The following is a 69,993-nucleotide window of genomic DNA, read 5'->3' as shown; positions in this document are numbered from 1 at the left end:
ACCCATTAATGGCATAACCACTATAAGAAGATGCATATGTATTTGGGCCGAAACAAAGCCTTCTTAATCTAGAAGAAATATAATCAGGATATTTTTGCAAGTCTTCTATCACTCGATCCTTGAACCAAGCTCGAAATGTCTTGTTGTGCTCATTTCCGATCCACATCTCGGTTTTATTTCGATGCTTGTCCCTCAATAAAACCATGTGTTCCTCAATGTACGGCTGTACCTCATCCTCGTTATGAAGGACATATGTGTGTGATCCATGCCACTTATCAAATGCCATATCTTGACGAACATGACCCCTAAGACCTTTGCCCTTCATCCACTCACTATGTCGATTCTTAGGGATCCCAAGTATCTCAGAATTTGATTAGTGTGTATAACAATAAGAAAGTGCTTCATCGATGATGGCACGCTCGACAATGCACCCTTTAGGACGATATCTATTAGATGTATAATCCTTATATACTTTCATCAATCTTTTAAAAGGATATTGATACCTTAAGTAAACAGGTCCTAGATACTTGATCTCTCTTACCATGTGTACGGTCAAATGAACCATGATTGTAAAAAATAAAGGAGGAAAGTACATTTCGAATTGACAAAGAGAAGTGACAACTAAATTTTGCAAAGCCTCTAACTCTCCAGGATCAATAACTTTGTTACATATGGCATTAAAGAAAAAACAGAACTTGGTTATGGCATATCGAACCTTTGTAGGTAAAATGTTACGTATGGCCACAACTAGTAATTGTTGCATCAAAGTATGACAGTCGTGAGATTTTAAACCAGTAAGCTTGAGATCTCGCATTTATACGAGGCTACTAATATTCGAAGAATATCCCTCTGGCACTTTAACACCATGCAAACATTCACAAAACTCTATTTTCTCCTTTTTTGAGAGTGTATGGGCAGCAGGAGGCAAATAAATCCGTCCTCCCTTCTCTTGCGGGGCCAACTCGGGTCGAATTTTCATATCCACCATATCCTTCCTAGCTGCCACAATGTCTTTTGACTTATTTGGGACATTCAAAAGAGTGTTGATAATATTGTCACAAACATTCTTTTCGATATGCATAATATCCAAACAATGTCTTATGGAGAGTTCCCGCCAATATGGGAGTCGCTCAAAAAGAGGTGTAACACCCCCATTTATTTAAGGGCCTGGACTAGGACTCCTCAGATAAAGAAGGGTGTTACCATCCCGGAAACCCGAGGCAGTAGATAACAAAGGGAAAGATAAACAATACTTTAAATTAAAAGTTTATAAATGTTTACAACTGAAATGGAACATGTCTCAAAACTGGAAATAAAGTCTGATAGCTAAACGGAAAAAAAAAGTGGGCTAGCTCTAAGTCAGGTGATCCATGCTCTCTCCCCTGCCAGCTCCAAATGTCTCGACAACCTGTCAATATGCTCCCCAGTAAATGGATCATCACAGGCGTACATGAATACACAGGGTCAACCGCGAGGTTGAGTAGGTAATACGATATAAATAAAGAATGCAATGCTATAATCCTCCATTCTCAACTCCATCACACACATCCCCGGAACGCCCAACCATACCGATCCCCGACAGACTATATCAATCGACCGTCGTCGATATACCAGCTCGTAGCTGAGGACACCAGGGCAAGTCCTGCAGAGCCCGCCTGCACTACTACAAATCCAGGCAACTACAACGCCCCTTTAACAACGATTATTCACGAAAATCACAATAGACGTTGTAGAATGTATGGCGCGAATTTTACTAAAATCAATTACAACGGGTATGGTTATAAAAACCGTTGTTATTAGTTTTAACAACGGGTCACACATGCACAACCGTTGTTAATAATTTGGCGCAAAATTGGCGCAAAGTTAGTGAAAAGTAATCACAACGGTTATTTTTGAAACCCGTTGTTAAAACTTATTTAACAACGGGTGTTTTTTACAACCGTTGTTAAAACATATTTCACAACGGTTGTTGTTTAATAACCGTTGTCAATACCTTCCATACTATAAACCACACAAACAGAAGTCTTCTGCAGCCACAAAACACAATCCTTAATACACAAACACAAACACAGCAGACAAACAAACACAAAACACATACACACTCTCTTTCTCTCTTTCTCTATTTCTCTCTTTCTCATCGTCGCTTTATCTTCTCGCCGTCACTGTGATTTCATCGTCTATTACGTTCTGTATTTATCAGGTAAATCTCGCAAACACCGTTAGTTTCATCGTCATTATTTTCTTTTTCTATTTATTTCTTTTGCATGTATGTGTTTTTATCGACCATTATGTTATTTGTTTAAGTATTGTTCGCATAATTAGTTACTAAAACAATGAAGAAGCAAGATGAAGAAGTAAGATAAACATAATTAATATATATATATATATTTATAAATACATAAATTAAAAAAAAATTACATATGTAAAAATGCAATTCTTATATTTTCATGGAGGATCTTATTGTGCTCTATCGTATCCGTCCTCTCCTCCTTGGCTATTTGGAGGTTCCGTTCAGCAGTTGCTATATCGTCATATAGCCGCAATCGTTCTTCTTTGCTCCGTCAAGCCATTTTCTTTGGCGTGCTTCGGTGCGGATCGAGCTTCCGCAAGGTAGCTCTGAAACTTTCCTCAATATGGAGGAACCGGCGGATGAAGTTGTTGTTGTTCTCGATCATGGTAAGAGTCTTTAGGATGAAATCATTCATTTTGTTAGAGTTTTTTGAGTTTGATTTGAAAGATTAAGTAGAGTTTGTTTTAACAGTTAGAGTTTGGAGATGAATATATGAGATAATGGAAATGTTAGTTGAGATATGCAATATATTTATACTAAGCAATGTGTGGGTTGAGTTAATTGCTTTTTAATTAATATATATGTTAGGAAGTTGTGCCATAATAATCATCATCATATCTCTCAATAATCTTTGCTTCAAATCCTATTACTAACCCTTCTCATTCCATATTATCCGTTCATATGTAAAGTGATGTCAGTAATAATGCATGCATCGAATTCTAACAGCCGTAATTATGCATGCATCTAGTAATATTTAATTTAATTTTTTTTTATTTTTTAAGAACAAACAACAACGGTTATTGCGAAACAACCCGTTGTCTTTAGTTATAACAACGGTTTTGTATATTACAACCCGTTGTTATAACTTTCCCCCCAAAATTGAGTCACACTTTCCACAACGGGTTTTTATACATAAAACCGTTGTTAATAGTTTTAACAACGGTTTCGTTAAGTAAACCAACCGTTGTTAAAACCTTCTACAACGGACGCTTTAACAACGTCCGCTTTTTTATATAACAACGGTTTTTGACCGTTGTTATAGCCTGTATCTGTAGTAGTGCTGGGCCTTAATCGCAATAATCTCATCTCCTCCAACTCCAACTCCGATGCAAATGCAATGTATGAAACGTATGAAACAATAATGCTAAACAAGATAAATAAGATAATCAGATATGTCATATAATCACCGAACATGTCAACTCTTTATAATCGTAAGAACTCAATCAATGTATTCCCCTACCTGTACAGCAACACAGCTCCAACAAATGCAATCCAGATACGCAGAATCCAAATAACTTCTCAATAATTCCAACACCTAACATAGTTAATTATTACATTATTATTATTAATAATTATCGTGCTTTATTCAAGCTGCGTCTTTACCAAATAACGAATTATTATCATTACGATTATTTACATGAAACCGCTTTAACGAACTATTAAATCAGTAATAACTGCTAATTCATATCTTATAATTTACAATCCATTATCCAAACCCATATTACTAATTTATCTAAATTACGAATATGTTATTTAGCGAAACCGTCACAAAATAAAACTCGAGTCAACCAAGGTCATAACCCACATCTACCACCCATCTACACCTCCCCTTCTAACACCATTAGCCACCCCAAACCAGGCTGCCCCACCGTGGCGGGTTCCTTGACACACGGTGGGCCCCACCAGTCCAACCACCACCATTCGACCCCACCATAACAGCCACCAACCTCCGCCCTAACTACCCAGCTACACTACCCGTCCCAACAACACCCTTCTTACCCACAACAACCGCAACAGCTACCACCCACAACTTCACCCCTGTTTTCGCGAAATACCCCTGCCACCACCACGAACCACCAAACACAACCCTAGGTCCGTCTAGTCACGCTAGCTAGGTCAGAAAATGTAAAACAATTTGGTAAAACCGAACCCTCATATCCTGACACCCCACCGTTCCCGATCAATCTGCTGCCAACGGCGGGTCAAAGACCACCTTCAGACACCACGAATCTAATCTTTTCAACCCCGAGAGTCACCCCTTAAATTTTGGTCCAATTCCGTCAATGTTTGAGTCAGTTTCTAATTCTCTTAAGACTGTCGCAAGTCAGCGCATTAAGAAAATAAAACGAATAGAAATCGTTACCTTGATCGATCACCAATCTCCACGACCAACTCCTATGCAGCCTCCCGCTCTCAACTCTCACGCCTCTCTCTCTATTTCAGTCTTGAGGGTGAAAAGAATGAGTAAGGTTAGGTTAGTTAGCCTTATATAGGATTAGAGTGGGGTTTACACTCGAAGCTAGTCAATCCGATCCAAACCCGACCCATTTCGCATCTCCTTTCTTACACGACCCAAGCTCATCCCGTATGCATAAGGACTCATACTACGAACCCACATTATCATAATCCCAATTAATATAATTACTGTTTCATAAACCCCGCTAACTTACTCGTTGTGTTAATATAATACGCTGCTATACAATATTATAATCTACCAAAATACGGAGTATTACAGTCTTCCCTCCTTAAAGGAACTTCGTCCCCGAAGTTCACTATACTACCCATAACAAAAGCCAACATAAGGTTTCTCATTTCGATTAAACGCTACACAAAATATCGGTATTACATTCTACCTCCCTTAAAATAAACTTCGTCCCGAAGTTTAACCCATCTATATCTTAGTCATCTTAAACAGTAACCATAAACTACATCCAACTAACCACTTAACAGTTAATCCACATATATCGATATCCTCCATATGTCTAACCATTTAACCACCCGAGTTACTTATATAACCAATATATCTAACAACTTGTGATCAACTATTGACACGCGCACTTTTCTACCCCCGAAAAGAAAAGAGTTACGTCCCGTAACTCCAACTTACTGCAACTAACATGACAACTATCATCACCAAACAACCTCACTGTATTCATAAGGTCAATCTTATGCCGTGAACAAGAGAGAGTAACAACTGCAATACATATAAAAAGAACTCCACTTGTAAACACATCTCATCAAAATCATCATCCAAATCCTTTCCAATCACAAAAATATCTTATCAATATCACCACCCACTAGTTACTCTTCTACCAATTCTAGACAACACTCAACAATGTATACCTCAAGCTATTACATTCAAAATATGTCTCTTAACAACAATCGATCACATGACCAACATTAACAACAATATTACTTCCATTAAACCTTTCAGCAATCATACCTGCATGCTCAATTGGTCCTAACTACTATCATATAAACATACGTGTAACATGTGAGCATCATATTTAGCCAACAACTCGACACATACCATTCCCACAAAACATAATTATTAGGTAACAAGACCAGAATATATTTCAAATCTCATAACTATATTAAACAATTTTCGATTAAACAATCTTACCCTAGTTTAACTGTCGCGATCGCTATAACATTACATGACAGTATAACTGTATATATACCCGATCACCAGTAACATTGCCCTTTACTATCATATCATAAAATAGGGTCTAACTGAAACAAGCAACGCAACTAAAGCCACAATTATAACTACGGACACATATATTCTCACAAACGAAATCAGACATGAATGACATACTACATGTGTGAACATTTGAACATAATTAATATTACCATATAAACATTTATGCGGAAACCAATAAATTGACACCCATATATCAATGTGCAGTCCCGAACATTCCCACCGACATGCTTAACATACAATATTCCCGCAAGAGAAATAACGATAGAAACACAATTTTTTATTTTTTTTATTTTTAAAGAATAAACAAAGTTAATGTTACCAACTATTGTAAGATGCGACCACATAAACACATTTATACACATATCCAGCCACTATAAATATAATAATCACACCGGAGATATTACAACATGTTAATTGTATCACTTATGTATTCAATTAAACTCAACTCTAATTCCATAATATATTTAACTCACTTGTCCCAATAATTAATATGTCCCAGCTCATTACCCCGTCTCATTCATTACTCCATCTCATAATATAATGCTCCAAGCTCATAATAAAATATTCTAAAATAATCAAATATCGTATTCTCATCGTCGGTCCTAGGCCAATGACAAGGGTTAAGTGAACTGGCGGAGTAAAACCGCAAAACAATATTTCAATCTCAATATCGATTTCAAACTCAAATAACTCAATAACCATGGTCACTCTGGACCGTAAACATAACTCGGCTCAAAGGCCCCATAACTCATACTCATATCAGTAACCAAATCTCAATTTCAATGTCATACTGTCAAAGGTTCAAAGAACCGTGCTGAACACTTAGACTAATAGTCTAAGCTACTTACGCATGAGTCAAGGCCAAAGGAAAGAACAATTCGAATACAATATTAAATCCATACATCTCGTCCTCGACAACCATAGCATAACCAAATATCCATCTTAATAAATATAAAAAATTTCACTATTTGTCAAGTTCACACAAATTAAGGCCACTTTGCCTCAAACAACATCAACCCAGGCATACGTAATGCACAATACTACCTTTTGAATCACATGGTAACTAATCAACCCGTAATGTATAGCTTATCCTAAAACTTATGCCTTAATTCCAACAATTTACATGGCCACTATGCTATATACTTACTCTCCATGCCCTGCCCATTAACAAATCATACTTATCAATTGAAAATTATATACAAATAATTAACTACTATTATAGAACATAACAATTAACGGAAACACCATTCACAATTACGCTTGTCACATAAGATAAAGAAAATAGCACATACACATACAACCCCGAACAATAATAATAATATTAGGGCCGGTAGAATCGTGTTGCCTTTGAAATAGAAACGATAAACTCGTACAAATTGTTTAAACCCCTTCTAATGAAATGTCATTTTAGGCCATACAACTTTACTCATGCAATTATGACAACAAGTTTATCAACTAAAAGTTCCCATTTTCATCACATACGAAGGCACATAACAAGGATCATGCGACTAAATTCACATAAGAACATTACAAAGTCATAACAATAAGGCCCATGAGACGGTGAAACTATCGTATTAAAACTTAACGTAAACTTATATTTTTAAAAGTTATAGATCATGCTGCAAATTCCAAAAATCATCAATAAATAATCGCTTCACTAACTTGTGATTTTTCATACTTTTTAGAAAATATAGATAATTAAATAATCATAAGAAGAAGAATCAAGTCCAAATATCAAAAGGTCAATTTATAACGAATTTTACAACTTGATTGGTCTAAACGGGAATTTAACAGCAATTAATCAGAAACTTTGCTCAACTTGCAAAAATCACAATTAAATAATGGAACATCAATATTTTTCGTGGCTTAACATTTTGAAAACTTAAACGAATGTTTTAAACAGTGAAGTTGGAATTACGCATAGGGAAAAAGCTCGTTTTAAATGAGAATTTTTTTACAAAACCATGGGTCGAAAGCATAACGGTGCAGGAAAATTCTGACCACTATTCACCAAAACATTTATCATTCTCAAGTAATAAATCATTTAAACATAAAACCAACCACATGTCAAAGCTAACTCAAAAGGCTATCATGCATAAAATTTTAGGTCATAGACAAGAAACAGAGATCAAATGGCATTCAACTCAAGTAGGAGTAAAATCAGACAAAAACAAGTTTCAGCACTACATCCCCTTTACCATGTTTCAAGCTCTTATAAGCACACCACCCACACTAACTTATCCCAACTTGGGTCTCACACTCCATACACACCTAAGCATGTATCCTATATCATCTCTTATCTCACACTCCTCTCTTACATCGCAAGTATGTGATTCTTTGCCCTGGAACAAGAAATTATGTGACTGACTAAACTAACTTATGTCTAGCTCATCATGTCAACAACATTTCATGACCTACATGACTCAATCCCAAACACGCCCTAGACAACTAACTATGCCGCATACTCATATTAACTCCATCGTATGCATAGATAGATAACTACACTAGCATGGTTTCGGGCAACACGTTCCGCATATCTCTAGACATGAATTCTACTTGCATGAGATAGGTCATACATTCATCTATTCCACATTTATACATACATTCAACCAACCAACCATCATTCAACGATTCCAAGGCTTCCATATAGAACTAAATCCGCAATGTTATTACAATACATCCATTCAATGTCAATTCAACACACACATGGCCCAAGACCAACATTTCACATAAGGTTCTTACCTCTTCTTCATCATCCTACACAAGATTAATAACCACTAAGCTAATTGTCCCTTAAAGATAACTTATCTACTAACTACCCCATTCTCTCAACTTTATCTCAAGGTCTCCCGGTTCAAAACTGAGAGGGCAAAAGAGCACAAGTTAAGGGTGCCTTCTTAAGCGTACTGTGAGCTCCTAACAATTCCTACCCGGGGTTCATTTTATTAGACACATCCTAAGTTCATTTATTGTTCATTGGTTTTAGGCCTGAGGATCGTTCGCTCTGATACCACTTTGTAACACCCCCATTTATTTAAGGGCCTGGACTAGGACTCCTCAGATAAAGAAGGGTGTTACCATCCCGGAAACCCGAGGCAGTAGATAACAAAGGGAAAGATAAACAGTACTTTAAATTAAAAGTTTATAAATGTTTACAACTGAAATGGAATATGTCTCAAAACTGAAAATAAAGTCTGATAGCTAAACGGGAAAAAAAAAGTGGGCTAGCTCTAAGTCAGGTGATCCATGCTCTCTCCCCTGCCAGCTCCAAATGTCTCAACAACCTGTCAATCTGCTCCCCAGTAAATGGATCATCACAGGCGTACATGAATACACAGGGTCAACCGCGAGGTTGAGTAGGTAATACGATATAAATAAAGAATGCAATGCTATAATCCTCCATTCTCAACTCCATCACACACATCCCCGGAACGCCCAGCCATACCGATCCCCGACAGACTATATCAATCGACCGTCGTCGATATACCAGCTCGTAGCTGAGGACACCAGGGCAAGTCCTGCAGAACCCGCCTGGGCCTTAATCGCAATAATCTCATCTCCTCCAACTCCAACTCCGATGCAAATGCAATGTATGAAACGTATGAAACAATAATGCTCAACAAGATAAATAAGATAATCAGATATGTCATATAATCACCGAACATGTCAACTCTTTATAATCGTAAGAACTCAATCAGTGTATTCCCCTACCTGTACAGCAACGCAGCTCCAACAAATGCAATCCAGATACGCAGAATCCAAATAACTTCTCAATAATTCCAACACCTAACATAGTTAATTATTACATTATTATTATTAATAATTATCGTGCTTTATTCAAGCTGCGTCTTTACCAAATAACGAATTATTATCATTACGATTATTTACATGAAACCGCTTTAACGAACTATTAAATCAGTAATAACTGCTAATTCATATCTTATAATTTACAATCCATTATCCAAACCCATATTACTAATTTATCTAAATTACGAATATGTTATTTAGCGAAACCGTCACAAAATAAAACTCGAGTCAACCAAGGTCATAACCCACATCTACCACCCATCTACACCTCCCCTTCTAACACCATTAGCCACCCCAAACCAGGCTGCCCCACCGTGGCAGGTTCCCTTGACACACGGTGGGCCCCACCAGTCCAACCACCACCATTCGACCCCACCATAACAGCCACCAACCTCCGCCCTAACTACCCAGCTACACTACCCGTCCCAACAACACCCTTCTTACCCACAACAACCGCAACAGCTACCACCCACAACTTCACCCCTGTTTTCGCGAAATACCCCTGCCACCACCACGAACCACCAAACACAACCCTAGGTCCGTCTAGTCACGCTAGCTAGGTCAGAAAATGTAAAACAATTTGGTAAAACCGAACCCTCATATCCTGACACCTCACCGTTCCCGATCAATCTGCCGGCCAACGGCGGTCAAAGACCACCTTCAGACACCACGAATCTAATCTTTTCAACCCCGAGAGTCACCCCTTAAATTTTGGTCCAATTCCGTCAATGTTTGAGTCAGTTTCTAATTCTCTTAAGACCGTCGCAAGTCAGCGCATTAAGAAAATAAAATGAATAGAAATCGTTACCTTGATCGATCACCAATCTCCACGACCAACTCCTATGCAGCCTCCCGCTCTCAACTCTCACGCCTCTCTCTCTATTTCAGTCTTGAGGGTGAAAAGAATGAGTAAGGTTAGGTTAGTTAGCCTTATATAGGATTAGAGTGGGGTTTACACTCGAAGCTAGTCAATCCGATCCAAACCCGACCCATTTCGCATCTCCTTTTTTACACGACCCAAGCTCATCCCGTATGCATAAGGACTCATACTACGAACCCACATTATCATAATCCCAATTAATATAATTACTGTTTCATAAACCCCGCTAACTTACTCGTTGTGTTAATATAATACGCTGCTATACAATATTATAATCTACCAAAATACGGAGTATTACAAGAGGAGACATCTTCTTGTATCCCCGTGATGCTAATTTAGAACCCTTCTTCCCATATGTAATTTTAATATCTTTCACCTTTTGATATACATTATGACCGCTTAATATCTTAGGATATGGACGATGATCAGGTTTTCTATTGAAAGCTTTTTGTTGCTTGCGATACGAATGATCTTCCTCCAAAAATTTACGGTATCCTAAGGAAGCTTGCTTTCGAGAAAACCTCAAATAAGAAGAGTCAACATCTTCTGCACACAAGGGGCACGCCTCTTTCCCATGCACAGTATGTCCACAAAGATTACCGTATGCAGGAAAATCAGATATAGTGCGTAATAACATTGCTTTCAAATTGAAAAAACTTTTTTGGTACACATCAAAGACTTCTATTCCTTCATCCCATAGTGTTCTCAAATCGTCAAGAAGGAGCACCAAGTAAACATCTATATCATTACCCGGTTCTTTGGGACCAGAAATCAATAAGGACAGCATCAAATACTTCCTTTTCATGCACACATATGGAGGTAAATTGTAAATAGCTAAAAGCACGGGCCAAGTGCTATGTTGACTACTTAATTTCCCAAAAGGATTCATCCCGTCAGTAGAGAGTGCAAGTCGATTATTTCTGGGTTCTTTCCCGAATTCGGGATACTTGGCATCAATGTGTTTCCACTCTAAACCATCAGTCGGGTGTCTCAACTTGTCATCCCTTTTGCATTTTTATGCCATGTCAACAACTTTTCATCTTACTTATTCGCAAAGAGTCGTCGCAACCTGGGTATTATCGGAAAATACCACAAAACTTTTGCTGGAATCCCCTCCTTCTTTTTATATCGCCATTCATTACAAACTGGACAATGAGTGAAACTCTCATATTCCTTGCGATATAATATACAATCATTAGGGCATGCATGAATCTTCACATATTTCATACCAATTCCTCTAAGTATCTTCTTGGCCGCATATGTACGATTAGGAAGAACATTATCTTCTGGAAGCATATCCTTCAATAATTCGAGAAGGTGGGTAAAACTTTTATCACTCCACCCATTTGTTGCTTTCAAATTATATAGCTTAACAACGGCTGACAATTTTGTATAATTCTTACAACTCTTATACAAAGGCATTTCAGCGTCTTTTAGCTTCTCTAATACAATGCTTGTGATGTCATCTAAATTAGTAACATCGGGTTCTTCATCTTGACCTAGAATGTCATCTATATCAGCGGGATCTTGACCTAGGTAAGGGTTATCTTCTTCAAGACCGTCTTCAATTAACCGATCTCGTAATATTTTTTCTAATTCATCATCATCAAACTCGTCAGCGGACACAGAATTCATATCACAAGAATTCATATCCCAGTCTGAATCTTCCAGTGAGTCGATACCTTTTTCTATAGGAAGACTTCCCCCCTCAATCTGAGTCTCTCCCATATTTTCCTCCATTCTCTGTACCACTCTAGACTCCCCATGAAACCTCCAAATTTTATACTTTGAATTAAATTTATTCTTTTCTAAATGGATTTTAACATCCGAGAAGCTCATATATTTGATATTCAGACACATTTCACAAGGGCATGGCATATTAGACTTGTCTTTCACATTCTTTCTAACAAATTCATAAAATTCAGCTAAACCGGCATCATATTTAGGATCACCTCTTTTCCCATCCATCATCCACGTACGATCCATATTGGTCTATATAATAGAAAAAAGCAACTAATATTACAAATATATTTAATTTCACACTATATATGGGATATGGGCACTTGTTTTAAAAACTGATAGAGCCGCTCTTTTGGAGCATGAAAATAGACAAACATAGAGAAGCTGCAACAGAAAGAGACTGACAACCAGAATAGAGTAAAATCAAGCACATCTTAATCTGATAAAGTAGCTAGTCTTAATAGACAATACACAGATGATTCAGGTCATAAACATGGCTAAAATTTATTTTGCTTTGCTGGACTGATGGCTCCTAATCAGATTATGAATAATATAGCTGGTGAACTAACTTTTATTCATGCCCAATATTTTCCTTGTGAACTTAAAAAAAAATGAAAATCATTAGAAATGATTGAGCACTGAGAAAACTAGTTTTGAGACATACAGAGAGTAAACTGCTCCTCATAAAGTCTTAATCACATTTAATTTAAATCTCATAGATACAATGACATCATTACCCATTACCTAAAAGACTTCCGCGTCTCCCAAATATGAGCCTGTGATTCCTCACGCCCCATAATCAGCCACATGCTATTGGTACAATATACTCCGAAGACAAATAATAATGAATTTGGCTCCCGTAGAAATTGAAAAGTGGAAAACCTAAAATGAGTAGATACTAGATACACCCATCCATACTGATACTTCTAACTTTCAGTTGAGGTAATGAGGAGCTGGTAGGAAGTTTCTAGTTAAATTTACAAATCTAGGCCTATTTCAGTCATAACAAAAGAAATTTGGTAATTTGGCCAATTGTTTGAAATTTAGCTGCTACGATTCGACTACAGAAAAAACAGAATTCCACCAAGTAACATGAATGTGACCTATATAGAATGAACAAAGAATATGCAGATTTTCTCTTATGGAGGTATAATTCTAAAACCCTTTTAACAATAAAGGCTCAAGGACACACAAGAGCAATCAACTCAAGGCTCAAGGAACTAAAATCAACTTTTCCCTATACATAGCGCACATTCTAAATAAACTGCAGAGCTCTAAAAATAATGTCCGGTTTCCAATTACCTCTACACCAAAACTACAAAGTGTCAATCCGAAATATGCACCTTCAAACAGAACACGCAGTCTTGACAACTCAAACTAGGCTGATAAACATATCTGTCGTTAATATATATGTCATGGGATGTAATTGCTAGCTTATGCAAATCTCTGCACCAGCTAGAAAGCAAACTTTCCTGTAGTAGTGAACTTCCATTTAAAAGCTCTTCATTCCATATGAGATTCTGAAGGTCATAAATAATATTTACTTTCTTATTTCAGTTAGTTCGTTACTTTATTTCAAAAATAGAGAAGAAGAGGGAGATCATACTACTTTAGTACAAAGTTGCAGTACAGAGGAAATATGACTTTGCCGCATGCGGCTGTGAGGAAATATAACTATGAAAGGAAAACAACTAGCTATTAAGACTCAGAAAGAAGCTTTGATAACGGCATTGATCAAGAAAAAAGATAAGGTTTTTTTGACAGCTTAAAACCAGAGAAGTAAAATTTAATGAGTGGGTGAACATGTGAGAGGATCCGAACGAATTCTGCTTTCATTTCCCCCGTATAGAGCACTGAGTGGACACTCTTGAAACAATCTCATATAGAAAGCACACTAAAAGATGATTTCTACAATTTATGGTTCAGAGGCCGAAACCAGAATGATATATTAAGTATTAACAGTTCCTCACACAAAATCCAATAGTTAACAGCGATGTATGAAGTCTATGAATACTTACTATAGACCCTGACTTAATAAACTAGAGGATCTTTGACCAACCAGCATATGAAACTTTTTATATCTCCCAGATCCCTTCTAGAGAAATATTTCACAACCACAATCATATTAGGAAGCCACACGACTGCTAACTACTAAACCCTACCATCACCAAATACTAAACCCTAACATCAACATACATTAAAGTATACAATCAACAACAATGATGAAAGACGAGCAACAAGAATCAATGAAATAAATAGATAATATAATCTAAGATTGTAGTATTAAATCTAACATTAAAAATAATGAAAAATGATCTTACCAGCAGCAACGATCAACGGCGATGAAATACAAGTGACCAACGACAATAAAGCAGTGGCCGGAGTACGAGCAAGCACTGACAAGAAGGGGCAACTGATAATTTGATTGAAAATAAAACTTGCGATGGTGATAATCAAACTGTGCGAAGGAAAAAATTAGGGTGCAGTACGTAGAAGTGTAAACGCCAAGTTTTCATTTGATTGAATTAATAAGGAGAACGGTGGAGAACGGAGCCGTTCTCTTTGACAGATTAAGGAGAACGGTGGGGAACAAAGGGGAGTATGAAGCGGTGTGTTCTGCAGTTCTAGTTTTAATTAAAACGGTTGGTCAAACCAACCCGTTCTCTTTGTTTATCTATAAGAACGGTTCAACCCAATAACCGTTCTATTCAGAATTCATAATTGCCCGCCTAACATAAAAAAAAAGAAAGAGAACAGTTCCGTTACCAACCGTTCTCTAAGTGGCGTTCTCGTAGCCTTAAATTGTAGTAGTGATCTTCGGTACACACATCATTTAACACCCGGCCACCCGCCATAAATTTCTTTACATTAGAAGCCTAAAAAGTATGCATCAAGATACAAAATCATGACAAAAACTTCATCTGATCCGAGTGTTTTTCAACTATTATGGAGAAAAGACGCCACCATTACTTCAAGACTATGGTGGCACATTTGGAGGCCATTGGGAAGCTCGACACACGCTTAACAAATTAAATCCCGTCTTCTTCATTCAGACCATTTTCGAATAGGACGATGACCAATTTGTCCAAGACATGCGAGATTTCGAGCAAGAATTCTACAAGTTTAAGCTGACTATTGCAAGGTTTCATATTGCCATACATGGTGATAGTCTTAAGTTGTGGCAACCCGCAACAAGGAAGTTGTACAAGGCACATATTAGCATCACTTCCTTGTGAAGTGCGTATAGTGAGTTTCTTCAAGTGCGTTCAACTTCTTATCAGCTAATAAATGCCTAATAGGCAAGTTTCAGAGAACATCACGAATTCCAGAATTATACGCTTCCTTCTTGTTTGTAAAAGCTGTAAGTTTTCAATTGTTGGAAATATTGCTTCAAAAGAATCTCCTTTTATCCCACATTGATAATTTATGTTGGACTAATATAGTTTATAAGTGATCATCCATGTTGGACTAGTAGATGTGTAGTAGTAAACGGACCGTACCACCACACACGCGCGCGCATGCCACGCCACGCCACGCCACGCCGGGATCTGGGCGCCGTAGGCTCTTTTTGGAAGTAAGATCACTTATCTCTATATTATTTTTGCACAATTTCCGAGACCGATTGTTCAGTCTTTTATAGGTGATTGATGCGTTCTTCTAAACTGAAACTGCAGTCTTCTGTACTGACTTTTGTGGTTACCACACTGATTTTGCAAACATCTAAAAGCTATTTACGAGACAAATTCTGGATCCCTTCCTACTCTCCCTATATATACCTCCTATCTCTACTCATTTCAGAACACACAACAAATCTGATCATCATCTACTGTATTCTCTCTCTATAATACACTACTTACTACAAGCTGTTTTGGAAACGTTATGTTATTAATCCTCAATTTGAGTCTTTGTCGTACACCTTAGACTTGGACGTCGTGTAACCCTGGGGGTTGGTTGCCAAGAGGCCGTGTGTATCGAGCGGGGCAAATTCAACTTTAGGGCAGTGATTTTTATGACGCCACGACTTGCATCTTTGCCGGTTCTGTAAGTTTTTCCCGTTCATTGTTTATCTATTTACTATACCGCCTACAGTCTAAAGTTGAATTTTGAAAAAAAAAAAATTCTTGCTCGTAAGTTTTTTTTATCTTAGGCGATATGGCTATGCCAATTTCTGCTTCTTCATTTAATCCGACCCTTATGCCTACAGTTTTTATCCCTGATATGTCAAAATTGGATTTACTTGATGGTAAAAATTATAGGATTTGGTCCGAAAAACTTGATTTTCTCTTAACTGAAATTGAAGCACCAGAAAACAGTGAACGGAATTTTCCTCCAGACAGTAAAACTTGTTGTGGTATTATACTGCATTATATAATCAAACCTTTAGTTCTGATCTATAGCAAGCTTGAAACTGTTAAAGACATCTGGGACGCTTTTAAAACTAAATACGGAGCAAATGATTTTGGCACTAAAAAATATGCTTGCAATAGATGGTTAAATTTTCGTATAACTGATGAAAAACCTGTGTTAGATCAAGTTTATGAGTATGAGACGTTGTGTGTTGATATTATCGCGGATGGTATGTAAATATATGAAACTTTTCAAGGTAATTGTCTACTCGAGAAACTTCTTTTATCTTGGTAGAATTATGTGCACTCCATGAAACACAAACAGAAAGATTTCACTCTACTTGAGTTGGTGTCACACATCAAGATTGAAGAGCAAAATCGAATCCAGTTAAGAGTTAAACAAGTTGATCATTCTTCTTCCAATGCCAATCAAGATTGAAGAGCAAAATCGAATCCAGTTAAGAGGTAAACAAGTTGATCATTCCTCTTCCAATGCCAATCTCATTGAGACAAAAAATCGCAACAAGGGTCCTAGACGTAATAACAACAACAAGGGACCAAACCAGATTCACGGAGTGAAAAAAGAAACAGATTTTAAACCCAAATGGCCGTTCAGAGGAGAATGTTTCACTTGTTGTGAAATGGGTCATTTCGCAAAATACTATCCGCAAGGATCCCCCAAGGAAAGTCAAGAAACAAGCATCAAACTCATCTCACCAAAACAGATGAAGTAATTGCCGCCGTTGTACAGAATGGGTTATGGATACCAGAGCTACGAGTCACATATGTTGTGACAAAGAAGCGTTCAAAGAATATGTGCCAGAAACTAATGGACAATGTGTGTTCATGGGCAATTCTAGCACTACACGCGTCATTGGTAAGAAAAGGCACAACTGAAGCTAACTTCCGATAAAATTCTCGAACTTAATAATGTTCTTCATGTTCCAGAAATTCGTAGGAACCTTATTTCAAGGTCTCTACCTAACAAGGCCGGTATAAAACTAAGTTTTGAACCCGAGAAACTTGTACTCACTAGAAACAATAATTTTGTTGCAAAAGTTTTTTTTTTATAATGGCGGGCTGTTTGTGCTCGATGCGGTGACTATTAATAAAAACTCTACCGCTTCCATTTATCTCGCTGAGTCTATTACTTTATGGCATGCTAGATTAAGTCATATAAATGTTGATTATGTTAAAAAATTGAAACATCTTGACCTTATACATGGTTTTAGTTATACGGCTTTTGACAAATGTGAGATATGTGTTGAGGCTAAACATTCCAAGACACCGTTTAATAAACAAGTCCATCGTGCCTCAACTCTTCTTGAATTAATCCATTCGGATTTGGGAGATTTCAGAAACACATTGAGCCGAGGAGGTAAGCGTTATTATATCACTTTTGTAGATGACTTCTCTAGATATACAAAAGTGTATTTGTTAAGTACAAAAGATGTGTAATACCCGCCCTTTTAGGGACCCGTTGACCGACCTTTGGGGGCAGGTGGTGGTCCTTAGGAATGCGCGCCAGAGATGCCTAGTGTCTTGTTAGTATATGAGGATGGGTGGTACTCGATAGAGTAGAGGCTACTCGATCGAGTAGCTTGGGTACTCGATCGAGTAGGGGCCACTCGATCGAGTAGGTTGGTTACTCGATCGAGTAGCGTCTTTACAGCGACGGTTTATAATCGTGTTTTGTTAGAATCGCAAATCATTTCCGCCTCTTTCCTTCAGACCTAGATGTCGCCTCCCTCCTTTCCCTTCACCATAATTCCTTCCATGGGAGCCTTTGAGGATGTTAGTGCCCTGAGGATAAGTTGCTTGAGTCGGGTAGCGGTCTTAACGCCGATATTCTATGCGTAGGTATGTTATCATCATCATCCTTGAGTTTGTTGTTCCTTGTAGGATTGTGGTGGTAGTAATAGGCTGTTATGTGGTTTGTATAGGGGTTGCTTGCTTGGTTGATGTCATGTGATTGATCAAGGAGTTGCTGCAGTTGGCTAAAGATAGGTTCGCCTACTCAGTTTCTGTTAGTTGTCTAGTGTGTCGGTTGCTGTATTGTTGTTGTATCCGTGTGGCTGGTTGTGTATGGAAATCGGTTGGTATGTGTTGTTCTATTGGTTGTTGTTGTGGTGCAGCTGTTTATAATTGACTGTCTGTGGTTCTCGAGGTGCGTCCTCGGCTGAGTGGAGTCACTTGCGGGAGTGGCTTCACGCCCTAGTTTCGCCCTCCGTGGAACCCGCCACGGGAGGGGATGTGCACATTAATGGGACAGGGTTATCGCTCAGTATGATGAGCGGGGCTTAGGTGGGAACGGCTGCGGTCCCCCACTGGCAGGGCTGGTCCAGTGGACAGTCGGTGATGGTGGTTGGTTGTAGTGGTTGTGGTTTGTGCGTATGTTCTTGTTTCTGCATTGTTCTATCAGTGGTTGTTATACTTCTTCAGTTACTGACCTTGTGTGGCTTGTCTTTTGTTTGTTTTGTTGTGTCTGTCGTGATCCCTTATGGTGAGCAGTCAGTTTAGCAGGTGATGTCTTGGATGGTAGCTGGAGTCTTGGCGGGATGTGTCTTCACGAGTAATGACAGAAGTAGTTTATATAGTTTGACGAGTTGTATTTTTTGTATTAGTAGGTTGATTATATCACTTGTAAAATAATTGTAAACGTTCTTTTATTGACCTTTGATGATTACTTTTCTCGGGCAACCGAGATGGTGATGTCCTTATATGCTAGGGAAGGTCTTGATAAGGCTCTTAATTGGTATATGGGGGTGTCACAAGATGAAGCTGAGCAAAAATTCATGATCTATAAAGCTGAATTTGAGAATCAATTAGATCTAAAAATGTAACACCCCGTAATTTCGGACAATTATTATTTTGCGGAAGTAATTTATTAATCAAGTAAAATTGATATTAATGTATTTGAAGTAATATTAATTCAAAGAAATATAATTTTATTATATTTTGAAGTAAAGTATTTATTTTGATAGTTTTGAAATGTTTAAAAATAGTTTAAACCGTGTAAAAACTTTTTATTTCGAAATAAGGGCATATCGGGGAAAAATGACAACTCTATTGAAAATTGGGCAAACGATTTTGGAAATGGGTCGTATGAGTATTCAATTTTCTTGTAATCTCGTGTTTAAGAACTTTGGTCTTGTCGGAATTTGCAATTGACAAGCGGTTCTAATTATTATCGAAACGAGCCAAAACCGACTCGTAAAATCCCGACTAAAAACCCGCTCCCTTCCTCCTTTCCTTTCCTTTTCCCGCGGCACCTCCTTTCCCCTTCCTTTTTCTGATTTTTCTTACCAACTTCATCTTCCTTAGTGTTCTTAACAATTCCAAAACAAAATAAACACCATTTCTTACCTTTCTAAGCCAAATTTCACCATAACTCACTCGTTTCTAGTCGGATTTTCGCAAAGTTTATATTTTCGGAATCCTCTCTTCGAGATCTACCTCCTTGTATGTTTTAATTTCAGTTTTCTTGATGTTGTTTTAAGACGAATTTGGGCATATTTCGGTTTTTATACTTATTATTGTGTTTTGATTGTTTATTTAGGTGAAGATTTGGAAGACGAGTTTGGGGACTCGTATATTGTTGAAGATAGTGGCTAGTTTATATTAGGGTTTGGTATTCAAGGTGCTAATTGCTCATTTTCTAGCTTAAGGTAACATATTTCGAGTTACTCGACGAATAATCGTCACATTCTTTGCTTTTTGTATGTTTTTGTGATTTTTGTTTGAGTAGTAAATTTTCACATGATAAAATGGGTTGCATGCATGTCTAATGCTTGTCTTTTGTTAGTTTAAGTTAACATATTAGTATTGGGAACGATTAATTGATGTTTCAGACGATGTTAAACTGAACAAAAATGGAGAAATGGAGGGATGGGGGTGGCGGCCAGCAGGCCCAGGCAGGCCCATGGCTGCCTTGGGGTTGGCCCGGGTTGGCCCGTTGCTTGTTTCGCGGATTTTCATGCATTACTTGTAGTTTCGGGTTTATTAATGATATGTTTAGTAAAAGTAACATGTGGGTAGTCTTAGGAAATGAATAATGTTAGTAGTAAAGATAATGAGGTTGGTAAAATTATGCTTATATTGGTAGTTAGCACATGTTAGGATAGATTATAAAATGAAATTGTAATGAATAGGCTCAAAATGAATTTTATAGCGATAATTGCAATGTTTTGATGATTGTCGAAAAATCGAGCCTTAGTCCCTTTGATCGATTCGATGTCGATCAATTGAGTGATTGGTCACCGCAATTTAACCCGTACTCGCCGGGCAGATCTGGGGTTGCGGGTAAAAATTCGGTTGGATGAAATTTTGTATGAATTGGATAATCGGCCTTTTTCTTGTTTTAGGCCATTTATTAAGTTTTTAATTCACATGTGATGTTGGTTGAATGTAATAGTTTCTTATATTGTAAAAACGGCCTTAGATTCCCTGAAACCTTTAATATTGTTAAAATTGCTAGAATTGGAATGGGTATTGAATATTTCTTGCAGGTTGTTGTGTTTGTCATAGATAGGTCTTTATAGTCTTTGACGAGTATATGTTCACTGCTTAATAGCCTTTGTGTTCCTGACTTGGTGGGATTATATCCAAGTTGGGGCATGACCTCGTTACTTATTTTGATAGTAAGTGGTCAGCTTAAGTACTAGCCAACCCTTTGGTGGACTCCTTAGGGTACTCACTTTGTTTTAGAAAAATTGTGGGTCTTGGGTGCGGTGGTGTGTATCCGCATGTCTAGGTCTGCGCAGATTTTAGGCTAGGGTTGTGTTGTGTCTTGGCCATGTTTTGATAGAACCTCTGAGCCAAGATACCGGTTCGATTACCTTCCCTACCTCGTGGTATAGACTCGAGTTACAGAGTGACTATTGACGGGACTAAGAACTTATGCCTGTCTTTGATATATTGTCCTTTCTTGTATGGTGATTTTATGAATTGTAATAGGTGAGATGTAAGCCGGTTACAATTGATAAAGTTTGGATTACTGGTTGTTATATGTTTCACATGATAGTTTAATTTGGTCAGTCTAGTTTTAATATGTTAGAATACTTGATAATTAAATTATTTATCATGTTGTTTACATGTTACACTACATGTTACAATAAATATGACATTTCGTGGCTGGGAGGACTCGAAGTTACTCCCCACTGAATTGTGGCTTTCGTGTTTGTATAAAATGCGATCGACAGGTTGATGATGATTAGATGGGGTCACAGACGAGCTAGTGAGCAAAAGAACCTTGGACCTAGTTTGACTATTTTTGTAGTAAACCTTTTAACTTTTGGTTGTGTATATATTTTGAAGGGACATATGTCTCCCTCTTTTTCTTTGGGTTGTATTACTATAATTCCTTGTCTTTAGCATAGTTATGTAAATTAGTTTATTAGCTTTTGCAGGTTTTGGGCACTCTTAAGTTGGAGATGTTTGTGAATGGTTTAGGAAAGTTTTAAAAATTACAGGTTTTGTCTAGTTGAACCAATTACAAACATATCCTGTCAGTTTTTCTGTAGATTTTACGTGTTTATTTATCGCTAAATTTATGGGTGTCACAAAAAATGATACGTGTTAGGTCTGATAGGGGCGGTGAATATGAGGGTTATCCACTTAAAAAATATCGTGAAGAAAATGTCATTATCCATGAGATCACCGCCCCATTCACACCTCAACAAAACGGAATAGCCGAAAGGAAAAATAGATCTTTGAATGGCATGATGAATGCTATGCTTATTAGTTCTGGTATGCCTACTAACATGTGGGGCGAGGCCATTCTTTCTGCTTGTTTTGTACTTAATAGAGTTCCACACAAAAAACTAGAGACAACTCCTTATGAGCTCTGGAAAGGCCACAAGCTTAATCTCAACTACCTTAAAGTGTGGGGGTGCTTGGGAAAAATCGGAATACCTGCATGTCAAAGAAGCAAAATTGGACCAAAAACAATCGACGGTATATTTATTGGTTATGCTTTTAGCAGGGCGGCTTACAGGTTTATTCTAAAAGATGGTTCAGGTTTTGGTTCTATTAAAGAATCTAGAGATGTTGTATTCTTTGAGAAATACTAAAACAATTTAATAATGGCAGGCTCGTCGAAATACGAAGTACTTATTTTTAAATATGACTACGCTTCTTTAAAATATCACTATACTCCATTTGACATGGTGGTTGAATGATTCTAAATTGCAAATAAGATTTGATGAAATATTGACACATAAATAAGTATATATCTGTTTTTTTTCAAGAGTAATGGGGATAAGGATTCACGGATTCACCCAATCACCCCCCTTTAGATCCGCCCATGGTTGGAACTGTACGTGAAGAGGAAATAGATCAGGTAATGTTCGGTTGTAAAAATCATCAATTGGCTTTACAACATAGTAGTAGCCGTTGTACATGATCATATTTTGACATGTCCTCATGTTGACATCACAATGTTTCATCAAATAAGATAGGCCACTAATTTCAGGTAATGTTTGATCAGTAGCCCTACTTATCATGAACCTATCTTCCCCTATGGTACCCCGGTATGAACCACATCATTTACTACCTGCCAAACCGGCGAACCCAAGCAGTCCAGTTCCTGCATATTTGCATGATTGTATATGTGTTTATAGGAGGAGATTTCGTAGAAGAGCATTTTGATTAGCAACTTGTGACGGTCTTGTGATGGCTTATTTCAGGTAGGGTTTCCCTACTCAGTATTGGCTACATAATGTGTGGTGGTTGTTGTGATTATTGGTTAATTATGTTGTTGGCTGATTTTGACGGTTGTTGGCTGTATATTGTTGATTGATTGTGTAACTGTCTGTGTTCTTTGGGGCGCGTCCCTGGCTGAGTGGAGTCACTTGCGGGAGTGGCTTCACGCCCTTGATTCGCCCTCTGTGGAACCCGTCACAGAGGGGATGTGCACATTAATGAACTTGGGTTTATCGCTCGATGGAGATGAGCGGGGATTTGGTGGGTATGGCTGCGGTCCTCCACTGGCGGCGTGGAGTACTTGTTGCGATGGGTACTCTGGCAGGGCTACACACTTTAGTGTGTAGTCAGTTGTGTGGAGTTTGGAGATGGAGACTGGGGATTTGTGTGAACTGCTTGAGCTGTTTGTGACGTTGTTTCTTTGTGGCATTTGTTTTTATGTAATCGATCGACCCCGTTTAAATGTTTTAAAACTGTGGTGATCCATTCGGAGGTGGTGAGCAGTTATTGAGCAGGTATGAGCTGATGCGTATAGGATAACTGGGAGGAGTCACCACGATGCAGTTTAGAAGTCTTCCGCTGTGTCTGATAGTTTTATAGTCTTTTGATAGTAGACAGTTTTGGAGAACTTGTATTTCTTTATCAGTTTTGGTTTTTGGCATGTAATCACGTTAAACGTTATTTACTATTTAAGTATGTTTCTTTATTTTCTGATGATTATCATTGCCTCGGGTAACCGAGATGGTGACGTTCCTATACCTGAGTGATCCTGGTAAGGCACTTGGAGTATTGGGGTGTCACATGCACGACTAAGGGATGCAAGGTTGTCATCCATTAATAAATTCGAGCGGAGGTGACCGTACAAGGCGGTGTTGAGCCCCATTATAAACTGATGCACCTTTTCCTCCTTCTTTTCTTTTGCGAAGGCTGTTGCTGCACCACATTTACAGGCCGGGATTCTACTGTAATTATTTAATCCATCCCAAATAGATTTGAGATGGGTGTAATATTCAACCACGGAACGAGTACCCTGACGACACTCAGTTAATTCACTCCGGAGTTGGTGAACGTGAGGTGCATTGCCAGTGGAATGTCGCTCCTTCAATTCCTTCCAGATCTCCATGACAGTGGCGCCTGAGAATGCAATACTTGGATGCAATTTTTCATCAATAACGTTACGCAACCAAGCTTTTACGATTGTATTACATTGACGTCATGCCACGACTTCATAGTTCTCTTCCTCTGATCCTTCAGGTTTTGGGACGGTGCCTTCAACGAAACCCAACTTGTTCTTGGCGTCAAGTCCGTTATGCACCGCATCAGCCCATAAAACATAGTTGTCACCATTGAAAATCGTCTGAGTCAATTTGAGACTCAGACTATCGGAGGGATGCAGGAACAATGGGGAAGATAGAGGTATCGTGGTTTGGTCAGACCCCCCTTTGCTCATACCAGATTCGCCTCCGATCTTTGTCATATTGTTCCTGGATTTTTTTTTTTTTTTTTTTTTTTGAGATTGGAAAATTGAAATATGAGAGAAAACAAATGGATACAAGGATTATACCTGCTCCGATGTTACCATGATAAACTGTGAAATAAACGAAATGGAGAAGAAGGCTTGAAAGCCGTATGTTAACTTGTATAAAACATAATACAAAGCTTTGCTTAAATAGCAATTACAACAACTAAGTCAAAGATCTCATCCTAAACTAATCCTACAAGATAGGAAACAAAAAGATATACAAAATAAGACGATCAAAGATATACAATGAAACAAATATTAACCATATTCCAAAATATACGGTTAATATTTTCACATTAAAAGGGACGACAAGAAAAGAAAGTATACGGAACTTGACCAAACTCGAGTCCAAACCCGGACATACAATAGCAACACACAAAAAGAGTGACTTGAACTAGCAGTTGATTGGTTGGAATCAGTGGTGAATGTAGGATTTATGAAATGGGGGTGTTTAGTAAAATTTATAACATAAAAAAAATGCCAAAATATAATTACTCGATTAAGCCCCTAACATTTTGGGGGGCTTATGCGATATTTAAAAAATAGGGCCCTATTAACAAAAACTTATACAGTATTTAATATACTAATTCTTGATAAATACTAAAACAATTTAATAATGACAGACCCAAGATGTGTGAGTCTAGTGGAATTCCAGGGTAACCTCAAAGCCTCCTAAGGAGGAATTGCGAGGTCCTGGGTTCGATTCCCTAGATGAACACTTTCCTGGGGACCTGACGCCCGGAGAGGGAATAATCCCCGCGGGAAAGAACTCACATGGTACAGGCGTCTAGCAGGGTGGAGTCCTGTATCCGGGGAGGATCCAACCTCCTCGTCATCAAAAAAAAAAAATTTAATAATGACAGGCTCGCCGAAATACGCAGTACTTATTTTTAAATATGATTACTCTTCTTTAAAATATCATTATACTCCCTTTGTCATGGTGGTTGAATGATTGTAAATTGCAAATAATATGGCGCAGGTTCGATCCTTCCTAAGAACATTTTCAAGGTAAAAAATGCAGTTGTGGGTTCACCCCATCACCCCCCTTTAGATCTGCCCATGGTTGGAACCGGACGTGAAGAGGAAATAGATCAGGTGTTCGGTTGGAAAAATCAATTGGCGATACAGCAGAATAGTAGTAGCCGTTAAACATGATCATATTTTGACATGTACTCATGTTGCGATCACCACAATGTTTGATCAAATAAGATGGGCCCCCATTAATTTCAGGTAATGTTTGATCAGTAGCCCTACTTATCATGAACCTATCTTCCCCTATTGTATGAACCGCATGGTCCGCATCATTTACTACCTGCCAAACCGGCGAAGAACCCAAGCAGTCGAGTTCCTGCATTTTTGCTAATTCGATAGACACAAGTGCGTCCACAAAAATCATTTCACTTGCTGCTCGCAAGTCAATGATCTTGAACCCAAGCAGTCGAGTTCCTCCCACGGTGTTCTCCTTGTCGAGGGGTTGTGGACCGATGTTGAGAGAGCAGTTCTCATTTATCTGCGTCACCCCTAAACCCATGGTTGAATTGATGAGCATTGTGTATGATTGCCTTGCTTTTAGAGGGATCCCGTTGAGATCGAGTACCACCCTAAGCGGTGATTTGAGTAATAAGAGACGCCCACCGTAGGCATTAGGAGAGAAAAGGAACACCATGGCTGCTGTTGTTGCAAATACTACTGCTACAAACTTTTTCATTTTTTTTATTTGATTTATCGTCAAACGATTTTTGTTTTTTGTTTTGTTGTTGTTGTTGTTGTTTATAAGGATTGTTTATTTATAAGGAATTAGGCTTGTAGTAAACTAATTTGCTTTATAATAACATTTATATAAAACGGCTTTGTATTGTTGTAGAGAAAAGGATGATATTTTGGTAAAATATCATTTGATTTACAATAACATTTGTATAGAACGGTTTTATATTGTTGTTTCAAAGACCACACGAATAATTGAACCCAATTACGAGTACATAATATCATTACTTTCTTATCTTCCTTCATGTATATGCTTTTACAAACGTGAACAACACTAACATGCATTATGGATTACATGATGCAAGCCACGTCCTAACTAACTACCTAACTAGTTTTAGCATTCTTGACTTTCTTCAATGGAAAATGAAAGAGCGTTATCGGGTGACATTTAATTTGGGCGCCACCCTCTCACATGGAGTGAGTAGGGACCACTTTAATTAACAATAGTTGTGAGAGGGTGATACCCAATTTAAGCGTCACCCGATGACGTCATATCACTATCCTTCTTTAATCCGCGTCATCATCTACAACTGCATGTCGATGGTGAAGGAATTGTGTCCTAAGACATTTATGACAATTATTACATACTCCCTCCTATTCTGGATATTAGTCCCATTGTCCATTTTCGTCTAGTCAGTTAACTGTCCCATTGTCTATTTTTGGACATATTTTTCCTTACGTAATTACCATACTACCCTTGTTACTTTTCAATATTTACAAATCAACCTACCCATAACCCATCCTAACACTCACTAATCTAGCCCACTAATCTAGCCCACTAATCTATTTACCTGCTAAACCAACCCAGCCCAATCCCATTAACCCTAATCTCTCGCGCCTTATATTCCCGTCCCCATCCCCTCAATACCCTAGCTCTCTCTCTCTTCCGCCTCTCACTTCCTCTCTTTCTCTCTCAACCGCCATTGTTTTCCCTTCTAAACATCATCAGATTTATCATCTCCTCTTCCATTCTTCATCAAAACTTCATCGCCTCTTTTAATCTTCATCAAACATTGATTATTATTCATAATATTCCTTAATCGCCTTTGATTAATCTGATTTTTTTTGAAATTTTCATCTGGGTGGTGCCTCTGTGATGGAAAAATCTGAATCTAGTCGGTCTTATATTGATCTTCGTGCTATGGAGAAGAAATATGAAGATTATTATTTGTGTGGTGAATCTGAGATGGATATGGAAGGGGACGGAGTTGATGATGGTAAGTCTGATGTTGTTGCATGTTGCTCAAATATTGCTCCTTTTACAATCGTGGATGAGGAGATGGATTTGAGGATGACGGTTAATTCAAAGAGAGGAGATTATGAGAGGGAGGCGAAGAGTTGGTTAGCAAGTCGTCAATCTGGTTAGACCAGATTAATGTTTATGGAAGACCTATGTATATCATGGCCTGAATTTGGGATTTTTTTGGAGTATGAAAAGGAAGAGAGTGCAAGGGAGAAAAGAGATGATGTTGCATGTAACTCTGATGTTGTCTGTAATTCCGATGGGGAATTAGATCCGGTGTCCATACGAAAAAATCCGGTTATTACAAAGTGGTTTCTGGGAGAGCTTTCTAAATATTGGCCTGGTTTTGGTCCTGCAGACGAAGACGAATCGTTAGGAGGTTGATTTCTTGTTCCTTAAATTTTTTACATTGATTTTTTTTTTGGACTGGTGATGATTGCTGGTGGTTATATAATGTCTGTTTCTTCTAATTTGATCTACCCGATGATCTCTAATGTTGAGGGTAGTTGATTGCCTGATAAGTTGTTGTTCATATACAATGCCACCACCATTTGTAGTGATGAGGCTGTGTATGGACAACAGTGTTGTTTACTAAAGCTAATTGTACTCAATTGCTCATGTCTGAAGTTAATATCCTTAGTGGCAAAGACTGAATAGTACAAAAGAGTTGCAAAGTTCTTCAACAAAACCAAATACAGACTAAACAAAATGCTTCACTGTGGCTTGCTTCTTGATTGTTTGTTGTCCTTGCTGCCAACTTTATCTGCGAAAATGGTGACTTTGATAAGATATCCAGTCTTTGCTAAGTTGTAACTGTCCAAAATCTTTCATACTGATGATGTTTATATATGCTTCTTCATTCCCTTGCACATAAATCTAAAAACCAAGCAGTAATGCTACCAACAGGGGGATAAATCCCCAATGTTGGTTCATTACTACCTTCACCTGCTTCAGTAATGCTGCCAACAGGCTCAGTGTCCCCTGTTGGTTCATTACTGGTGCCACTGGTACCTGCTGTATTTTCTGCATTCTCTGTTATTATGTGAAGTGAATTCACTAATTCACTTATAGTGCTTGGATCACCAACATTCTGTACATATTGTATGCATTCTTTCACTAAATCAATGTTAGCATTCAAATATTCGTGCAATAAACCATTTGCATGACTAGTTTTGTTTTGTGCATATGTGGCACAGGGTAATCTATGCCACCTTTTCTTTTCATTATTTCAAGCATACATGCCTGCAATGTTATCCACACATAATTAAGTTTAAGAACATCTTGTTCTTCATATGCCTGGACTGTGTTATGAATAAGCTCATCCAACTTGATTGCCTTTTTTTTTTGTTGGAGAGATTGGATTGACCTAAAAAACCCCAAATCCAAGACATTCAAGTCTGGTGAATTGGGTGTTTGATAAGCCAACTCAATCGCCACCATCCGATGTTCTTTGCCTTTCTAAAATCTGGATCATCATTGCTAAAATGTGGGCGAGCATTATCTTGTTGAATAATTATGCGCTTACTCAGATTAGAAGGCCATTTGGCCTTTATTGCTGGCAACACACAGTTTAGAATCATATCTTTGGTTACTTGTTTGTTTATAGACTCAATGCATTTTGTTTCTAATGTACCCATTGGCCTGTTTTTGGAATTTCTTTGTGCTGGTACTTGTATAACAAAGGGCCAAATACCTATCTTTCCATCAAAAATAAGATCACCATTTGACCCATACTTTGGTCTTCCTACAGCAGACATAAACATTACTTTTTCTATGAAACTTTTTGACTGCACACACCTATGAGGATCTGTTTCACCCTTAGCCAAGTAAAATCTTGTAGTAGGTTTAGTTTTAGAAAACCATTTCTCATCCATATGTATGATATTGCTTTGATCTTTGAAAACCACTCTTTTAGTTAGTTGATGATAATCTAAATGTTGTAGACTGAAAATTAATCTAGCAAGTTTGTTTTTATCAGTCAAACCTGGTTTGAGTGCATTTGTGTGTGACCTGATCTTCTTTGACATAACCCATCTTGAAACTGTTGACTGACTCACCCCTAAATTTTCAGCAAGTGAGTGTTGTGTTGTCCTTTTTAGAAGATCAATTGACTTCAGCTTTTCTTCATCTAACACCACCCTCCCTACTTTCTTGCTTCCTTTCTTCTTGCTGCTCACATTGACGGGTATATTTGCATTTCTTTGTAACTCTGCTGATTTCCATAACCTTTGTATGGTTTTCCTGTCCACTGAAAACCTTGCTGCAACTATATTGATAATGCCGTACCTTGGTTTTCCATTAATGCTGTTTTCCAATAATGTTTCATTAATTTTTGATCTTTCTAAGTTTGTGAGATTCTTCATTGATTACTTTTTTTGATTTTTTTGTTTGTAAGATGTTTGTTTCAAAGTGGTTTTTTGGACTGAAGTAATTGAATGAACCCTAATAAATACACCTTCTATTTATAGAACAAAGAACTTTGCACTCTTTTGAGAATTTGGTTTTGGCGCCATAATAAAACCTCTTTGTATTTTTGGCAATTTGGTTTTGGCGCTGTACTGAAACCTGTTTGTATTTTTGGCTCCAAATTTGATTTTTGGTGTCAAATTGCAATATTGGTGAGTTGGATATTTTAACACTTGGACTGACAATTTGGGTTATCTTGGTTTATGGAACAACTGATATGGGCTAATCAAGATCAGATGAAGAAAATCGAAAGTTAATCTGAAGTCCATCCTTCTATTTTGATCTTCACTGTGCTTGTAATTTAATCTAAAGTTTTTGTGTAATTTAATGTTAATTTAGAGTTTAATGTAATTTTGTTTTAAGTTAATGTAATTTAATTATGTAATTTAATTACAATTTAGAATGTGTAATAATTTAAGTTCATGTAATTTAATTTCTACGCAAAACTGAGTGTATGTACGCAAAACCGTCATTGTATCAACACTGTGTTTATGAATTTGGAGGGAAACAAATTTTGGTGTGTAAAAAAGGAGGGAGTAATTACCCTCTTAATTAATTCATTACTCATCATAATCATAATACCCTTCATCCAAACATCCTACCCCCAAGCATTACTTTTCATTATTATACTACCCTCCTTAATTCTTGTGCCATCCTCTAAATGGGACAATTATGTGGAATAGGAGGGAGTATAATATTAGCTTAGAACCCGTGTAAAATTACACGGGCATATATAAATAATATATACAAATAATTATACAAATTTTATGATTACGATAAAATTGTAAATGTTAGGTATTAAGTGGTAAATAAAAACAAAGTATGGAAAAGGCACACACGATTTTAGTGGAAGAACTCTCCCACACCCTTATTGTATTAATCAACAAGGCCACTTACAAAGAACTCTTTGTAACACTACAACTTTGAGAACTCTCAAATATGACTACTAGGCTCTCTCTCACAATTCTTGGGTACAATTATGAGCAACCTATCCCACCCTATTTATAGGGTAGTACAAATATTCTCCTTACCAAAAAAGCGTCTACCTTCCTAATTCTATTAGGAAATAAATAAACTTTCTAATATCTTATCTCTATTTTTCCAATAGGAAAATATTCCTAAATAATATGCAATATTAATTAAGAACTAACAAAATATCAGAAACGAATATCCTACTTTGTCTAGAACTCTAGACTTATATTTCCATATCAAGCCTATTTCCTAACAAACCTCCCCATAGGCTTAATATGTTAGTCAACCTTGATTAATGACGAACAACTTCACCGTGACGAACTCGTCCTAGCAAAGCCTCCCCTGAAACACAAACCTCTCCACAATGCTCGAGCTCATAGAGGTTTCTCTTGTTTCTTCTTCCTACTATAGCCACCGAGAACCCATTAGTGACCATAATCCTTCAGTCCCCTACATGAACGTTGTACCCAAGTGTATCTAATCTCCCTATTGAGATTAAGTTCTGGCTTAACTTAGACACATGTCTAACCTCAGCTAGATGGAGTATTTGATTGTAAGGAAGCTTTATCTTGACCTCTCCGACTCCTTCAATCTTCACCTTTTCTCCAGTAGGTAAAGTTATGAACTTCCCCTCACACTTTTCATAAGAAGAAAAACTTTCCTTCTTTGTACAAATATGATATGAGCACCCGGAGTCTAAGATCCACTCTCCCTTAGCCTCACACTTCTCTTGTACCAAGAGCAATTCACCATCCTCACACTCGACCGCCACAGCTGCAACTCCTTTCTCCTTAGACTCCTTCAATAATTTTAAGTCCTCCTTCACTTGGGGACACTCATATTGAATATGTCCAAGTTCCTTGCAATAGTGACACTTCACCTTACGGCGCCCGCCCTTTTTTGAAGATCTACCGTCACTACCGTCAGCTACTAGTGCACCACCTACCTCCGAAGTGCTCGAACTTGAGCCCTGCTTTGACAACTTGTCCGCCTCGAATAGAACAACGACAGTTTCATCCAAGGTTAAAGTTGTCCTTCCCACTAACAAACTAGTAATCACGTTACTATAATGATTAGTATTTGGTAGAGATGCCAACAACATTATCGCCTTATCTTCCTCCTTGAATGTCTCATCTAAACTAGCCAAATGGGTGATCAGGCCATTAAACTTGCTAAGATGATCCCGCAAATCGCCGTTCTCTTCCATCTCGAGCTCAAACAAGTCTTTCTTCAAAAACAATTTATTTGCTAGGGACTTCGCATTGTATATGTTCCCTAGTTTTGTCCACAAACTCTTCGGATTGTCTTCATCAAGAACGCTATACTTGATTTCTGATGAAAGGGCTAACCGAATAGTTGAAACTGCTCGTAGTTTCATCTCATTCCACTTGGAATCTTCTAGATCTTTGGGCTTCTTGTCCTCAAGGATCTGGTGTAACCCTTGCTGTATGAGGATATCTTTCACCATGCTTTTCCATAACGCGAAGTTGTTCTTACCGTTGAACAACGACATCTCAAACTTACCACCTAATATTTTCTCCATCGCAGCGGAATATTCAACCTAGCTCGGATGCCAATTTGTTAGGTATTAAGTGGTAAATAAAAACAAAGTATGGAAAAGGCACACACGATTTTAGTGGAAGAATTCTCCCACACCCTTATTGTATTAATCAACAAGGCCACTTACAAAGAACTCTTTGTAACACTACAACTTTGAGAACTCTCAAATATGACTACTAGGCTCTCTCTCACAATTCTTGGGTACAATTATGAGCAACCTATCCCACCCTATTTATAGGGTAGTACAAATATTCTCCTTACCAAAAAAGAGTCTACCTTCCTAATTCTATTAGGAAATAAATAAACTTTCTAATATCTTATCTCTATTTTTCCAATAGGAAAATATTCCTAAATAATATGCAATATTAATTAAGAACTAACAAAATATCAGAAACGAATATCCTACTTTGTCTAGAACTCTAGACTTATATTTCCATATCAAGCCTATTTCCTAACAGTAAAAATAGATGATATAACATTGTTAATTATTATTATTATGTACAAATTGCTTATAATTAAACAACTAGTTTTGTGACCCACGAAATTCACGGGTTGTTCTGTTTCTAGTGTAATTCTTTAGTGATTTAATACAATAACATACTACGATCCATTCAATTTACGATTTTCATGTTTTAAGGGTTGTATAAATTCAATTAGTCTTTCATACAACAGTTTATCATAAATTACAATGTCATAAATTAGATATACTAAGATACCCCTATCAAAACTAAAGTAACTTATGCAAGCTAAAATGAATTAATAATATAAGTATTCATATAATCAAATTAAACAAAACAATATTATCAAACAAAGATCCCCAAAGATAGAGCACCCTCACAAATTAGATATCAAAATTTTATCAACAATTCTGAAAATAAAATAAAACACACAATTAGAGATGTTATGACAAAACTAACATTTCATACCCCCATAAAATTGAAGCTAATACAATAATAAATTGTGGAACTATAAATTTTAAAGCAGCAACAACTTGAACAACAATTGGATCATTATTGTCGAATACTTCACTTATTAAACAATATTATACAAAAAATGCTATGTTAAACCCTCATATTTTCCACCTTTTAGCCATATATTTCAACAGTAGGTCTTATGAGAGACCGTCTCCCACTAATTTAGTGGGAGACATAATAGGGAAAAAAGAAATTCAGTGGGTCCCTCACCCCATCATGTGAGAGGTCTCTTAATAACGCTATTGAGAGACCGTCTCTCCGAAATTTTTGTGATATTTCAAAATATATATAATAAATGCTCAAAAAATTATTAATCATCCACGATTCCACGTTGATGTCACCAATCTTTAGTTAGTATGTAAAATATAGTTGTTTAAGCAATCTTAGTATTTCACTTCTCCTTATAATCTTCTTTCTTCAATAAATCATACCTATTAAAAAAAGTAACACAATAATAGTGGAATTTGTTTTATGCAATATTATCGTTATTAACTTAGTTTCAACTTAAGTAATGAAAAAAAGAGGGAGTGATAATCAAATCGTAGAGATGTAAGTATATTTACCTTGGAAGAGCTTTACACAATAAATAATCTTGATAGCACCTAAATGAGAACAAAACAAACACATACGCGAAATTGAAAATGTGATGAACACTTCATAACCCAATAAAACTTCCATAAAAAAAATAAAAAAAATAGTTAATAATATCGGTGACGCATACCATTCTACTAACGATAGAGATAAAAAAAATTTTGCTTACAAATTTTGCCTTCCATAAAAAATATATAAACAATTGAGGATGCGTTTTATGGCTATTAAATATTATTTTTTCATCTTTATCAAATTTAATATAGGTATAAATAAAGATCAAGTTCATGACTTTTGAGCATCTATTTTTCATTATTATGAAGTTTAATATAAACATAAATATGGAAAAATGAGAAATGGTATGTAAAAGGTTTGCATTATTATTATTATTATTATTATTAGTATTATTATTATTATTATTATTATTATTATTATTATTATTATTATTATTATTATTATTATTATTATTATTATTATTATTATTATTATTATTATTATTATTATTATTATTGTTATTGTCATTGTCATTGTCATTGTCATTGTCATTGTCATTGTCATTGTCATTGTCATTGTCATTGTCATTGTCATTGTCATTGTCATTGTCATTGTCATTGTCATTGTCATTGTCATTGTCATTGTCATTGTCATTGTCATTGTTATTGTCATTGTTATTGTTATTGTTATTGTTATTGTTATTGCTATTGTTATTGCTATTGTTATTGCTATTGTTATTGCTATTGTTATTATTATTATTATTATTATTATTATTATTATTATTATTATTATTATTATTATTATTATTATTATTATTATTATTATTATTATTATTATTATTATTATTATTATTATTACAAATTCCACTTTGCGTGAAAGTCGTTTAAAAAGTTATCTTGTATATGCAATTAAAATATGACATATTGATGATGATAGATATTTTGGTTTTCCTTTTAATTATATTTATAAATTTGTAGATATTAGTAGCTTTATAATCCAAATTATTAGATTTTTTATTTACTATATAAGACCTTTTAGCTACTATATTTATAATAAAGGAGGAGTTAGATGAACAAATTCAATGATTTAAATGATGAGACTAAATTCTTAATTTATTTTTATAATTTAAATCATGATCTTATGGTTTCCACCCAAAAAAATATTACTAAACCTTATAATGAGTTTTAATAAATTTATTAAAGTAGCCTTAATATTAACCATATAAATTAATAGAATTTAATTATGATAATCCTATATGGCAAAAAAATAAATGTATTAAGTTGCCTTTTAACTATATAGTATAGATTATATAGATTTATAGATGTGGCATTCGTAATGCACGCGTGGCTTTTTCTTCACCTATGTGGCTTTGTCTACGTGGCATTTTAAGGTTACCCTTTTAATATAATTTTATAGATGTTAAGCATTTATTGTCTAACGCAAATGATTCTCTCCAATCACGATATTATCGATATTTTAAGGTTACCCTTTTAATATAACTTTTAAGGTTTGGGCAATCAAGCAAAAAAGGTTCCCGTTTGTCGTCAGGACTTGTAAGAAGATATAATCTATCAATGTTAGGAGCACTAAAACTCAGTTTTTTCATCAAATATGGTCTCACAACAACCAGCTTACGCAAGAAAGGGCACCCGGATACAAATTGTTGAAATGCCTTATCAGACATACTAATTTGACCAAGCTCTAGCCTGTTCAGAGATCTCAAGTTAACATGAAGTTGGCTATCGATTCTGCAACCACTGAGTAAAAGTGTAACAAGAGATTGACTCGTGAGATTTGGCAAGACCGAATAGTCTTCCATAAACTGGCGTGTAGAATTAGCATAGAATAAAAACTTCTTTGCGTGTCTATCCAAAGCAAATCTCAACCACATTTTTACATCATCAGCAATGTTGACGTTTTACTTATGATAATTGAACTGAACAGAAAGACTAAACTTATCAATGGAGAGTCTTTTATGTAGCATCAACACATTGCGGACTAAAACACCAAACCGTCCACACTTAACAGTATTAGTTTTCCATCGACCATCAGGAAACATGTCATTAAGAAAATGACAATCATCAAACCAAAGAGTATGAACCAAAGTCCAAAGGTTTCCGAATCGACAAAATAAAACGGTTCTGACAGCATATAAAGTGGGCATAAGTGAAAGAATGTGGACAATTACTTCATCTGGCAATTCACTCAATCTATCTCGGAGGACATCATCCTCTGGCGAATGCTTACGCTTCTGGGGCATTAATTCCATGATTCTCAAGCGATTACTATCAATGATTAAATCAGATGTTAGACAAAAAACCCATTTCAAAGATCAACAAAATAAAGGGTTTATACTTATCCACTACTCCCTCGGTCCCAATCATTTATTTATTGTTGATTAGATTTTGTGCCCGTGCGTTGCACGGGTTTCAAATTTGATTCTCCTTTAATTGTTGTGGAATTTTTTTTACCATTTTAAGCGGTGTTCACAATTATAAATATTAATTAACATCCATATAATATTTTACCGATAGTAGTTGTTGCCCGAGATAGTTGATTGTCTTGTTGGTTAATATTAATGATTTTACTTTAAAAAAAAAATGCAAATACTTTGTATGAGTTTTAGTGGGTAAAAAACTCAAAATAAATATGTTTTATTTTTATTTTAGTGGCAATTGTATATATTTTATTTTAAAACAAATTTAACCTAAAAAAATTAATTTATTTTTATTTATAAGTAAAAATATTAAGGTCATATATAAATTATTTTATTTTTCTTCAATTATAATAATAAAATTTTAAAACAGGTCGCGCGAAGCGCGGGATACTACTTAGTGTTCTATATTTATCCGGTACACCATTCATTTTATATTATTAAAACACTATTATCTTTTCTATTTTCGCATTAGTTTATTTTTATTGATTTTTCTTCAATTTACTAGTTTTAAACCCGTGCAAAATTGCACGGGTATGTATTTGGGTCAGAATGAATATTTTTTTAATGTATATTTATTTTTGCATTTCTATTGTACCTATCTAATAGGTCTAAATCAACGATGTACATAATTAATGTTTAAATTTGATACAAACATGTGTTCACATGCACTGGTTTATAAGGAAATAACGTAATCTACTATTGTAAAAAAAAATGCATACATAAAAAACTTTATATTCGGATAAAAGAAATATAATCTAATAATCTACTTTAACATATGCAAGTTATTCTAAAAATTGAAAAATTTCATGATACACTACATTAGTTGTCGTAGTAGAAGTACGCATATCTGAGTCACAGATTAAAAGTTTCAAGCCTTCTTTTCGGGTGACCCTGGAAAGTGCGACATAAAGCTGGCCATGACTAAACACTGGTCTTGGAAGATAGATGCTGACCTGAGATAAAGACTGTCCTTGACTCTTGTTATCGTCATTGCAAAAAAACAGCGATAGGGAATTTTCTTCTACTGAAACGTACCGGAAATCTACTCGTATCCGATGGAGTAAGTGTTAGTCGAGCAATATGCACTTTATCAAATTTATAACTACCAGTTAAGACAGTACATCTTATCACGCGTGCCCCAGATCAGTCACAATTAGTCTCGTGCCGTTACACAACCCACGTGATTGATCAATGTTTTGCAGAAGCATCACCATAGCACCGACCTTCAACTTCAATTGGTGATTCGGGAATCCGGCACATTTAATATTGTTGAGGAATTCAGTAGAGTGAATGTCACCGTCACCTGTACTTCTGTCATCACTACACACCTCATCGGAGCTTAAATACATTCTCTCATCCTTTTTAATAAGTGACAAAACATATTCATTTACTGATTCAACAATCTCGTGAGTAGGGGCCAGGATTGCCCTTTGTTGGAGATATTCCGGATTCCACAATTGTGCTAGCAGATCCGGATAAGTGACATCTACTAATGTCTTAATAGGATTCGTCACATCCTGAATTAGTAAGTCGGCTGGTAATTCTAGATCAACTTCTCCATCATTTTCACCGCCTGCTATACCATCTCCAATATCCAAGAGCCATTCGGAGAATTTTCGTAACTCCTCAACATTGTCAGTTGAACTACCAACTTGCAATCGCATATTTTTGGTCAATCTAAGTACCTAAACGTGGTATACGTTTTAAATTATTTAAATACAGTACGACAAAAACAATTTAAGTAAGACTTACATAAAACGGTAATATTGATATTTAAAGAAAGAAATATATATACCTTCCAGAAAGGCCATAAATACGATGAACACAGGGATGCAGCCACAACATCTGCTCTACTTCCTTTTGAAACAACCGGTAATGTCTGTCTAAAATCACCCCCGAACACCACAACTTTCCCACCAAACGGCAGTTCAGCATTTCCCACGTCCAAAACACGCAATACAACTTTTAAACTTTTATCAAGGGCCTCAAAGCAATGCCTATGAGTCATCGGTGCTTCATCCCATATTATGAGTTTAGCACGTATCAAAAGTTCAGCTAAATCACTGCCGGGCTTAATTCGGGAGCATATGGAATCCTCCGTTACATTAATGGAAATTCCAAACCTGGAATGAGCTGTTACACCACCTGGTATCAATGTTGCTGCAATTCCACTTGACGCAACAGCCACAACAATATCGCCCTTACTCCTGAAACAGGCACACAAAGCTCTCCAAAGGAAAGTTTTCCCAGTTCCACCATATCCATAAACGAAGAACACCCCTCCTTTGTTATTTAAAGCTGCTTCCATAACTTCATTATACACCAACCTCTGCTCGTCAGTCATTGAAGATAATTGAATTATCTCATGTTCTTCACTCAAGGACTGTCTATCATACGACAACGCATCCATGACTAAACTATTTCGATGATGTGTCGTTGCAGACATGTCCGGGAACGGCATTCCCTCAAATCGACGAAGTGAACTACCATTTATTTGAAGAGAATTTTCAATATTAATAAGTGCATAATTTTGCAACTCTTCATCGGTAAGCTGTAAATCTGTGGTTAAAAAAGTTGCAATATTATCTATGTGATTTTATATACTGCAGCAATAAATTCATAGAATAGATGAAGGTAAGAATGCGAAATATGAAGAATTGTTTTAAAGTTGTTCTAATTAAAATAGCGGTAAATGTTTACTATTAAATGAAGACACACCTTGATTGTTAAGAACAGTGCGTTGCCTATGAAGGATGTCGTCCGATAGCAGTTGCCAAGTTTCGTCCCAGACTTTGCTCAGCATAGACAAAGTGCCACAAAATAATAACGTCGCGAACAAATTTCTCAAGTAGAAACCAGACCCCCAATCAGCTGCTTCGTTGATAGCTGAAATATACTCTCGATCATCACCAATTAATCCCAATGCATAACATGCTTCTCTAAATGTCAGATGAACAAAATGATTCACAGTCCTAATATCCTCAAAACATTTTGGTCCCTTAACGTGATTCAACATTACTCTCATGAAATACAACTCACCACATTGCGGGGGATTGTGAACCAACCTACCAATTGTAAATCCTTTTTTCCTAAGGCTCCATTGACGAAGTTTCTTTTTCCAAACAAATTTGGTTGGAAATTCACAGTACAATAATTCTTTAGCAACCTGCATCTCTTCTACTGTCGAATTATTACAGCCCATCCAATTAAGAAATTGTGACACCCCGAGCGAAGTATTTTCTACGACCTCATCAACCCAATCATCATCGTGGAAGACAATAGGTTGCTTGTCAGGATGATGGTGTTGTAGCCTTTCAACAGCAGGAGTTTTGTAGTGGATATCAAACCCAAAAATTCTCCAAGCGACTTCACATGCAGAGAGATATGGACAATCGTAAAACCTCTTAATCTCATCAAATCGACCAGGGTCCTCCTCATTACGTCGTGTGTAAGACGAATGCATGGTAACTCGATCAGAGCCCTTGTTAATGTACTTAAATAGGTACTTTATGGATCTAGATTGATTACACCATTCGACATTGATATGAGCCCAATATTTCAACAACAAGTGAGAGTTATATGGAATGACAAAATCATTTCCCAGGGGCACATCATCTTTAATCACCGTAACTCGTTTCTTGCTTCTCTTGTATATAGGGTACACATCACCATCAACCGTTGTTCTCTCGGTGCATGGCTTTGGGTAATATTTTGAGCACTTGTCTCCGACCATACACGGACATGAGGGCTTTGCTTTACCACACAGTCCATGAAGCATATACTCGCAAACAACACTATGTAAGACGGGATCTGTAGTCGGATCAGGAATCTCCGCGGAAATGATTTTGTCGACATCTGCGGCTGTAGGAAATTTGTCCTCCCGATGTAGGAACAATACTATATGGGCATGAGGGAGTCCACGTTTTTGAAATTCAATAGTATACATGACTGCAAAAAAGACGTTCATAAATGTCATTAGATTTTTGTACAGTAATGCTATGTCAGAAACGATATATTAAGTTAAAATATTAGCAATTGGTAGTACCTCCTCGCGCTCTTCCAAAAATATGTCGATCCTTTAAGTCCCTAATCAACTCATCGAGCTTCATTTTAAAGACGCGACAGACAATATCTGGACGGTCCTCGGGTCGCAATCCTCTTTTAGAAACAAATCGTACTATTTCCGGCCATTTTGGATTACAGGTGAAAGTGATGAATAAATCTGGATAACCAAACCACTTACAAATAGTCACGGTATCAAGGAAATTGTTTTTTTCCAGTTGTCACCTCCGGGGAAAGAAGAAGGCACGATAAACCGAGTACTCGCCGAAGATGGCTCAACATCTCCTCTTCCAATAGCATTTGAGAGGTTCTTATAATTATCAACTCTAAGTCGATCTTGGTTAAAACGAATGAAATTCAGCCTATGCGATTCGACCAACATATAACAATCAACTAAAAATTGGTGGAATGCCTTACCAGATAATAAGATCGTTGGAAATTCAACATCTGGTGGTCTCTCTATAAGATGATAAGCAAACCACTCCCTACACGTTGTTTCTTCACGTGGTTGGTCACTCGTGCTAACACCAATAGAAGAAGCACTATGTAGGATACCTGGCCTATACCCATCTTCTCCGGATGGAATTAACGAAGGATATTGTAAGGGGGTGTATAAAGGGTGCAACTCAGATATCTGTTGTAAACCACCGCACGACCTTCTCACAATAATATCTCGCTTCTCCATATGTGGACCAATACCACCCTCAATTAAAGCCGCTACCTCTGAAACTGTTGGAAGATTGTAAGTTCTTCCATCACTTGATCTCCTTGAAATCAGTTTGATACTCACTCCACTGTCTATATTTTCAGTCAGTTTATCCCTAACCTTCCTAAATGTCTTTGCAATTGTATTGTGCGAGTCAATCATATTTTCCAACAATCGTATTAACTCGTCATTGAACCTTGATGGATCCCATGGACTACAATTAAAAATAAAATTATTGCCTACGAAAAAAAATATTATACAAAAAAAATTTATTACGGAAAGAAAATATATTTACCTAATGGCATTTTTTCGATTTTGAACTTCCTCTTCCGTGTCATATATGTAAAGTTGACAGAACTTTGGCCTTGCATCTCCGGTCGGTACCAAAGTCCCTATCCGATGGCAATTTTGACCTCTCATCCTAAAGGTATACGGTCCTTTTACCTTGATTGATGGAATGATCGATTTTACCGCCCATAGAAGTGAATGAGAACATTGAGTTATAAGCTCTAATGTTTTCTCTATAATGATTGCTAAATTGATGCTGACCGGTCAACAACGACTTTATAAGTTCAAAGTGCTTTGTAGAAATGCGAGTTCAACTTTTCCATCAGAACAACAAAGTGAGAACTTAGGACGTCTTGTACCACGTCTTTTATCTTTTCTCTCCTCAAACCACATCAACGCGTGACATTTGTCGCACTCATATTCTGCATCACCACAGTCCCAATATCCTTCCCATGCGAAACAGTTTTCAAAACAAAATTCATAAATTAAGACATAAAAATTAGACTACAATAACCAAAGCATGTTGCAATTCAAATTAAAAAATAAAAAGTCATATGAATGAACTAACCATCATTATTTAACGGCACGGAAGTATTTTGCTGAGTCCTCGAAGATTCGCCATGTGAATAGGATGCATTTAAAACACAACTACCGAATGTTTGTTCAATTCGGTTTACAGACGGAATCACTTCATTGAAAGCTTCACCATATTCAGTACATAGATCTCTCACTAAGCGCTCAACAACATCGGTCGGACTACATATAAGTTCTACACAACGTTTTTAATTAAAATTAAGACGTTCACAAACGTTAATACATGTTAAATGTAAAAAATTAAATATAGATATATACTTGTCACGTTGGAGGTTGCTCGTGTAAAATTGACCGTATTTTGAGAAACGTCACTATGAACGTCACCAGCACGTTTCTTAGAGAATCGCGACTGTCTTTTTTCTCTTGTCGTTCTTGCCCTTAACTTATTAGGCGTTACAATAAGAGTGTTGGAATATGATAGAGGAGGATCATTAAAAACATTACTTGACGGGTTTGTTATCGCTATATGTTCACTTGTAGTTCTTCTGCTGCTTCGATGACACGGGGTATGAGAAACTGAAATTTTCACAATTGGTAATGACTTATTATAATTTTCTAAAAAGAACAAATGAAACAGGATTAAAATAAAAATGTAAAAAATTGAATATATGTAGTAAAATATTAACAATTAAAAATAAAGAAGTACCGTTGGTAATGTCAGATAGCGGTACTCGAGGATTTGACATTGGTTGTGGCGTATTGTCCATAATCATCAAGTTTCTTTCTGATATCCGAACACCTATATTGGTAAACCATAACGACAAAGACAAATTATGTCAAACGTTATATTTTATTGTACATTTTGAAACCGTAAACAACGTGGACTGTATGTAAACACATCTCGAATAAAATTAAAAGGCCAAACGATATCACATATGGGCTGAGAACGACCTAATTTGCACTGAACATCTCGAAGAAAATGAAAAGGCCAAACGATATCACAAATGGGCTGAGAATGACGAAATTTGGGCTCAACATTTCTTTTATTCCCGTCCAGCCCAACTACCTAAAAGACCGTAATACCAACCCACACGGTATAAACTTTGGGTTGACAACATAGAATTTGGGTCAACCTTTGTACAATTCACTCCAGCCCAACATCATAAAATACCCTAATAATATCCCCTACTATATATACCCCTCCCCACAAATGAAACCTTAATATTCCGTCTTAATCCATTATAACCCTCCGTCTTTCTCTCCCTCTCTCTTACTTCTCTGACTAAAAACCATTCTTTTCTCACTAAAAATTACACCCTCCCATCTCCTCCCTCGTTATCCCTAATTCAGACTACCCACTCTTCATTCTCCTACCTCTTCTTCCCGCATGCAGACGGTCATCAAGATGGTGAAGGTCGAAATGTTGTTGTTAGGAGCGTTTTTTGAAGATGCTGTATCATGGTAAGTTCACTTTGACTGTATTGTATGATGTTGTTTCCGCCGATTAATACATTGATTTCAAATTATATTCGATTTTTTTAAAATGCTTGTTTATAATCTTAGATCTATCAATTTTATGAGTTAATGGTAATTATAAATTCGACATAGATTTTTTTTTTTAAGATCAATATCACTGGTTGCTTATTTAAAATACTTTTTATTAGATCTATGAGTTTTTAAGATACACATGCTGTTAACAATATAAAATCGAGTTTTCTTAATATTTATTGCATTTTGTTTCGTAATATAGTGGATCTGTTAAATACAGATCTAATTAATGCAAAATGATCTGTGCGTTTTGTGTCTGTTAATTTTTATTGCGTTTTACAATGTTTTAGTCATTCACATACGCGAATCATCAACGTGATTATTGCGCTTTGTTTTTGTTAAGTTGTATTGCGCTTTAAAAATGTATGTAATTCAATTGAAGAACAGAAATTTCGATAGTCAGGTTGATTAATCACATATGTTAGTTACATGATTTTGGATGTATATTTAAAATACATGCATGTATATTTCAAATATGTTAAAAACCCAGTCATTAAAGATTGCTGCGTTTTTGGGGTTGTTACAAATAAAAACCCTAGATTCATTAATTAAATTTCCATATTGTCGCATGATTTAGTCGTCTTTCCGTGTTTATAATTAGTACTAGAAAGTTGGGTGAATTCATGCATGTCCTGATTTCAATGAATTCATCTTATTATTTTGCCCATTTAATTGAATACTTTAATGATTCTATTTTTTGTAATTTTCAAAATTACTTTGACCATTTTTTGAAAGAATAATTTAATTAAACGAACAAAATAATTAATATTTCACTAACCTAACACAATCTGTTTTACATGGCCCAACCCAATCCATTTTACCTAATCCATTATAAATTGGACAACCCAATCTGGGTTGAACCTTACCTAAACTTGGGTTCAACCCAACCCAATATGGGATTACCAGACCCAACCCATCATTGTTTAACCCGACCCAACCCATCATGGGTTTAAACCCGACCCAACCCATCATGGTTTAAACCCGACCTAACCTATCATGAGTTTTGTCCCGACCCAACCCATCATGAGTTCTGACCCGACCCAAACCAACCTGGCTTGCGACCCGACCCAACCCAACCTGGGTTCTGACCCGACCCAACCCAACCTGGGTTCTGACCCGACCCAACCCATCCTGGGTTCTGACCCGACCCAATTAGAACCTGGGTTCTGACCCGTCCCAATTAGAACCTGGGTTCTGACCCGACCCAATTAGAACCTGGGTTTTGACCCGACCCAATTACAACCTTGGTTTTGACCCGACCCAATTACAACCTGTGTTTTGACCCGACCCAATCCAACTTAACCCAAACCAACTTGACTCGTTTACTTAACCCAACACAACCTAGGTTTTAACCCGAGCCAATTACAACTTCGGTTGACCCAATCCAATCCAACTTAACCCAACCCAACCTGACTCCTTGACCTATCCCAATCCAAACCAACATGGACTGACCTAACCTAACCTAATCCAAACCAATATGGACTGACCTAACCCAACCCAACCAACCCAACATGGACTGACCTAACCCAACCCAACCAATCCAACCAACCCAACTGTTTGACCTTACCCAACCCAACAAACCCAACTGTTTGACCTAACCCAAACCAACTGTTTGACCTAACCCACCCCGACTGGTTAACCTAACCCACCCCAACTGGTTAACCTAACCCTACCCAACCCAACAGTATGACATAACTTGAACCACCCCAACTGGTTGGCCTAACCTAACCCAATCCAACCTGTTGCCACCTGACCTAACCCAACTGTCGTCTTTGACAATCCGGTTTCAATTAAGGCATTTATAAATTATCAATCACTCTGTTACATTTCTGAACTCATTTTGCTTGCACAATTGTCAGTTGTATTCCTATTTACACAAGTCATACTAATTGTTCTACACTTGTTTGCAGATCATTTATCGACATATGAAAAGTTAAGTTCCTTTCCTGATTTTGTACTTGAAATTTTCCTTTCAATTTTAAATTACCCTTTCTGTGTAGATAATTGACTAACATTTGTTGTGTTGCTTATTGTAGACACATGTTGAAGGTTTCAATAATTTAAGTTAAGTGATTTAATAATTGATTGTTTATAAATCTTTCCTTTTTAAGTTATACTCATATTGAAGGTTTCAAGAATCTAAGTTAAATGTTTTATTCAATTGCAGGATATGGAATTAGTCTTAATTTCTATGGAAGCATGCATATTGTTCATGGAAGATAGATAAAATTAAGTACTCAATAACACATTGTAACAAACTTTTTAATTTATGGAAAAAAGTAAAGAAACATACTGTTTTCCGTGTTCATTTCTTGCTGCCTTCTCCTCTTTTTTTGGCTTCTACTTGAATTCTCCTTTTCCATGTTTAACCACCCAACAATGTGTTGATGTTTCTCAAGATGATAAAAAATATATGCTAAATTTGGAAGTTTTTAGTTGCTAATTTGTTTAATATTTTTTTGATAACTGGTAAAAATTTATGTTTGATTGATTTGTCACTTGAATGCATAACTACTATTTTAGTCCACAAATGCCCACTAACTTATAAACTGCAAGTAGTGCATCATGGATAGTTTACCATAACTATTTAAAGCGTCAGTTAAGCTGAAAAAAAAATCGACTTTGATTTTCCAGACGTTTTTGCTTACACATTCCGTGACTATGCTACAATAACATTTTCAGAACTTGTTATAAATTTCTGCCCTTCTTTACATCCGTTTTTTCCATGTTTTTCAATATAAGTCAAATACTCGTACAACATTTTTTGTTTACTCGTTAGTTAAATAACAAATTTACTCTATTATTGTTGGCTGTAAAAACCGTGTTGCTTTGGTAATTACTTCACTTATTAATGACTAATAACATGTATCGTAAACTGGAAATAAAAAGTAAAGAATTAAATTTTATAATGATGAGAAAAGTTCATTAATTCTTCGTGAAATTGAAATACAATAGTAAAAAAATGTAGAACATAAATAAGGTTCGCCGATGTTGCTAGCTTATCCAATATGATGCATCTTTGTTATCCACTTGCTTCTTTAAAATTGCATCCAATCTTTGCTGTCCTTTAAGCTCCATATTTGAAGTGTTGTGGCATCTGTTGTCCTTCAGCTTTTTTGATTGTCTGCATAATAAACTTGCTACACATCTATCTTAAATATGACAACCTAAATTGTTCTATTACAACTTGAAATAACCTTGGTCCAAAACAGTACAGAAAACAACAAAGTCCAAAAACAAAAACACAAATGTCCTTTAACAACGTGGTCCAGAAATTGCTTAATAGCTGAAATGTTTTTTTAGAACTCCATAGGCTGCTTGCCATCTTAATTTCCTTAAGTTTTGTTGTAGATGATTTGTTGGATGCTTCAGCCGTCTCCACAACACCTTTCTGTGGTGTGATCTCTTGAGAATTCAGCACAGGTTCGGACTCAACTATCTCTCTCAATTGCTCCTAACAAAAAAAAAATTGTTACTGAAAAAGCCATTGGTATCAAAAAAATTAGTTCCAGTTAAAATTCAATTCACCATCATTGAATCTGATCTCGATGTGTCCCTTGTCGAAGTTGAAATTGCTTGTTCCTAAAGGAGAGGATGATATTTATTAGTAAAACGAAACAAAAAAAATATAATTTGTGTATATGTTAGTCATTAATTGATGTCATACCTTTCTTGCATTATTCATGGCATCCCACTTAGCAATTGTTCTTGGATCATCACATAAACTGATCACCCCAAATGACTTTGATTTTTGCTCAATGTTATATAAATCAGTCACTCTTATTTTTGCCACAAATGTCATGTCAAGTAGAGGCCTGAAATCTGGGGGAGGGACGACACTGTATATCTGAAACGATATTTAAACATTTATCAGTAACATTATACGTTGGATAGATATTTTTGCAAATTGTATGTTAATGAGTTTTAGGTTACCTCATTTTCATCAAGGATGGCTTGTGCTGTTTTCCCAAGCAAATCAATCATTACATCATCCCAAATAATGAACTCAACCAAATCTGGATCTTCATATGTAACAAAAAACTTAACTTGAAACCTTGGAATTGGTGATTGCACCCCCAGACCCTTCATTGTGCAATTATTGTTCATTTTTTTCTTACCAGAACCCATCTTCCCCTTGCTTCACTTTTGATCTGCATTCTTTGCATGAGTAGTAGTACCAACAATTACCAGATGTATCTAACTCAATAATCCTGGCCATTGTGACATATGCCCCTCCTTTAGTTAAATTTGATATCTCTGATAAAGTTTTGATGTTTGCACTTGCGAGAATGGGAGGATGGTACCCAGCAGTTTCTGGAGCCCCAAAGACTGGTTCATCATCATCTGGAAAACTGGTAAGAAAATTGGCTTAATTAATTTAAGCTGAAATGGGAAAGTACAAAAAAATTTAAAGAGTTTCTGGACTCTTTTTGGACTCTATTATTTTGTATATTTTTCTGGACGTTTCTGGACTGCTTTATTTTGTGGACGGTTTCTGGATTTTCATGTTGTGCATTTTTCTGGTTAATAACAATGACTGCACTTACTATTGCCCTAAAGACAATAACATCACATAATACGGATTTAGATGTCATACCTACTGTTGAACACGTTGTTCATATCTGGATTAACCAATATCTTTGTTGCACCCCATGTTGATGTTATGCTAACTTCCCCTGCATAGTAGAAAATAATTAGTGAATTTTTTTCCAACATTTTTTTCTTATACTTTGTATGTAATCAAAGTGTTTGTATTGCTGAAATTGGTTTTTGAATGACCAGAATTTTATACCTTCATAAACAGAACGTTTCACGAATAGCATAACCAACGTTGGCTTTGGTTTGTTAATGAACTCTTGCTCGATTTCTGAAATTTGATGAACGTAGTCCCCAAACAATGAGCAGCACAAGTTTTGGTTCCTGAAAAAACGGTTTTTAATGATTATTTTGTTGTTGTGTTAAGTTTAGCATATCATTTATAGAATATAGTCAACTTACAGATTATTGCCCAAAACAATAGTCCTCCTTCTCTTGCCATTGCTGTCTCTTATTGGATAAACGTGCTCCAACCTTCCAATTACGTCTGACACGGAATTTTTCACTCTTGTTAGTTAACATTTATGGTGCATATATGAAAAATAAATTGTAGGCCATTGTTGCTTACCAATATAGAGTCTATTCGGCATTGCTCCAAAGACCACCTCATTGAAAGTGTAGAAAGCATGGGTAGAAAGTGGAATATCTACATTAGGAATGGGTACCACCCTAGTACTGTACTCGAACCAAATCTTGCACGGGTGAATTGTTGCCATGTCAAGTCCCACTCGGTTTGATGATACACTGAACCTTCTGATTTTGTATGTGCTCCCTTCATTAAGGTGCTATAAGAAAAGGCGAGTCAGCCTCTGGTTGATTGATGCCTGAATTGTGTCTCCCTGCATTCATTCATATTAGTTAATAACTCGTCACAATAATTTGAAAATTGCCACAGGATGAGTTCTACCCCTTTCACTTAGGATGAGTTCTACCCCTTTCACTTCCTTAGGATTTGTCTCCGACTTTCTGTACCACAATCTCATAACCCGAACAGTTAATTGCTCCGTCCTTGCTGTTTCTTTGGTGATGCTCGAAATTGGAATACTCTGGATGTGTGCCATATTCTCAAGTTTTTGATTATCTTTGCAATATTGAGTTTTTGTGACAATCTGAATGTTTGCAATCATATATATAAGAAAATATAACCTCTTCCTAAACCCTAAATCCCCCACTACTGCCATTACCCCTTAACCCCACTTCTTTGAAACTGCTGTAACTGCTGCCATGCCATATTTAACTGCATATGCCCTAATCTCAGAATATGCTGATTATTTCAATTTAATGCAGTTTCGGATTTTATGGTTGGACGGTCCAAGTGTATTTATCATGATGATAATAACATTGCCTATCATTCGTACTTGTAGAAGTAGAAATTACTCGGTAGCCTATCATTGTCATCTTCCGAATTCGGAGTGCGAGGCTGATAGTTAAATTGTCAGAATTTTTGCTCCAAGTACATAATCCTCGGTGATGAACGGCTTTCTATACAAATCTGAGAGGATTATTTTTTTAAAAAACAACATATTTTAAAGTGTTTCGACTTATCTTATCGTGTTTTTATTATCTAAAAAATATTTGTTATAACAATTGTGAATTATTTATAAAAAAATTTGTTAAATTTTTTTTATTAAAATCTTTTAAATCACTTGTAAATTAAATGAAAATTTATGTATTTGTTTTTCTAGAGTAAAAAAAAAAAAAATTAAAATTAGCTTTCAATGCTTGTTGAAGTCTATATTAACTCGGTTTCCTATCATTGTCACCTACCAATTTCGGTGTGTGCGGCTGGTAGATCAGATGCCGAGTTTTATATTCCAAATACAAATGCCGTCATTATTGATATTTTAAAAAAAAAAATTTGGTACACTGTTTTTTTAAAAAATTATGTTTTGATTAAATTTACTGCATGGGAAGATTATTCATAACAAAAATACATGTTATTCATTTTGTAATTCATTCCCGATGTATTTTCGATCCGTATATAAGTGTAATTCCTTCCTGAAATTATGTAATTTTATTGTGTAATTTTGTTTAATAATTATGTAATTCAATTAAGTTAACTCGCTTTTGTAATTAATGCTGCGTAAATGTTATTCATTTTATTTACACGGAATGTATAAAATTTTATCATAATATTAATTTGAAGAAGTATTCCATAAGATGATTTTATATAATTTGTTGCGAGACGGATTTTAGCGCATGTTTTAAAAGACGGATATCTGAGTAATTAAATACGTTGCACACACATGGGTCCCACCATAACGTGGATTTTCGAAAAAAAAAAGAAAAAGAAATTGCATTAATGACGTGGCTCTCTGTATGATGAGTATTGTCTTCTGAATTTATATACATAAGATTTGAGATTTTTTTTCTAAAATGGGGTTAAAAATCAAAGAAATTATCAAAATAGGTTGAGTTTCAAAGTAATTATCAAAAATGGGTCCACGTCAGCACTGAAGCTAGCTTCAGTATCAAATCGCTCTCCTCCAAAGCGACTACATCCCGGACAATATTAGTGAGTTTAAGGTTTGGAGGATTTGACGCAAGTCGCTGTCCCAGTAGGCGACTTGGCCTAGGGTCGTTTTTGGGGAAAAAAAACAAAGATGATAAAGATTACTAACGCATGTTAAGGAGATTCGAACCTGCGTCGACCACTACAAATGCGTATCTTCTTTCCCACTACAGCAAATGTACTGCAATGGATATTTATTTACGCTTAAACATTTGTTCAAACATTAAATGCAGTATTTACTCTTTTGGAAATCCCCTATTTACTAAATGAATAGGCAACCTCAAAAATTTTCCCTCCAAAAACCATCTTTTTAAATAAGGTAACTAATAACACTTATGTATACATTAACTAAGTAAGGTAACTAATAATCATAATAATTTATATCATTAACATTAATAACATATTATCTTTTCATTAAAATTAACCTTTTCATCAAATTATATTTTTTTGACTAAACTCTAATCTATAATATTTTAATTAAAATATTCTAATAAAAAAATTGTATCAAACTATGATTTATTAAATATTTTACTGATTCTATTATTTGAAAATAATTTGACTTATATACTATGTATGAAACAAAATTAAACCGTTTTAATTACTTTCGAGAAAAAAAAATGAGAAAATTTATTAATTGGAATCATTAACTTTGCGTTATAAAAAAAATATTATTTACAAAAATACATTTCAACATGCTGCTCAATTCTTTTAATTAATTTTCAGTTTCAATTTTTTATTTCTTAAAGAAAAACGCAATGATGAGAAAAATGAACAACTAATGAGATACTACTATCATATACTATATCTAATTTAGTAAAAAAAAAATTATAAGCTGTGCATTTAATGCACGAGGTCTAACCTAATTAAGTAATATAAAAATAAAAATTCTATAAACACCGCGCATTTATTGCGCGGGATCTAAACTAGTTATATATACATTTGAGTGCAAATGTTATACATAAATATTCTGTTGGTGTGGTGGAGGAGGCGAGGGACACTTTGTGTGGTATTGGGTTCGATTCCGCATAAGTTTATTTTTTCAGTAATATTTTTTTTATAAAAACACTAGTAGTACGCCTGAGGTCGCTGGCTCCCCAGGCGACTTGACTTCTAGTCGCTGGCCCAATGAGCGACTTGGGCCAAAATCGTTGGCTCTTAAAAGCGACTTTATTTTTATGTTATCCAAGATGTAGGCCCTGTTCTTTTGGACTTAAAGTCACTTAATTTAAGATCACTTCAGATCCTATAAGTTCAGTTCAGTTCAGATCAGATCCTATAAGTTCAGTTCAGATCCTATAAGTTCGATTCGATTCGAGATCCTATAAGTTGATTCGATTCGAGATCTTATAACTTGATTCGAGATCCTATAAATTCCGTTCAGTTCAGTTCAGATCCTATAAGTTCAGTTCAGATCCTATAAGTTCAGATCCTATAAATTCAGTTTAGAAAAGTAATATACAGAGTATTTTTTTAAAAACCGACGCAAAAATATTTGACATTATTAATTATTCGATACATATATACATTATTATTTTCAAAATAAAATTTTCATTCTTCTCATTATTTTTTATCGTAATGTAACCGTAGTATAAACCAATGTATATAAAGCGGAAAAATGTTATTATTTTACCTTGTGTTTTAGATTATATTTTCTTATCAGTGTTCTCTCTTGGCTACCCACTAATTTCATGTAAAATTTTTGTTTAATCTCACTAAAAGTTTTTCGTTTTTTTATAATAATAATAATAATAATAATAATAATAATAATAATAATAATAATAATAATAATAATAATAATAAAAGTTGCGGTTTAAAAAAAACAAATAATAATAATAATAAAAATAACAACAAGAACAAGAACAAGAACAATAATAATAATAATAATAATAATAATAATAATAATAATAATAATAATAATAATAATAATAATAATAATAATAATAATAATAATAATAATAATAACACTACTACAAATACAGGCAACCACAACGGCCCTTTAACAACGCTTATTCACGAAAATTATCAAAACACGTTGTAGAATTGATTCCGCGAAATTTACCAAACTTAATTACAACGGTTCTTTGTTGTTAACCGTTGTTATTGGTTTTAACAACGGGTCATACTTGAAAAACCGTTGTTAATATAAAAACTAATAACAACGGTTAAATTTTAACCGTTGTTAATAATTTGGCGCAAAATTAGTGAAAAGTAATCACAACGGTTTGTTTAGAACCCGTTGTTAATACTTTTTAACAACGGTTGTAGACTCAATAACCGTTGTTATTAATGTTATGAAAATCTTAAGAACAACAGATTGCTTTATTCTGCTATACGCTACAAAACACAAACACAAGCTAATACTGCTACTATATCATCCTCCATTCCTCCCTGATCGTCTCTCTGTCTTCATCTCCGTCACTGTTGTCACCGTCTTCTCTCCCTCATCGTGTTTATCAATCAGGTATATATATGTTTCTTAGCAACGCTTATAGATATAGGATTTTTTGGGTTATTATCTAATTTGTTGATAATTTAGCTTAATTGCTTTCCTGAATTTCGTTTATTTGTTTGCCTATTATTGTATTTTCTGAATTAGTTGCCTATTATTACGAATGTAGAATAATGACTCGAACTTGGATGATTGATGCAAATATGAGTGACCGCACCTACAAGGATGGTTTAGCTGAATTTTATGAATTCGTTTCGAACAATTTGAAAGGTTCTTCTAGTATTGCATGTCCTTGTGAAAGATGTGGTAATATTAGCTATATGGCTTTTCCGGACGTTAAAATACACCTTGAAAAGTGGAGATTTAGTCGATCCTATACACGTTGGATTTTTCATGGGGAATCATTAGAGGAAGAGAATAACTCGGAAGAAGATGATGTTGAGGTACACGAAAGGCTAACTGATGATCCTGAGTTTGCCGAGTTTTTTGAGTTGGAAGAGTTGGAAGTAGAGAGGTTGAATGTTGGGTCGATAGATAATGAAGAGAATGATGATGAATCGATTGCTTTTGAAGATGTAGGTGATGACACTAGTAATTGGGATGACCTTAACATCTTGTATGAGAAGTTGTGTGAGTCTGAAGCACCTCTGTATCCTGGTTGTAAGTTCACAAAAAAGTCGACTGTGGTGAAGTTGTATAATATCAAGGGGGCAAATGGGGTGAGTGACACGTTTTTTACTAGTTTTTTAGCCTTGATAAAGGAGTTGCTTCCTGATGGTAATGTTCTACCTGTTAAGACATATGAGGCGAAAAAACTAATAAGAGGAGTGGGTATGAAATATGAGAAAATACATGCATGTCCAAATGATTGCATATTGTATCGGAAATTATATCAAAACTTAACCAATTGCCCTAAATGTTTGGAGTGGCGTTATAAGGATAAGGAAGGGATCCCGGCTAAGGTGTTGTGGTATTTTCCATTGATACCAAGAGTCATAAGGATTTATGCGAATCCCGATGATGCAAAAATGTTAACTTGGCATGAAACAGGAAGAATAAATGATGGAAAGCTAAGACACTCGGCAGATGGTAAGCAATGGAAATCGTTCGACGCTAAGTATCCCGAGTTCGGCAATGAACCTAGAAACTTACGTCTAGCGCTGTCCACTGATGGAATGAACCCACACGGAAACATGAGTAGCCAACATAGTACTTGGCCAGTAGTGTTGGCTATTTATAACTTACCTCCATATGTGTGCATGAAAAGAAAGTATTTGATGTTGTCGTTGTTAATTTTCGACCCTAAACAACCTGGAAATGATATAGATGTATATTTGGAACCTCTTCTAGATGATTTGCGATTGTTGTGGGATAGTGGGATAGAAGTATTTGATGCATATAAGAACGAAACTTTCAATTTGAGAGCGATGTTATTGTGTACAATATCTGACTATCCGGCTTATGGCAACCTTTCTGGGCACACAGTTCATGGGAAAGAGGCCTGTCCATTGTGTGGGGAGGATATCGAGTCTGAATACTTGAAGTGTAACACCCCTAATTTCCATAATATAATTTTATAATTTTATTTTCCCATATTTTATATTCTATTTTCGGGAAAATATCCGTTTGTCGTCTTTTGGGCTCGTTGGGCTCGAAAAACGGTGAAGATCCGTTTCCTCCTTGGGTCTCACGTGATTCTTAGTGTTGATGGGTGAGTTTTGGGCCTAAACCTAGAATAAACCCATGAGCTTCTCTATAAATAAGAAGGGAAATCAAACCCTTGCTTCTCTTTTCTCACAAAACCCTAAACCTAAATTCTCTCCTCCTCTCTTCCTCCCTTGGTGCCGTGTGTCTCCACCCTTCCTAGGGTTTTGTGCCGCGCCTCTACCCCCTTCCTTCTTCATCTTTCGTGCTTAGATCGATCCTACTTCTTGGATTTATCTATCTTCTTCGTAAGTTTTATGTTTTCGCATAGTTTTATAGTTTTTATATATATAGTTAGTATATTTATTAGATTCGTTATCTTTGGCACGTGGATGATTTCAATAAAGGCGTGGAAGTTGCACCTGGAGAAGACGTTTATATCGTTGAAGACGATCTCTAGGGTTTAATTCGCTAATAAGGTAACTAGGTGTTTTCTTTTAATTGTGTTTATGCCAATTGATGTAATTAATATGATTTAATGAATGTTTTGTATGATTAGTACGTGTTTGATTGTTTATTATCATGTTAATTATGTTTTCACATGTTTGTATATGTTCTAATGTATTAATTATATATCGTATGTTGTTTATATGTTTATTATGGGTGTCATGAGCGTAATTAGGGTTTCCGAATCAAACCCTAGTGGCGGCATGATCAGCGGCCAAGAGTGCTCTCCAAAGTTATAGCTAAAGCTAGTATAACCTTGATGATGATTCATGAGTTATAGCTAAAGTTAATACAACTTTGGGTAGTTACCCTAGTTATGGCTGGAGAAACTATAACATTGAAGTACGAGTTAAGGTTATATTTGGAGCTAACGTGCCTCGAGATTTATGGCTCAAGGTTATGGTTGGAACTAGTATAACTTTGAGTTTCGTGTCAAAGTTATAGTTGAGGTAAGTATAACTTCAAGTTATAAAGTTTGAAGTTATAGTAGAGGTTACTATAACCTCGCATCTAGAGTTTATGTTATGGTTAAGGTTACTATAACATTGCATGGTTAATGATAAAGTTATAGCTGAAGTTACTATAACATTGGTTACTTATATTTGTTTCATATGTTGTATTGTGTTCAACGTGTTATGTCCTTGTGTTTGCATATATCTTTGGTTACTCTTATTCATATGATAAGTAGGATGGTCAGTTATACTATCCTGTGAGTTGAGTCGTGATGTTGTTCACGCATGTTAGTACAGTCAGTTATACTGTGCATTTGTTTGTTGGCTGGTTTGAATAGATGACGGTAGTATCAGTTATATACTATCGAAACGAACTAACGCCACCCGTTGATGCGGGATTTATTTTGGTCTATGTTCGGGGGTGGCCAGATTCGTTAATTATACGTTCTGGGTCCCGAGTGTCGTTCGGTGTACAGTTATTGCATCGAGAGGTCTGGCCAGGTCTTAGGCATATAGGCAGTGGTGATACGCTATACATAGTAGCGTGGAGGCAGTGGTGATACGCTCCACACCGATGGAGGCAGTGGTGATACGCTCCGTCAGTTAGAGGCAGTGGTGATACGCTCTGACAAGTTAGAGGCAGTGGTGATACCTCTAACGGGCGTTCGCTCTATTCGCTATGCTTTGTTGCTAGCTTTGTGCCTTCTGCTGCTGTGGATTGTGTGTTATCGAATTCGCTATGCTTTGATGCTAGCATTGTGCCTTAAGTTGTTAGAGGTCGTGTGCCACAATGGTTATTAGTGTACATGGTCTAGTTCTTGCATATGGTTTAGATTTGCATGATTCCTTTAAGATTGATAAGTCATGGTAAGCTTTGTTGGGTTTTTCATGAGTATGGATGGTCTCACATGTTTACTAGTTTTGCATTTCATTTGTTGATGATTGTTGATTATATTCAATTGTTGTAAACATGACTGGGAGAGCATCTAGTTACTCCCGACTGAATTGCCGACCCCCTTCTCAGGTTGTTCAGGTTGAACGCTTGTTGCTATCTGGTTGATGCTTGCTTGGGGAATGAGCGAAGCGAGCTTAATAATAAAATAGGAGTTTTCTTTTGAGTTTTAAGAACCTTTGAATAATGTATTAGTTGTTTTGGATTTAGTAGCGAACCGGATTGGTCAGGTGTTTCCGCCACCTTGACCCTTTTTATCAGTATCGTACTCTGATATTTACTTTATATAAGTTTTTCCTTTGTTTTATAATCCGGGTTGTTACAGTTGGTATCAGAGCGAACACGCTCCCAACTCTCGCTTAGTTGATGACTAAAATAAATGACCTAGTTAATGAGTGAGAGTAAATGGGGTAGAAACCAATAGGATTGGTTGGTTTTCTTATGTTGTAAAGTGTATGAGTAGTTGTTTGGAGTGGTACATAGGTTCTACCACTTATAACGAAACTACGTTCTTGCAGATGGTGCGCAACGGAAATGGTGAGTCTGATGCAGATCGCATCAGGAGACTTGAGGCCGCTTTGGCATCCATGGCTGCAGGTTTCACTAATCACCTCAACAACAACAACAACAACAACAACAACAACAACAACCATCTGCAACCGACCGTCTTTGACCACTTTGCTCGTCACCGTCCTCCGTCTTATGATGGTGCGAATGCTCCTACTGCTTTGGAGGCTTGGATTCGAGAGATTGAGAAGTTGTTCCTCGCTACTGGATGTCCTGAGGATCAGATGGTGGATATCGCCACCTATTATCTGAAAGACGAGGCCGACAACTGGTGGGCTCTGGCTAGAGCTGGTCTGGAAGTTCAACCAGGATATGGTTGGTTTGTCTTCTCCAAGCTCGAAGAAGAGGTTTTATCCAGGAAGAGAATCTTTATTTGCGAGAAGGAGCAGGAGTTCCTTCGTCTACAGCAAGGTTCCATGACCGTTGAGGAGTACACCAACAAGTTCGTGAAGCTGTCACGTTTCGTCACTTCTGTAGCTATGGACGAGGTTTCGAGGACTCGTCGCTATGAGAAGAATTTAGCTCCTAAGGTCCGGACTGCTATGTCTGGCATTCCTTCAACTTCTTTCCAGCAGGCTTATGATCGTGCTCTTAGCATCTATGATTCTGTCCTTGCTACCGAGGCTGAGGAGAGTGCGAAGAATAAGTTCATGAAGAGGCCTTATGTTGCTCCCAGTTCTTCCCAGAAGAAGCAGAAGTTCGAAGCTCGTCCGTATGCTCCGCATGATCAGAGTCAAGCTAAGAAGGATATGGTTTGCTTCAAGTGTGGAAAGGCTTACCACCCAGGTAAGTATTGTGAGACTGGTAATCCGATCACTTGCTTCACCTGTAAAGCTCCGGGACACAAGGCTGTTGATTGCCCCCAGAAGCCAAAGTTTGATGCTCCTAAGGCTGATGCTCCGAAGACTGGTCGTGTGTTCGTTATGAGTCGTGCTGAGGCAGATGCTAATCCAGATGTGGTTACGGGTACCTTTCTCGTTCACTCTTTATCTGATTTTGTTCTTTTTGATACGGGTGCATCGATGTCCTTTGTATCCGAATCCTTTTCCGTCCGTGCTGGACTCTCTTCTTCTTCATCCGTTCATACCTCTATATCCCTTCCTACGGGTGAGATTTTTCTTGCTCCGTTCTTTTCAAGGACGTACCTGTCAGTATCGCAGGGGCGATCCTTCCTGCCGATCTCGTCCAATTCAAACTCGGAGAGTTTGATGTGATTTTGGGTATGGATTGGTTATCTCGCTATGACGCTAGGTTCCTATGTCGTGATCAGAAGATTGTGCTCAAGAGTCCCACAGGTTCGAGGGTTTCTTATCAGGGTGTTAGGGTTACACCTACGGTCAAGTGGGTTTCTGCTATGAAGATGGTTAACATGGGTAGAAAGGGTCATCAGATCTATCTGTGTAGTGTTCATGGTGTTTCAGATGAGCCTAAGTTCAAGGATATCCCTGTGGTTAAGGAGTTTCCCGATGTCTTTCCTGAGGATCTACCTGGTATTCCTCCTGAGAGAGATGTAGAGTTCTCAATTGAGTTGCTACCTGGAACTGGTCCCATTTCGAAAGCTCCTTATCGTATGGCACCGGTGAGTTCTGAGGAACTTAAGAAGCAACTTGAGGAGATGATCGATAAGGGTTTTATTCGACCGAGTGCTTCTCCGTGGGGTGCTCCTGTTTTGTTCGTCAAGAAGAAGGATGGTAGTATGCGGTTGTGCATTGACTACCGTGAGCTGAACAAGGTTACTATCCAGAATAGGTATCCTTTGCCGAGGATCGAGGATCTGTTTGATCAGCTCCGTGGTGCGAGTGTGTTCTCGAAGATCGACCTGAGGTCAGGTTACCATCGGATTCCAGTTAGGAATGAAGACATTCTTAAGACCGCCTTTCGTTCGAGGTATGGCCACTATGAGTTCGTGGTGATGCCGTTTGGTTTGACGAACGCACCTGCCGTTTTCATGGATCAGATGAACCGCACTTTCAGCGAGTATTTGGATAAGTGTGTCGTGGTGTTCATAGACGACATACTGATTTACTCGAGAGATGAGGCTGAACACGAGCGTCATCTTTGTGTTATCTTGGAGACTCTGCGTAAGCAGAAATGGTATGCTAAGCTCTCAAAGTGCGAGTTTTGGTTAAGGGAAGTTACCTTCTTGGGTCATGTGATATCTGGCGATGGAGTCATGGTCGATCCATCGAAGATCCGAGCCGTGGTCGATTGGGGTAGTCCAAAGAATGTGAACGAGGTTCGGAGTTTCCTTGGTTTAGTTGGGTACTATCATCGGTTTGTTCATGATTTCTCTAAGATCGCGAGACCGATGACTCAGTTAATGAAGAAGGAATCCAAGTTTATTTGGACTGAGGCTTGTGAAGCTGCCTTCCAGGAGTTGAAGAAAGGGTTGACTACCGCTCCTGTGTTGACTCTACCAGAAGAGGGTGTTGAGTTCGATGTTTTCTGCGATGCGTCAAAGTTTGGGTTGGGTTGTGTCTTGATGCAGAAGGGTAAAGTTGTGGCTTATGCTTCCCGTCAGTTGAAAGTTCACGAGACGAACTATCCGACTCACGATCTTGAGTTAGCAGCAGTGGTGTTTGCACTTAAGCTGTGGCGACACTACTTGTATGGAGTCTCTTGCAACTTTTATACGGATCATAAGAGCTTGAAGTATATCTTCACTCAGAAAGATCTTAACATGAGGCAGAGACGTTGGTTGGAGTTGCTTAACGACTACAAGATTGAGCTGTAGTATCATGAGGATAAGGCAAACGTGGTTGCCGATGCTTTGAGTCGCAAGGTGTGTCATGCTATGAGATCTGTGTTGGTGTTACCTGATGACTTAAGTCGCGAGTTCCAGAAGATGAACCTTGAGTTAGTGCTTCCTGGTACTTTAGATTTGAGTGCGATGGTTGCTGAACCCGAGATCCTCCATGAGATCCGAGTTAAGCAAAGAGAGGATGAATACTTAGAAGGAGTTCGAGTCGCTATAAGCGAAGGACGTGCCAAAGACTTCGACGTTGGACCTGATGATGGTCTACGATTCCATGGTCGTTGGTGTGTGCCTAGCTGTGAGGTCTTAAAATGTAAGATTCTAAAAGAGGCTCATAGTACTCCCTATTCGGTTCATCCTGGAAGTGATAAGATGTATAAGGATCTGAAGCTAAAGTTTTGGTGGCCGGGTATGAAGAAAGAGATCGCCAAGTTTGTGAGCCGTTGCTTGGTTTGTCAGAAGGTTAAGTTCGAACATCAGAGACCTGGTGGTCTACTGCAACCTTTGGAGATTCCCACATGGAAATGGGATTCGATTTCGATGGACTTCGTTATGGGTTTGCCAAGGTCGCCGAGAGGAATGAATGCGATTTGGGTCGTGGTTGATCGTTTGACTAAGGTCGCGCATTTCATTCCAATGAAGGAGACTTGGAGTCTCGAGGAACTAGCGAATGCTTATCAGCGTGAGATCATTCGTCTTCATGGGGTTCCTAAGGATATCATCTCCGACCGTGATCCAAGGTTTTGTTCTCAGTTTTGGAAGAAGCTTCAGTTGGCTTTGGGCAGTGAGCTTAAGATGAGTACGGCTTTTCATGCCGCAACTGATGGTCTGACTGAGCGTACGATTCAGACGCTTGAAGATATGTTGCGAGCTTGCGCTTTGGAGTTTCAAGTTAGTTGGGAGAAGAGTTTACCGCTTGTGGAGTTCTCCTACAACAACAGTTACCAAGCTAGTATTCAGATGGCTCCATTTGAGGCACTTTATGGAAGGAAGTGTCGTAGTCCCTTGTGTTGGGATGATTCTAGTGAGGCTGTCGTTCTTGGCCCAGAGTTGGTTCAGGAATCGATTGAGCAAGTGAGGTTGATCCGCGAGAAGCTTAAGGCAGCCCAGGATCGACAGAAGACGTATGCGGACTCGCGGCGTAGGCCGATTGAGTTTGAGGTTGGCGACAAGGTTTTTCTTAAGGTTTCGCCGATGAAAGGTGTTAAGAGGTTTGGGCTTAAGGGCAAGCTTAGTCCTAAGTACATTGGACCGTATGAGGTACTCGAGAGAGTTGGCGAGGTAGCCTATAGGTTGGCTTTACCTCCGAACTTGTCGAAGGTTCATGATGTTTTCCATGTGTCGCAGTTGCGTAGCTATCGCAGTGATCCTTCTCATATTCTTCAGGCTGATGTTATCGAGGTTGAACCTAACCTGACTTATGAGGAACGTCCTGTTCGCGTTTTGGAACGTCAGGAGAAGAGGTTAAGGAATAAGGTTGTACCTTTGGTTCGGGTTCTGTGGAGAAGTCATAATTTTGAGCAGGAGACTTGGGAAACCGAAGCGTCTATGCGAGAGAAGCATCCACATCTTTTCGAGTGAGGTAGTTCTCTTATCAAGTTTCGAGGACGAAACTTCTTTTTAGGGGGTTGGATTGTAACACCCCTAATTTCCATAATATAATTTTATAATTTTATTTTCCCATATTTTATATTCTATTTTCGGGAAAATATCCGTTTGTCGTCTTTTGGGCTCGTTGGGCTCGAAAAACGGTGAAGATCCGTTTCCTCCTTGGGTCTCACGTGATTCTTAGTGTTGATGGGTGAGTTTTGGGCCTAAACCTAGAATAAACCCATGAGCTTCTCTATAAATAAGAAGGGAAATCAAACCCTTGCTTCTCTTTTCTCACAAAACCCTAAACCTAAATTCTCTCCTCCTCTCTTCCTCCCTTGGTGCCGTGTGTCTCCACCCTTCCTAGGGTTTCGTGCCGCGCCTCTTCCCCCTTCCTTCATCATCTTTCGTGCTTAGATCGATCCTACTTCTTGGATTTATCTATCTTCTTCGTAAGTTTTATGTTTTCGCATAGTTTTATAGTTTTTATAGTTTTTATATATATAGTTAGTATATTTATTAGATTCGTTATCTTTGGCACGTGGATGATTTCAATAAAGGCGTGGAAGTTGCACCTGGAGAAGACGTTTATATCGTTGAAGACGATCTCTAGGGTTTAATTCGTTAATAAGGTAACTAGGTGTTTTCTTTTAATTGTGTTTATGCCAATTGATGTAATTAATATGATTTAATGAATGTTTTGTATGATTAGTACGTGTTTGATTGTTTATTATCATGTTAATTATGTTTTCACATGTTTGTATATGTTCTAATGTATTAATTATATATCGTATGTTGTTTATATGTTTATTATGGGTGTCATGAGCGTAATTAGGGTTTCCGAATCAAACCCTAGTGGCGGCATGATCAGCGGCCAAGAGTGCTCTCCAAAGTTATAGCTAAAGCTAGTATAACCTTGATGATGATTCATGAGTTATAGCTAAAGTTAATACAACTTTGGGTAGTTACCCTAGTTATGGCTGGAGAAACTATAACATTGAAGTACGAGTTAAGGTTATTGATGGGGCATATTCTGCACCGCTGACCAAGTCAACACTTTAGACAAGGTCAAAGATATCCACAGCAAGTCAGCGACTTAGACAACCTAGCCGATGCAGCCCATCGGCCTGTCAACCTGGGTCCCGGCATGTCAACCTGCCGGCCGGGGCACATACCCGCGTACTCATATCCAAGACCCCTCGGCGGCGGGTCATCAGAGCCCGCCGGCCAGCCATAGGTCCCTCGGCCGAGGGGTAGATCAGTCTTTCCACCTGCTAGCCACTTGGCCACTTGGCCACTACGTGACAAAAGGTGAAGTCTATAAATACTCCTCAACCTTCATTGAGGAGAGGATCCAATCCAGAAATATACAACTTAACCTAAATACACTATTCATCTGGTATAATCTTCCTTATCTCTCTACAATATATTCCTAGCCAATTAGCATACAACTTATACATTTAAGTTTACTGACTTGGGCGTCGGAGTGAGTACGCTTGGCACAAAGCCAAGCCCTCAGTTCGTTCATTGTTGCAGGAGAGGCCGAGAGGAACGATCAAGACCAAAGGAGAATCCAACTCAAGACATCATTCTACAAGCCACGGGTGGTAACGATACTTGCTCTGGAATTACACCCGGAACAATTGGCGCCGTCTGTGGGAAAAGACACTAGAAGCTAGTCACATTCATTCCCAAACAAAAAAAAAAAAAACACACAAAAACCCACCCAAAAAGCTAAGAAGATGTCAAAACAGCAAGAGGTGTTCGTAACCGACGAGCCCCTCCACCCAGATGATACCTTCAACAATTCTGGGGTCATGCAGCCCTCTACCGGCGGAGTGATCCAACCGGAGTTCGGGATGCCAATAACACCAGATGCGCCACTACCCGCCAACCAAGTCACCCTCATGGGACATGTGGTCGACGTGGCATTATCGAAGCAACACGGACCTCATTGGTAGTACGTCGGCTCACACTGTCACACCGACAAGAGCGGCGGAACCCGCACAGGAAACCAGGGCCCAGAATGTGACTCCAAGAGACTTGAATGGAGCACTAGAAGAAGTTGGCCCTGTCAAAACGCCGGAAGAGCCCAGAATGCAAGTGGTGGACACAAGTCCCGACGCGCTCGCGGGAGGACGGCGTCACCGCAGCAGCCCACGAGGCTGCCCGGAGAAATGAAAGAAGTCCGACTCATCGAGTCGGAGAAGAAGAAGCCCGACTCGCCGAGTCGGGGACTTGATCCCTCCCGCTACGAGGAGAGGAGCCGGGTTAGGAATGCGAGGAGCCGATCGCCACGAGTCATCCGGCATGTGATCAGACAGCCCCTCAGCGCCTACGTCCTAGAAGTCCAGGTGCCAACTAAGCTCAAGTTGCCGCCCATATCATACAAAGGGGAGGGTGATCCAGCCGACCACGCCGAGGCTTTCGAGTCTCACATGTCGGTATGGGAGCAGCCCGATGAAGTGTGGTGCCGAGTTTTCCTAACAACGTTGCATGGGATGGCTCAAAGTTGGTACAAGGGGCTTCCCGACGGCTCGGTATACTATTACGCCGACCTAAGGGACGCCTTTCTAGCCCAGTACTCTTGCAACAAGAGAAGGGCCGTGGAGACATCGGACCTCCTGACTATCAGACAGGAGGGGGGCGAGTCTCTACGAAGCTACGTGAAGAGGTTCGACGGAAAAGTCCAGCAGATTCGAGAAATTAATCCCGAATTGGCGGCCTTCGCGCTGATGAAGGGCCTCCCAAGGGGAGACTTAAAAAATGACCTCATCAAGTGCGGAGGACTGAACTTGGACGCCGCTAGAAGGATGGCCGACCAGGCCATCAAGGTAGAGGACTACCACAAGACCTGGGTAGGCCCCAGCGAGGCCGAACACTCAGAAAAGAAGAGCCACCGGGAGGACAACCCGGACGAGAGACGCCGTGACAACAACGGGTCACGGTCCGATGAAAGACGCCGTGCGAATAACAGGTCACGGTCGGACAAACCTGCCAGGAGACAGGACTCGACAGGCGCCGGGTGGAGTTCGGGGACATACCACCAGAGGCGGTATAGCGATAAAACCCCTCTCGTCGTATCAGCCGCCGAGGTCTTTGCCCTGAGTAAGAGCGAGGGCCAAAAGTGGGAGAGACCCCCCAAGCCAAAAAGTGACGGTGACACGAGCCAGTACTGCGAGTACCACGGCCACACCGGCCATTTAACCAACGACTGCCGGCATCTAAAGAATGCCATTGAAGAGCTGATCCGGAAGGGGAGCCTCGGCAAGTACGTTGCCAAAGGCCAAAAAGCTGATGCCGGCAGCTCAGAGAAGAAATCCGTCTTCGAACGGATAGGAGTGATCCACGTGGTCATCGGGGGCCACGAGAACGGAGGGTCCGCTCATGGGTACAAACGACACCTGAACGAGCTCTATCAGGCCATCAACTTTGTGCCCAACACAGCCACCCCCTCTTCCAACATCCCCGACATAACTATCGGAAGAAAGGACTACGAAGGAGTCATCGCTCCTCACAGCGACCCACTTGTAGTCAATTTGGACATATCCAACCACCTGGTCAAGAGGTGCCTGATTGACACAGGCGCATACACGAATATCATGTTCAGGGAGTGCTTCCTCAGTCTCGGCCTGAAGGTCAAGGACTTAAGCCCCTGCACCAACCCGCTATACGACTTCTCGGGGCGGCCTGGTACCACGGGATCAATCGGACTCCGGTGACGTTCGGCGAAAAGAATGCGGCTAAAAATGTCCTAGCTGAGTTCGTGGTCATCGACGGCTCGTCCGCCTACAACGTTCTCATAGGCCGAGTCACTCTGAGCGAGGCTGACGCAGTGATGTCCATCGGGCCCTAACACTGATGTATGTCTCGGACCGGGGGGAAGCGCATAAGCTCATCTCCAAGGACGAGAATGACGAGGTGGTCAACGTTCAAGTAGCCGCCAGAGGATGCAATATGCAATCCCTCAAAGTAGCGAAGAAGTCGGAGAAAGGGAAAAGTCTATCCTTGCAACAGGAGGGCGACCTCATGGACGTAACTAGCGGCTGACTGGGAAGGTGTGCCCCTGATGAACCATGAGGACACTGGTGATCTCGGGAAACTCTATGTAGCGGCGGAGGTGTCCAAGACAGCTGTGGGCACCCCGACGCATGTTTTTATCTAATGAGAATCGTCCAAGTATTCCATCAGAATGTTCATTTTTCCCCATAGTCACCAAGAAACAGGCGCCGGCTCGCACTGTCACGCCGAAAAGAGCGGCAGTCTCTACCAGGAAATAGATGCCAGCTCACACTGTCATAACCGACAAGAGCGGCAGCCTATATCAAACTGCGGACGTCAGCTCACACTGTCATACCGACAAGAGCGGCAGTCTTTGTCAGTAAGAAGATGTCGGCTCACACTGTCATACCGACAAGAGCGGCAGTCTCTATGAAGAAACAGGCGCCGTCGCAGTCACCCCAAGTAGTAGACGCCACGGCCGTCACCCCAAGAGGTTTGACGCCGTCGCAGTCACTCCAAGTGGTAGACGCCACGACAGTCTCTATGAAGAAACAGGCGCCGTCGCAGTCACCCCAAGTAGTAGACGCCACGGCCGTTACCCCAAGAGGTTTGACGCCGTCGCAGTCACTCCAAGTGGTAGACGCCACGGCAGTCTCTATGAAGAAACAGGCGCCGTCGCAGTCACCCCAAGTAGTAGACGCCACGGCCGTTACCCCAAGAGGTTTGACGCCGTCGCAGTCACTCCAAGTGGTAGACGCCACGGCAGTCTCTATGAAGAAACAGGCGCCGTCGCAGTCACCCCAAGTAGTAGACGCCACGGCCGTTACCCCAAGAGGTTTGACGCCGTCGCAGTCACTCCAAGTGGTAGACGCCACGGCAGTCTCTACGAAGAAACAGGCGCCGTCGCAGTCGCCCCAAGTAGTAGACGCCACGGCCGTCACCCCAAGAGGTTTGACGCCGTCGCAGTCACTCCAAGTGGTAGACGCCACTAGCGATCGATAACAAGAAGCGATGCGAGCTCACTTTGTCACACACTGACAAGAGCGGCAATCACCGACGCAGGTGATACGCGCAGAGCGTTCACAATACCTTAGAAGCGTTAACACAATTGAGACACGCACTCTAGACTGCCTCGGCCAAGCCGAGGCGGGAACAAAAGAGACGCTCAATTAATAACGGAAGGAGACAACCCAGACAAAGACGGAGACGCTAAAAGGGCAGTCGAAGCTCAAATACTAGCGCAAGGAAAAGAAGTGAAGTAAAAACGAACTCTTATTAAGTATATTCAACGAATTACAAGAAATTACAAGGATAAGCCAAAAGGCGAAAGGTTACAGAGGTTATCTCCCTATGTCCGTTGTTGCTCGCCATCAGCAGCGGCAGCGGCACTTTCTTCGATGGGTAACCCAGCAGCTCCCTTAGCAGCCTCAGCTTCAGCAGCCTCAGCCTTAGCCTCGGCAGCCTCAGCCGCCTTTGCCCGCTTGGCTTCCTCCTGGGCCTCTTTAGCCTTCTCAGCCAGAGCTGCCTTCTCAGCGGCCGCCTCCTTCTCTGCCTTCGCCCTCACCGCCTCTTTAGCCTTCTCCGCCATGGCCTTCTCCTTGGCTTCGAGCTTATCATCAAGCAGCTTGTCATATCTGCCCCACGGAAAGGAACCATCAAGAGGGAAGAGCTCCTCAATCACTTCCTAGCTAGACTCCTTCGGCTAAATCCCGGAATTCAAAGACACATGTTAGGGAGCATAACGGTTTGAAGCATCTCAATGTCCTTCTCCTTTTGCCTAATGATGGCATCTCTGATCCGAACCACCTCCTTTGGGCCTTAAACAAGTCCCCGGATTCATTCCTCTGGGAGGTAGAGGTCGGCGTGCCTCCGAACAAGTGTACACTTCTCCTCCAGACTTAGCAAGATCGGCTGCCGCAGCCTCGGCCTTGGCTCTCTCAGCAAGGACCTCCTTTTCAACGTCCTGCCTAAGTTTTCTTTCAGCCAAGAGCGCCCTCTCAGCATCTCCCCTAAGCCTCTGCTCATTGAGGAGATCCTGCTTTGCCTTCGCGGCCACCTTCTTAGTAGCATTAAGCTCGAAAGCGGATTGAGCCACGGCCTTCTCCTGCTCTACGACACGAGCACCGGTAAGACTGTTCCACCTCGCCAGCTCCTTGATCAGCTCCGTGCCCTCATCTATGAGCTGGGAGAAGGAAACCTTCTGGGATGAAGGGACAGTGGTGACATTTTGAACACCGGCCTGCAGCCGGGGGAGGAAAACCTTCTGGGATGAAGAGTTCACGGTGACGTGTTGATCATCAGCCCGCACAGAACTCCCCTCCACTTGCTGCCCAACAGGAGCGGCGGACGACCGCGGCCGATCTACAAAATTTAAAGTAAGCATAAGCATCGACATACGCAGACATGCCGAAGAGCCTGTCACAGGCAGCGCCTAAGGAACCGGCTAAATATGAAGCCACAGAAAGAACAATACCGTGCTTGGCCTTCTTGGCCGAAAGACGCGTCTCCTCGTCAGCAGCAGAATCAACGGTCGCGGTAAAGGCCGTCTGCTTTCTTTTACGGACAAGGGGCGATCCCTCCTCCTCGTCGGAGTCATCCCCGTTGGAGATGCAAACGATCTCCACCGTCTTCTTCTGAACAGGGGGGATGGAAGGCGAAGCCGATGTCGACGCCACCACCGCCGAGGACTTCGTTTTTCGCGTGTGGCGCGGCACGTTACTAACAACCTTCGCCTGGGTCTCCACCGCACTCAAGCTTTTCAGCCGCTGCTCTATGAGGTCAGTCGGCGACCTCATGCGGTCATTGGGGAGAGCTTTGGGATGTAAGTTAGCAACGGTCTTATCCTTGTTCAGACCCATTCTCCGGAGGATATCCTCAGACAGGTCCGGTCCAAAATGGCCTGCGAAGGAAACGAAGCAAGAGTTAAGTAGAAGAAATAAATCAAAGTTCAAAGACACAATGAGAACGGTGGTGAGCCTCACACCGACCCCACTCACCCCGCGCTAGGGCCGGTATGAGGCCGACATGGCAAAGCGGCTCATCCTGAAGAATGATCTGCGTTGGGGGGATCCATCTTTTCGGCAGCCCACTCTTGTCCAACTCAAAAAGCCGCATTGCCAACCTCTCGTCGTCCGAAAGAAGGACCTTGCCAGCATCCATCTTGAGTTTCTTCCGGGAGACCCACCTGTCATGCTCCGCTTTAGTCTCACACCGCAAGTTAACTTGATCTTTGAAAGGAGCGAGGGTAGCGGATAGTCGTTCGGCACCTTAACGTACACCCACCGACCCTGCCAGCCCTTGCAAGAGGAAAGTTTGTCAGCAGTGACATAACCCTTCTCCGTGTGCACACTATGCCACCCGGCGCGGCCAGAGAAGGACGGCTGGAGGTAATGAAGTCGGCGAAATAAGTTCACCGTTGGGGCCTCCCCCTTGAAAAGACAAAGCCAGACAAAGCCGACTATGGTCCTCATAGCCAACGGGTGCAATTGGGCAACGGCAACGTTCATGGCCTTAAGGATGGCCACAACATGCTCATTCAGCGGAAATCGGAGCCCGTACTCCAAGTGCCGCATGTATACGCCGGTGTGGCCCGGTGGAGGGCAACAGACAGCCTGACCCTCCTCCGGGATAACAATTTCGTAGCCCTCACCGAAGAAGAAATGTTTCTCGAAAAATATCTCACCGGAACAGCGGGCTAACTTATGAGTCCAAGTACAGTCAAGACGGACTTTACAGGCGAGGCCGTGATCCATAACGTACTTCCTCACGTCATTAGGACGAGCCTCCTCAGCATCATCACCAAAATCTTCTGCGTCATCATCGACATCAGAATCATCCTCCCATTCCTCCAGAATCCGAGGATCGACTTCGGGAGAAGGAGACCTACGGCCCGGCTTACTAGGCCCGGCGTCAGCAGAAGACATGTTTACAATGAACTTACAAAATTAAAAATTGGAAAGTTTGTTTGTTTACCTTGAAGAAAACGCTCGCCGGAGTAACAACTATGGAAATTAGAAGACAAAGAAACCCTTGGAAGTTTAGAGAGAAGAAAATTTTGAAG

The 69,993-nt window shown here is 38.6% G+C and overlaps 3 protein-coding genes across 3 annotated transcripts; all 3 read right to left on the bottom strand.

Annotated features, from left to right (window-relative positions):
* Positions 1–10,720: 10,720 nt before the first annotated feature.
* Positions 10,721–12,447, bottom strand: LOC141594734 (uncharacterized). Its single transcript, XM_074414729.1, has 2 exons — positions 11,552–12,447; positions 10,721–11,465 (listed from the first exon to the last, which is right to left on the bottom strand). The coding sequence occupies exons 1-2, from the start codon at positions 12,445–12,447 to the stop codon at positions 10,721–10,723; spliced, it is 1,641 nt and encodes a 546-aa protein (XP_074270830.1).
* Positions 12,448–28,634: 16,187 nt separating this feature from the next.
* On the bottom strand, positions 28,635–30,141 carry LOC141594733 (uncharacterized). Its single transcript, XM_074414728.1, has 3 exons — positions 29,216–30,141; positions 29,021–29,144; positions 28,635–28,868 (listed from the first exon to the last, which is right to left on the bottom strand). Exons 1-3 carry the CDS (start codon positions 30,139–30,141, stop codon positions 28,635–28,637), a joined length of 1,284 nt encoding a protein of 427 aa, XP_074270829.1.
* A 7,755-nt stretch (positions 30,142–37,896) lies between these two features.
* Positions 37,897–41,699, bottom strand: LOC141594731 (uncharacterized). The gene is made up of 5 exons (XM_074414727.1): positions 41,093–41,699; positions 40,815–40,991; positions 39,488–40,717; positions 38,565–39,328; positions 37,897–38,454 (listed from the first exon to the last, which is right to left on the bottom strand). Exons 1-5 carry the CDS (start codon positions 41,697–41,699, stop codon positions 37,897–37,899), a joined length of 3,336 nt encoding a protein of 1,111 aa, XP_074270828.1.
* Between the last annotated feature and the right edge of the window lie 28,294 nt (positions 41,700–69,993).

Source organism: Silene latifolia, chromosome 8 (genome assembly GCF_048544455.1).
Source record: "Silene latifolia isolate original U9 population chromosome 8, ASM4854445v1, whole genome shotgun sequence".
In the NCBI taxonomy this organism is placed as follows: Eukaryota; Viridiplantae; Streptophyta; class Magnoliopsida; order Caryophyllales; family Caryophyllaceae; genus Silene; species Silene latifolia.
The sequence above is the reverse complement of the archived record's forward strand: the minus strand, read 5'-3'. Positions and strand labels throughout refer to the sequence as shown.

What these genes read in the sequence shown, in the direction of transcription:
- LOC141594734 (XM_074414729.1), bottom strand. Translation starts at nt 12,447, where the DNA reads ATGGATCGTACGTGGATGATGGATGGGAAAAGAGGTGATCCTAAATAT. An exon ending in ATTCCAGCAAAAGTTTTGTG is followed by an intron (nt 11,466 to 11,551) that starts GTATTTTCCGAT and finishes AAAATGCAAAAG; the next exon opens with GGATGACAAGTTGAGACACC.
- LOC141594733 (XM_074414728.1), bottom strand. Translation starts at nt 30,141, where the DNA reads ATGAAGAATCTCACAAACTTAGAAAGATCAAAAATTAATGAAACATTA. An exon ending in AAGGCAAAGAACATCGGATG is followed by an intron (nt 29,145 to 29,215) that starts GTGGCGATTGAG and finishes GGGGTTTTTTAG; the next exon opens with GTCAATCCAATCTCTCCAAC. An exon ending in ATGTGTGGATAACATTGCAG is followed by an intron (nt 28,869 to 29,020) that starts GCATGTATGCTT and finishes CAATATGTACAG; the next exon opens with AATGTTGGTGATCCAAGCAC.
- LOC141594731 (XM_074414727.1), bottom strand. Translation starts at nt 41,699, where the DNA reads ATGATTGACTCGCACAATACAATTGCAAAGACATTTAGGAAGGTTAGG. An exon ending in TGTTGAGCCATCTTCGGCGA is followed by an intron (nt 40,992 to 41,092) that starts GTACTCGGTTTA and finishes TTGGTTATCCAG; the next exon opens with ATTTATTCATCACTTTCACC. An exon ending in ATTTATGGCCTTTCTGGAAG is followed by an intron (nt 38,455 to 38,564) that starts GTATATATATTT and finishes TACCACGTTTAG; the next exon opens with GTACTTAGATTGACCAAAAA.